Source organism: Choloepus didactylus, chromosome 12 (genome assembly GCF_015220235.1).
Source record: "Choloepus didactylus isolate mChoDid1 chromosome 12, mChoDid1.pri, whole genome shotgun sequence".
Lineage (NCBI taxonomy): Eukaryota > Metazoa > Chordata > Mammalia > Pilosa > Megalonychidae > Choloepus > Choloepus didactylus.
In genome coordinates, this window is record NC_051318.1 from 83,308,918 (window position 1) to 83,381,006 (window position 72,089).

A 72,089-nucleotide genomic window follows, 5' to 3' on the forward strand; every position below is an offset into this window, starting at 1 on the left:
CATTTTGATAATAGCTATTTCATCTGTTGACTTTATTCACTCTAATTTTCTGATATAAACTTTTTGTTCAAATTAAAAAAATGTACTATGATCACATGCAGGTAAGATTTCAAGGAAGGCACACTCTAGTAAGTATGTAAGACAATTCTATCAAACACATTCTTCTTGGGAAATTGTAATGATACTTTTATTACTGCAGAGAGGGTGTCTATTTTAATCTTGATTTTGACTCTCTACTAATTTTGTTAAATTCTAGAAGACTCAATACCTTAAATAAGGCCTATTGTTGATTGTATTTATCTAATGTACAAAGTCAAAGACCATCAATGGCTGAGTATTCCTCACATTTCTTCAAATTTATTCCTCTAAAATCTTAGTGATTGTTAATATAAGCATACGTCAATATACATGAAAATTAGGATACACTGTTTATGTCAAAGATACTTTCTGAGCCTTTAAAAACCTTTTTATCCCCTTCATATTGCAAATAAATCCTGATTTTTTTTCATTCTAGTTTCATATCATGACCTGATATTGCTTGTCCAATTAAATAATTCTATTTTATATATTGTTCTTTTCTTCTCAAAAAATAGGAGCTAGTAAAATCCTGAGCTATGTAGAATAAAAATAAATGAAATTCATAGTGATGGGTAAACATCCTTGCTTTATAATAGAAAGTACACTAGGACACAGGTACAAAGACTGGACAGTAAACTAGCATTCACATTCTATACCCTTGTGACCTTGAGCTCATTTAGAATACCAGCATTATGGATTCTTTATATATAAAATTATAATGTTCTCAGTATTTTATTTTGAGTTTTAAATGAAACTACAATCATGAAAATGTATAAATTGTAAAGATGTTTTGCCTAATAAAATAAGGCAGTGGACTCTAACAGTGTTGCATTAAAAATTTTCCTGAAGATGCTATTCTTACAATTTTAATTCTTTTTGAGTTGCTTTTTTGTGCCTTGTATAAAGATAAACCAAATATCTGTCTGATAAGCATCAAAGTTAATTACAATAATGTTGCATGTTGTCATATTAACAAAAGTTTAATGTATTTTAAGTATACCTCTACTTTTATGAACTCTTAGATTTTTTAAATGTTTAGTTCTTTCAAGTCTGTGAATTGCAGCAAAGAAGATAAATAATTTGGGATACTTCCATTTAGAGTGATTTCATTAGTTGTTTTTCTTTTTAACGTAGTTTTCTTTTTTGTTGTTGATGTTGTTTATATGCATAGCAGATGGTGACAATCATAGAAATCAGCTCAGCAATCAAAGGGATCAGTGGCATGATGTATCTTTGTCAGGGTCACAGGATGCACCCACTGGGAAAATAGCAGCAACATCTGACAGCAAGAACTGAACACTGTATCTACTCAGTAATCAGACTCAGGACTGAGGGTGACCTAGAGCTGCTGAATGAAATAAGAGAGGATAAAAACGATGCCAGGAGTTTATCTGCAGCAAGGCCACTAAACAGGCAAAATTCATCCATTTTGTTTCTTTGATAGATTAATGTCCATTGCATTCTTGATAATTTGCATGTTGGTTGCAGAAATGCTAAATTGTAACAGCCCATGTGAAGACAGGCACAGATTTGCAAAAGAATATTCTCAGCTCCTTACTAATGAGTATATAATAATACATTTTCAGATCAGAACATTTCCAAGAAATCTTCTGAATTTGAATGGTGTTGCTAATTCTTACCAGTTGTCTGAGTAAACTCATCATAGATACACTTAATGAAAATTATATTACAAATCTTTTTAGAACTTGGTAAATTTTTAAGGGATTTTAAATTTGATATTTTATTTTATTTTCCACTCCTTTTTTGATTTCTTTGACCTGATATCCTACAAAAATGAGGGTTTCACAATTTCAGATAATGTCTTCTCCTTATTTAAGTTTTTCACAAGTGGTGACACCATTCGCTCTCAAATTTTCACCTCTCTATATATGTCTCACTTGTTTTCTAGTTCTGACTGCTCTCTGCTATGTGATGTGCAAGGATTCCCAAACCTAACCTGACAACCACCTGACATCAATTGCACAAAATATTATTCCTTCTAACTTAATTATCAGAATGAATATAAATTTACAACATGTGTTCAGACTTGAAATCCCATGCTATTTCCAATGTTTCCATATCTCTTCCTCTAAATCCAACTAAATATCATTTTTAATGTATAAAATTTTATTTAATCTTTCTCTTCTCTTTTCCAGTGTATTTTCTTATAATACTAGCATAATTACATGCTAAAAGTAAGAAACAAATATATTGTAGTATATTCTGTAAATTCATATAATATATACTATGAGAAAGCAGTATATATTATATGAATTGGGGATTATTTCACTACTTCACCAAAAAAAAATCTTAAATATAGGGAAAGTAGCTTTTCCTAGACTTTAATTTCCTGCATTTAGAATACAGATTTAATGTATATAATTTTAATATTATTTGTCTAATGAATATGAAAATGGGTTTCATTATGTGACATAAGGTGCACAGAGTAGTAAATAGTAGATTAGCTTTTGATCCAAACAGACTGACATTTAAAGTTCTGTCTTTTATGATCTGTGATGGTTAATTTTATATGTCAGCTTGACTACACTATAGTGCCCAGTTGTTCAGTCAAACACTAATATAGGTGCTTCTGGGCATTTTGTAGATGTTATTAAATCTACAATCAGCAGAGTTTAAAGACATTAGCCTTGAAAATGTGTGTGGGCCTTATCCAATCAGTAGATATTTTAAAGAGCAAAGTCTGAGATTTCCCAAAGAAGAAATTCTGCCTCAAGATTGTAGCATTAAAATCCTGACCGATAGCCCAGACTGCTGGCCTGTTCTGCAAATTTTGGAGTTACCATCCTCCACAATTGTGAGTCAATTCCTTAAATTCCAATTTCTTAAAACAAATTCCAACTATCTATCCACACATATATGTATATAATCTCCCATTTGTTCAGTTTCTCTGGAGAATCCTGATTGGTACAATGTCTAATATTAGATTGGCAATATACTTTGTATTTATTAACCTAAATGGATTTTACAAGTGTTAATGTATATAATATAAATAGTAGAGTGGCAAAAGTAGAACATTAAATGGCAGGAATCATTATCATTATTAAAATCATATCCATCTTTAGTTAAAGAGTTATTGTTTGCTATAAAACAAAAGAAAGTATGCATACTTTTGAGTGGCAAGAGCTGTACAGGTGGAACTGAGTATCACTGTAAATTTTTTTTTATAAAACAAAATACTCATAGAATGCAATTAAATTTCATGATATAAATAAGAAATGTAGTCAGAAGTCTATTTGTAGATATGTGTGGATTCAGAAAGACAAACCCTTGAAGAGCCCTCTCCAAAAAAAAATTTTTCATGAAACATTCTAAAAAAATAATAAAGAGGTAATCCAAGTAAAAGACAACAGAACTACTATATTTGTGTAATTAAAAGGATCTAGGATAGCCTTGCATCAATAATCAGTGGCATGAAATGAAGAGGAAGATACAAATCATCAGATACTTGGACGAAGAGTTAGATTCAATGAAAACTACATTGAATTAGAGAAGAATTTACTTAAAATATAATTGAATAAGACATGATTTACACAACAAAAAATATGTGAATTTTAAACTGCATAAAAATGGAAGCAGAGCCTGACTTTCACTGACCAAATATGAAATAAACTTAGAGTTCATGTTTTAAATGAATGACTGCTTTATTACTTACAAAGCACAAAGAGTCCAAATGAGCAGGTCCCCCAGGGAGGCAGCTGCTTGAGTCAGGTTAAGTGAATGGTGGCTCCACGTGCCTCACTTCATATTGGAGGAAAGAGACAAATCTGTGCCACAGGAATTTGAGGGTATTTATAAAATCCAGGGGCAGGAAAGATACTACCCTAAGAGCAGCTGGGGTTGCTTGTTCTTGGTTTCCAGGTTTAAGGTTCCATGAGGCATTTTCATTATACCCAATGCTTCCCCCCAGGCTGCAGTATGCAAACATATTGAAACATAAAGACAAGAAGGGTGGAGTAGCTGAGGGCTGGGAGATGGCCTCTAGGCAAGGCATGTCCATGACCTCCCTAACAGATTTACACAAGATAAAGAGAAGTGAAATCAGAAAATAAGAGTGGGATATAAGAATCAATAATGATCAGAAAACTCATAAAAAATATTGTAAAACCAGAAGTATTGATTAGAAAAGTGTAATAATAGGGGTAAACATACAAAGATAACATTTCTAAACTTAAGGCTTAAATCTATTCTTTGCTTTGTGAATTATTTTAATTCTGGAACAAAGGTATCTTCCATTTCCTTACCAATATTTACTGGAAAGAGTTATACACTGAAGAAACAGAAACAAAGTCTGTGAATATTGGGAACAAAGACCCAGATACATACAAGTAGAATTTTTTAATAATAAGAATAAATAAACTATGTGAGACAGGAGAAGAGGACAGATAATGGGCAGCATCTTAATACACTAAGAGAAGAAAAAGTTGAGAAGACTTAAATTCCTGTGGAAAAGTTATCCTTCTCTAGACTTTCATTGCCTTCCAAAATAGTAGACAAATACACAAAAATAAAGTCCCAATATACAATGATTATGATATATGTATTTGTACAAACAATATATGTATATGTGTGCTGTGTATTTGTCTTTAAAATAATATCTGACCTCCAAAGAAATACACACACACTCAAACACAAGGCATCCTCCCCAACAAACACAAAATAAAGAATTAAAAATTGAGGTATCCACTTCCTTTATCCAGTGCATGGACAGATGAGTAGAAAAATGGGGACAAAAAAAGTAAATGAATAATAGAGGGGGATGGGAGTAATGGGTTATTTTGGGTGTTCTTTTTTACTTTTATTTTTATTATTAGTTTTATTTTTATTATTATTTTTATTTTTATTATTTTTGGAGTAATGAAAATGTTCAAAAGTTGTGGTGATAAATGCACAATTATATGATGATACTGTGAACAATTTGTTGTACACTTTGGATGATTGTATGGTATGTGACTATATCTCAATAAAATTGCAAGGAAGAAAAACAATTGGTGTGTCCAAACACATAAAACCATGGTTGCCATTAATTTTTTTTTCATTTTATTGAGATAAAGTCACATACCACGCAGTCATACAAAACAAAGCGTACATTCGATTGTTCACAGTACCATTACATACTTGTGCATTCATCACCAAAATCAAACCCTGACACCTTCATTACCACACACATAAAAATAACAAGAATAATAATTAAAGTGAAAAAGAGCAATTAAAGTAAAAAAGAACACTGGGTGCCTTTGTTTGTTTGTTTTTTCCCTTCCCCTATTTTTCTACTCATCCATCCATAAGCTAGACAAAGGGGAGTGTGGTCCCTATGGCTTTCCCAATCCCATTGTCACCCCTCATAAGCTACATTTTTATACAATCGTCCTCAAGATTCATGGGTTCTGGGTTTTAGTCTGATAGTTTCAGGTGTTTACTGCTAGATATTCCAATTCATTAGCACCTAAAAAGGGTTGTCTATATTGTGTGTAAGAGTGCCCAACAGAGTGTCCTCTTGGCTCCTTTTGGAATCTCTCTGCCACTGAAGCTTATTTCATTTCCTTTCACATCCCCCTTTTGGTCAAGAAGATGTTCTCCGTCCCATGATGCTGGGTCTACATTCCTCCCCGGGAGTCATATTTCACGTTGCCAGGGAGATTCACTCCCGTGGGTGTCTGATCCCACGTGGGGGAAGGGCAGTGATTTCACCTGCCAAGTTGGCTTAGCTAGAGAGAGGGCCACATCTGAGCAATAAAAACGCATTCAGGAGGAGGCTCTTAGGCACAATAGGGAGGCATACCCTCTCCTTTGTAGCAACAATTTTCCCAAGGGCAAGTCCTGTGGTAGAGGGCTCAACCCATCAAACCACCAGTCCCCTATGTCTGTGAGCACATCAGCAACCATCGAGGTGGGGAAGCCCAATACCCCTGCATTCTCCACCAGCTCCTCAAGGGGACTCTGCATATTTTTTTCATTTTCTTTTTTTAAATAACTTTTTTTTTCAAATGAACCATAACAAAAAAAAAAAAAAAATACAATAAAAAAACATTTCAAACAAACCATAACAAGGGAGTAAGAAAAAGATAACTAACCTAAGATAACTACTTTACTTCCAACATGTTCCTACTCTACCCCAAGAAAGTAACCTAATATAGCAACATTTCTGTGAACTTGTTCCTACTATACCCATCAGAAATTAACAGACCATAGTCATTCCTGGGCATTCCCAGGACACTGAATTTACCCATGATAGCTTATCTGTTCTTATTGGGCTATTGTTCCCCCTTCATTAATTGCTCTCTATCGTTAGTTCCCCTACATTCTACATTATAAAGCATTTATTTTACATTTTTCAATGTTCACATTAGTGGTAGCATATACTATTTCTCCTTTTGTGCCTGGTTTATTTTGCTCAGCATTATGTCTTCAAGGTTCATTCATGTTGTCATATGCTTCACGACATTGTTCCTTCTCACTGCTGTGTAGTATTCCATTGTCTGTATATACCACATTTTATTTATCCACTCATCTGTTGAAGGACATTTGGGTTGTTTCCATCTCTTGGCAATTGTGAATAATGCTGCTATGAACATTGGTGTGCAGATATCTGTTCATGTCACTGCTTTCAGATCTTCCAGGTATATACCAAGAAGTGCAATCACTGGACGAAGGATATCTCTACATCTAGTTTTCTAAGGAACTGCCAGACTGACTTCCGGAGTGGCTGAACCATTATACAGTCCCACCAACAATAAATAAGAGTTCCAATTTTTCCACATCCTCTCCAGCATTTGTAGTTTCCTGTTTGTTTAATGGCAGCCATTCTAATTGGTGTGAGATGGTATCTCATTGTGGTCTTAATTAGCCTCTCTCGAATAGCTAGTGAAGCTGAACATTTTTTCATGTGTTTCTTGGCCATTTGTATTTCCTCTTCAGAGAACTGTCTTTTCATATCTTTTGCCCATTTTATAATTAGGCTGTCTGTACTCTTCTTGTTGAGTTGTACGATTTCTTTATATATGCAAGATAATCAGTCTTTTGTCAGATACATGGTTTCCAAAATTTTTTTTCCCATTTAGTTGGCTGTCTCTTTACCTTTTTGACAAATTCCTTTGAGGTACAGAAACTTCTAAGCTTGAGGAGTTCCCATTTATCTATTTTTTCTTTTGTTGCTTGTGCTTTGGGTATAAAGTCTAGGAAGGGGTCACCTAATACAAGGTCTTGAAGATGTTTCCCTACCTTATCTTCTAGAAGTGTTATGGTACTGTCTTTTATATTGAGATCTTTGATCCACCTTGAGTTAATTTTTGTGTAGCGTGTGAGGTAGGGGTCCTCTTTCATTCTTTTGGATATGGATATCTAACTCTCCCAGCCCCATTTGTTGAAAAGACTGTTACGTCCCAGTTCAGTGGCTTTGGGGGCCTTATCAAAGATCAGTCAGCCATAGATCTGGGGGTGAATCTCTGAATTCTGAATTCAATTCCATTGATCAATATGCCTATCTGTGCCAGTACTATGCTGTTTTGACAACTGTGGCTTTATAATAAGCTTCAAAGTCAGGGAGTGTAAGTCCACCCACTTTGTTTTTCTTTTTTAGAGTATCTTTAGCAATTCAAGGCATCTCCCTTACCAAATAAATTTGATGGCTAGCTTTTCCAAGTCTGCAAAGTAGGTTGTTGGAATTTTGATTGGGATTGCATTGAATCTGTATATGAGTTTGGATAGAATTGACATCTGAATGACATTTACCTTTCCTATCCACGAACATGGAATATTTTTCTGTCTTTTAAGGTCCCCTTCTATTTCTCTTAGGAGAGTTATGTAGTTTTATTTGCACAGGTCTTTTACATCTTTGGTTAAGTTTATCCCTAGGTACTTTACTTTTTTAGTTCCTATTGAAAATGTTATCTTTTTTTTTGAGTATCTCTTCAGTATGCTCATTTCTAGTGTATAGAAACATTACTAACTTATGTGCATTAATCTTATATCCCTCTACTTTTCTAAATTTGTTTATTAGCTCTAGTAGCTGTATCATCAATTTCTCAGGGTTTTCCAGATATAAGATCATATCATCTGCAAATAATGACAGTTTTATTTCTTCCTTTCCTATTTGGATGCCTTTTATTTCTTTGTCTTGCTGGATTGCCCTGGCTAGCACTTCCAGCACAATGTTGAATAACAGTGGTGACAGCGGGTATCCTTGTCTTTTTCTTGATCTTAGAGGGAAGGCTTTCAGTCTCTCACCATTGAGTACTATGCTGGCTGTAGGCTTTTCTTATATGCTCTTTATCATATGGAGGACATTTCCTGCAATTCCTACCTTTTGAAATATTTTTATCAGAAAGGGATGTTGGATTTTGTCGAATGCTTTTTCAGCATCTTTTGAGATGATCATTTGCTTTCTCTCTTTTGATTTGTTAATGTGTTGTAATACACTGATTGATTTTCTTTTGTTGAACTACCATTGCATGCCTGGAATGAATCCCCCTTGGTCATGGCGTATGATTTTTTTAAAGTGTCTTTAGATTTGATTTCCAAGTATTTTGTTGAGAATTTTTGCATCTATATTCATTAGGGAGATGGGCCTGTAGTTTTCCTTTATTGTAGCATCTTCGCTTGGTTTTGGTATTAGATTGATGTTAGCTTCATAAAATGAGTTAAGTAGTGCTCCATTTTCTTCAACGTTTTGAAAGTGTTTAAGTAAGATTGTGTCAGTTCTTTTTGGAAACTTTGGTAGAATTCTCCTGTGAAGCCATCTGGCTATGGGCATTTATTTGTGGAAAGCTTTTTGATGACTGATTGGATCTCTTTGTTTGTGATTGGTTGGCTGAGGTCTTCTGTTTCTTCTCTGGCCAGTCTAGGTTATTCATAAATTTCCAGGAAATTGTCCATTTCCTCTGTATCATCCAGTGTACTGGCATACAGTTGTTCATTGTATCCTCTTAATTTTTTTTTAATTTCTTCAGGATCTGCCGTAATGTAACCTTTCTCATTCATTATTTTGTTTATATGGGTCTTCTCTCTTTTTGATTTTGTCAGTCTAGCTAGGGGCTTGTCAATCTTGTTGATCTTCTCAAAGAACCAACTTTTGGTATTATTTATCCTCTCTGTTTTTTTTTGTTCTCTGTATCATTTATTTCTAATTTAATCCTTGTTAGTTCTTTTCTTCTACTTGTTTTAGGAATGCTTTGCTGTTCATTTTCTGGCTTCTTCAGTTGATCCATTAGTTCTTTGATTTTGGCTCTTTCTTCTTTTTAATGTATGCATTTAGTGCTAAAAATTTCCCCCTCAGTACTGCTTTTGCTGCATCCCATAGGTTTTGGTACATTGTGTTCTCATATTCATTCATCTCTATATATTTAGTAATTTCTCTTGCTATTTCTTCTTTAACCCACTGATTGTTTAGGAGTGTGTTGTTTATGCTCCAAGTATTTCTGAATTTTCTAAGTCTCTGATGGTTATTGACTTCTAATTGCATTCCACTGTGGTCAGAGAATGTGCTTTGAATAATTTCAATCTTTTTAAATTTATTGAGGCTTGTTTTATGTCCCAGCATATGATCTATTCTGGAGAAAGTTCCATGAGCACTAGAGAATAATGTGTATCCTGGTGATTTGGGATGTAATGTTCTATATATGTCTGTTAAATCCAATTCATTTATCAGATTGTTAAGGTTTTCAATTTCCTTATTGGTCTTCTGTCTGGTTGATCTATCTATAGGAGAGAGTGATGTGTTGAAGTCTCCCACAATTATTGTGGAAACATCAATTGCTTCCTTTAGTTTTGCCAGTGTTTCTCTCATGTATTTTGTGACACCTTGATTGGATGCATAAACATTTATGATTGTTATTTCTTGAATTGCCCCTTTTATTAGTATGTAGTGGCCTTCTTTGTCTCTCGTAATATCCTTGCATTTAAAGTCTATTTTATCTGAGATTAATATTGCTACTCCTGCTTTCTTTTGGCTGGAGCTTGCATGAAATATTTTTTTCCATCCTTCCATTTTCAATTTCTTTGTGTCCCTGTGTCTAAGATGAGTCTCTTCTATGCAACATATTGATGGTTCATTTTTTTTGATCCATTCTGTGAATCTATATCTTTTAATCAGGAAGTTTAATCCCTGTACATTCAATGTTATTACTGTGAAGGCATTTCTTGAATTAGCCATCTTATCCTTTGGTTTATGTTTGTCATATATATTTTTTCCCTCTCTCTATTAATGCCCTTTAACATACCAGTACTGAATCTCTTTAGTAGTGAAACTTTCTCCATATCTCTCTCTCTTTTCTTTGTTTCTCTGTCAGTAGGGCTCCTTTTAGTATCTTGAGTAGGGCAGGTCTCTTGTTAGCAAATTCTGTCAGCATTTGTTTGTCTGTGGAAAATTTAAGTTCTCCCTCAAATTTGAAGGGGAGCTTTGCTGGATAAAGAATTCTTGGTTGGCAGTTTTTCTCACTCAGAATTCCAAATATGTCATGCCACTACCTTCTCGCCTCCATGGTGGCTGCTGAGTAGTCACTACTTAGTCTTCTGTGGTTTCCATTGTATGTGGTGAATTGCTTTTCTCTTGCTGCTTTCAGAACTTGCTCCTTCTGTTCCATATTTGACAGCGTGATCAGAATATGTCTCGGAGTGGGTTTATTTGGATTTATTCTATTTGGAGTTCACTGGGCATTTATGATTTGTTTATCTATGGTGTTTATAAGATTTGGGAATTTTTCCCCAACAATTTCTTTGAATACTCTTCCTAGAACTTTATCCTCCTCTTCCCCTTCTGGAACACCAATGACTCTTATACTTGGATGTTTTGTATTATCTGTCATATCCCTGAGGTCCATTTCAATTTTTTCAATTTTTTCCCCATTCTTTCTTTTGTTCTTTCATTTTCTGTTCTTTCATCTTCCAGGTCACTGATTCATTGTTCAACTTCCTCTAGTCTTGTACTATGAGGATCCAGAATCTTTTTAATTTGATCAACACTTTCTTTAATTTCCATAAGACCATCTATTTTTTTATTTACTCTTGCAATTTCTTCTTTATGCTCTTCTAGGGTCTTCTTTATATTCTGTGCCATGCTCTTCTTCATGTCCTTTATATCCTGTGCCATGGTCTCATTGTACATCTTTTGTACTTTGATTAATTGCTCCAAGTACTGTGTCTCCTCTGATCTTTTGATTTGGGTGCTTGGGCTTGGGTTATCCATAGCATCTGGTTTTTTCATATGCTTTAAAATTTTCTGTTTTTGGCCTCTTGGCATTTGCTTAATTTGATAGGGTTCTTTTAGGATTTGTAGACCGATTAAAACCTTATCTCTAATTTGTCAGATCTACAGCTTCCTGGAGTACACTTTAACTAACCAGCAGGTGGGGTCTGTGAGCCACCTATTCCCCTCAAGCCAGCTTTCCCCCACTTTGTCTTTGTGGGGGGTGGGAATGTGAGTCTTGTGGGGTCCAATTGTGTACCAAGCTTGCGTGTGTGGTTGGTGTTGCCTGCCCTGTATATGGGGTGTGTTTCTGGGTGGTCAGGGAGGGGGGCAGCTCTAACAATCAAATCTCTCTGGTGTTCCTGGAGATTTAAAGCTGCTGCAATAGTCTAATCCTTCAGTTCAGTTCTGCCACAATTTGTCTCTGCCACTGACCAACAAGTCCTTGGTATTGGCATATGGCCCCTGACACTTTCAAGTGGGTCCCTCTTCCAGGCCATGCACCCCGAGGTCCTCTGTTGAGGGATGACTGTGCTATGTCACAGGTGAGTGCCGTCCTCCCAGGGTAGTTCTATGCTGCAAGGCTGTGTAGGGACTTTCCCAGTCTGCTGAAAGGATGGCTGAATGGGGTGTGTTAATTCACACTGCTCTGCCTTCCCAACTCTGGGACAATCAGCTGAGGGTGCAGGAAAGGGTAATGTCCATGCCCAATTTTGTGGTGTTTGTGTGTGTGTTGTTGGAAACACTTCCCATCACACTGGGTTGTCTGGGGCAGCTCTGGGCTGTGGAGCTAGTACCAGGCAGGAGCATTCCTTGCCCACCAGGAAGATGGCTGTGAGGGGATGCCCCCCTTTTCTTGGGAAGTTGTGGTGTTTAGTGAATTTTCTCAACCACTGGACTGATTGCTTTGTGTCTCAGAGCTCTCCTAGTTCTGCTTTTGCCTTGACTTGCCCAAATTGCAAGTCTTTAAGGCTTTCTATATTTTGGCTTCTTAGGGTAATTGTTTTAGAAAAAGAGAAAAAGATTAAAAAAAAAAAGGGAAGGGCCCTCCTTGCAGATCTAATGGGCTATTGAAATGCTCAGAGACAAGGAGATTAGGGCCATTAAGGAGCAGAGAAACCAGTTTTTCAGACAAAGAAACTTGCCTTCTGGATTTGAATACGAGCCTGACTTTGCCTGAGCTCTGCCCTTCCCCATTCCATGTTCACCAGAACTCCAAAAATTCTATGCTTTTATTTTTGGGTTTTCCTTGCTGTTTCTTGCTATCCCTATCTCCTCTCTGCTGGACTGGCTGCTCCCGGATTCTCTGGTGTCTGGTCTCAGTCTATCTATACTTGAAGTTTGGATCATAGAATGAGTTTCTGATAAGGGCTGCAACTGCAGTTCTCCCTCCTCATTCCCAGTGCTGACAGACCCTCCTCCCATGGGACTGAGCCTGGCAGGGAGGGGTGTGGGTCCCCTGCCATGAAAACTTACAGATTTCGCTGATCTCAGCCGTTTCACATATTCATGAGTGTTGTATGAAGTATGCCCAAAGTCAAATTGCTCTGCGGTGTCTGGTCCATGCAGTTCCTGGCTTTCTACCTACTGCCCTGTAGGAGTAACTAAAACGTACACCTCACCACTCTGCCATCTTGCCCACCACTTGCTATTAATTTTTATAAGCAAGTCTTAGATTTAAAAATCTTACTGAAATAGAGCTAAATTCATGGTTTGTGCAAAATGACTTTTTGAACTGAGACCCCATATATAAATGCAGGAAAACTCAAAGATTTACTTCATAGCATAACACTGTCTTGAAAAATAAATCTTATCACCAGCAAAGGGAGATAACAAAGACACTGTTTGACAGTGTATCAACTCACGAGTGGAAAGAAAAAAAAAAAAAAATCTTCCAAAAATTTAAAATTATGAATCAGGCTTCATAAGGGTTTTGTGTTAAAATTTGTACAATCTTGTATGATCTGTGAACTCTATTATTAAAAATAAACCTAAAATGAGTTTGGTTTGGAAACACCACAAGAAATTGATACAAATTACACATCAGTCAACAAGGCAGATGCTGGCCTGCCATTTTGAAAACAGAAAGCCCTCTAAATTTGTCTTCATAATTTATATTTATACAAAAGAAATAGCAAAACATAAAGAAAAGAGAGAGAAAGTAGTCACCATGAAGAAAGCAATAAATGAACTAAGAAGCAGCAGGGTTGACTTCCAGAACTTAGCAGATGGATGGGAAGAAAAATATTTTTGAAATATACAAGCATGATTCTCTCTCTCTCTCTCTCTCTATATATATATATATATATATACATATATGTATATATATGTGTGTGTATATATATACATATATATATATCTTTATCGTTCACTTGTAAAAATAAGATTTTCACGGAAAGGATTAAAATTCAGATGAGATAACATGTAGATTAGTGAAACAGAGCATAGTCCTAAGGAAAAAAATATAATTCACATAAAGAAAGATAAAGACACATAAAAAATAAAAAGAGGTCATCCAATATTAAATTCCAGGCATTTATTATGAAAACAATAGCAATAACAATAATAACAACTTTAAATATATAAATCAAATTCCACAGACTATCAAAAAGGAATTAGCGGGCAAGATGGCAGCATAGAGAGAAGTGGAAGCTAAGTAGTCTCCCTGGAACAACTACAAAAAACCAGAAACAACTACTAAATAATCCAGAATAACTGCGGGGGGACAAACGAGACCATCCACTCATCATACACCAACCTGAATTGGGAGGAATGCCCTAGAACACAGCAAAAAATCTGTAAGTAAAACCTGTGGAACCAAGTGGTGAGACCCCCTCCCCCATAGCCCGAGCTGCAAAGTCTCATGGTGCCAGAGAGAAGCTCTCTCCCAGCAAGCGAATATAGCTCAGCTGAGCTCCAACTGGGGATTTAAGTAGTGAGTGTGAACTGCTCACTACAGGTACGCAGCCCCAAAAAACAGACAGAGGCTTTGGGTGACGACTGACCTCGGAGAGCCGGAGGATCGCCTTGGACTGGGTCTGAAGGGGACTATCTGTTTCTTTTTTGGCTCAGTGGAGAAAGCCCCAGTCATTTTCAGTTTCCAGGGCTGTGACTCTGGGAAGGTTGGAGACAGCACAAGCAGAGATGGAGACTATTGAAATGCTAATGACCTCCACCTGGGGGCTCTGTCTTCTCTAGGAGGAAAGGGGTGGGGCCCTTTCCATTCAGAACCAGACCCCAGAGCCTGGGGGAACACGGCCATACCTCCTCATACCAGTCAAGAATTACAGGCTAACAGGCATCACCTGCTGGGCAGAAAAGCACAAGCACAGTGACCCGAGGCATCAAAGGATGAAGCAATTTTCTAAGACACACCTGCAGGGAAACCAGATACTGAATATTTCTTCCCTCTGGGACCTGAGCCTGTTCTGGTCTGGGAAAACCTGATTTGGATAACCAAGGAAACCATGCCTAGACAACAGAAAATTACAACCTACAGTAAGAAAAACAAAGTTATGGCCCAGTCAAAGGAACAAACGTACACTTCAGTTGAGATACAGGAATTTAAACAACTAATGCTAAATCAATTCAAAAAGTTTAGAGAAGATATTGCAAAAGAGATAGAGGCTGTAAAGGAAGCACTGGACATGTATACGGCAGAAATCAAAAGTTCAAAAAACCTACTAGTAGAATCTATGGAAATGAAAGGCACAACACAAGAGATGAAAGACACAATGGAAACATACAACAGCAGATCTCAAGACGCAGAAGAAAACACTCAGGAAATGGAGAACAAGACACCTTAAAGCTACACGCAAAGGAGCAAATGGAGAAAAGAATGAAAAAATATGAGCAACGTCTCAGGAAACTCAAGGATGAAACAAAGTACAATAATGTATGTATCACTGGTGTCCCAGAAGGAGAAGAGAAGGGAAAGGGGGCAGAAGCAATAATAGAGGAAATAATTAATGAAAATTTCCCATCTCTTATGAAAGACATAAAATTACAGATCCAAGAAGCGCGGCATACTCCAAACAGAAGAGATATGAAGAGGCCTATGCCAAGACACTTAATAATCAGATTATCAAATGTCAAAGACAAAGAGAGAATCCTGAAAGCAGCAAGAGAAAAGTAATCCATTACATACAAAGGAAGCTTAATAAGACTATGTGCGGATCTCTCAGCAGAAACTGTGGAAGCAAGAAGGAAGTGGTGTGATGTACTTAAGATACTGAAAGAGAAAAACCACCAACCAAGAATCCTGTATCCAGCAAAGCTGTCCTTCAAATATGAGGGAGAGCTCAAAATATTTTCTGACAAACAGACAATGAGAGACTTTGTGAACAAGACACCTGTCCTACAGGAAATACTAAAGGGAGCACTACATGGTGATAGAAGACAGGAGTGCGTGGTTTGGAACACAATTTTGGGAGATGGTAGCACAACAATGTAAGTACACTGAACAAAGGTAACTATGAATACGGTTGAGAGAGGAAGGTGGGGAGCATGTGAGACACCACAAGAAAGGAGGAAAGATAATGACTGGAACTGTGTAACTTGGTGAAATCTAGAGTATTCAACAATTGTGATAAAATATACAAATATGTTCTTTTATGAGGGAGAACAAGCAAATGTCAACCTTGCAAGGCGTTAAAAATGGGGAGGCATTGGGGGAGGGATGCAATCAGCATAAACTAGAGACTGTAACTAATAGAATCATTGTATTATGCTTCCTTTAATGTAACAAAGGTGATATACCAAGGGAAATGCAGATAAGAGAGGGGGATAGGGGAGGCATGTTAGACACTTGACATTGGTGGTATTGTCTGATTCTTTATTCTACTTTGATTTAAGGTTATTTTTCCTTTTGCTGCTTCCTAGCTGTCATTTTTTTTTCCTCTTTCTTTTGCCTCTCTACCTTCTTTGACTCTCCCTCCTGCCTTGTGGAAGAAATGTAGATGCCCTTATATAGATATCGGTGAAGGCTGTGAACACATAAATGTATGACCATGCAGAAAACCATCGATTATTTACTTGGGATGGAATGTGTGGTGAGTGAACAAAACCATATTAAAAAAAAAATGGGTTGATGACAAAACCTCAAGGGCAATATACTGAGTGAAATAAGCCAGACACATAAGGACAATTATGGCAGGGTCTCACTGATAGGAATTAATTATAATATGTAAACTCATAGACATGAAATATAAAGTGCCAAGATATAGGACGAGGTTTAAGAATGGGGAGTGGTTGTTTAGTATGAGCAGAATGTTCAACTAGGATGAACTCAAATGTTTGGAAATGAACAGGGGTGTTGGTAGCAAGATGTGAGAATAACTAACAGCACCGAATGGTGTGTGAATGAGGTGGAAAGGGGAAGCTCAGAGTCATATATGTTACCAGAAGGAAAGTTGGAGGTCAAAAGATGGCAATGTATAAAACTGAATCCTATGGTGGGCAATGTCCATGATCAACTGTACAAATACTAGAAATCGCTTCCATGAACCAGAACAAATATATGACAATACAATTAGAAGTTAATAATGGAGGGGCATATAGGGAAGAACTATATACCTATTACAAACATATACTACAGTTAGTAGTATTTCAACATTTTTTCATAAACAGTAACAAATGTACTATATCAATACTACGAGTCAACAATTGAAGGGGGTTGGTTAGGGATAGGGGAGGATTAGAGTTTCCTTTTCTTTTTTTCTCTTTTCATCTTTCACTTTATTTCTTGTCTGGAGTAATGAAAAGTTTCTAAAAATTGAACAAAAATTAAGTGTGATGGATGCACAGCTGTATGAGGGTACCCAGGGGCAAGCGATTGTACACTCTGGATCTTTGGATAACTGTATGGTATCTGAACAATCTCAACAAAAATGAAAAAAAAAAAAGAGGTATTAATAATATTCCTTAACTGGAAATGTTTCACACATTCCTCTCAGGAATTTTTCTTATCAATGATAAAATAATTGGTACGGTTTTATAAGATTTGAAGTGCATATTTAATAGCCTTGCTCTTTATCAACAGATTATTCTAAACCACACTGAGAACATATTTGATAATTGATAATTGATAATTGACCATAGTCTAACATAAAAAATATATTTCAATAGATTCCAAAGCATCTGTATGTGGGGACCCAGGGCCTGGGTTCCCATCCCTAATGGGGAATAAGGCCCCACAGCATGTAATGCACTAGCCTGCATAATCTGGACAGAAGTTAAAGGTCATCAGACCTCCTCAGGGAAGAAAGTATGTACACTTAAACCACATATCTTGTAAAATATTGAAACTCACTTCCCCTGATCACTGTCAATAACAAATATTCAGAGCCCTGTGTCATGAGATTCTGCTGAAACTCTGTTCTCTCACCCTATGGAATGTCTTTGTCCTAAACACTTATAAACTGCCCCTTGCACTCTCCACACTTGCAGAGTGCTGATTTCCATTTTCTCGCCAGCCACCACCAGGAATAATCTTTTCCTGTATATGAGTCCTAGTAAACCCATGTCTGACTCTGTGCCTGGCATGTTCTTTGGTCTTAGAGCTGCACTGACCCCAGCCCTCCAAGAGCTAGGCTGGAACACCATATCATACAGAACATGTTCTTTGGAAAATATAATTAAATTAAAATACAAAACAAAATACTACTTAAATCTTTCAAAATTTTGCAAATTCATAACAGTTCTAAATACACAGTCAAAGGAAAATAAACCAAAATTGAGACAAATATAGATATTTTATACTATTAATGTCAATGGATAAAAATGACTTTTATGGCATGTAAACAGAGAAATAATTTGATGGAAATGTAGCATCAATTTCTTTTAAAAGAAGAGCATCTTGTTAAGGGAAACAAAGAGAATGCAATCAAAGAAAATATCAGAAAAAAAATATTGAAGCAGAATAATAGGAAAAAAAATGCAATGTAGAGGATTTAAAAGATAAATGACCAAAGCTTTTTTTTTTTTTTTTTTCCAAGAAGATAAACCCTTGGCATCATTGATAAAGAATGAAAAATAAAGAAGGCAAAAGTAAATAGTAGTGTTGAAAAATGGGGCATAAATGCAGAACCAGTAATAATTTTAAAGGATGAAGATTATTAAAAATTACTTTCAAAAACTTAATATCTTAGGAAAAAGCATACATTTTTACAAAAACACAACTTAAAAAAGCTGACTCAGGAAAAATTGAAAATCTGAAAATAATACTAAAAATGAAATAAATTGAATTAGTAGTTAAATACTTAACCACACCATAAACATGAGGCCAGAACATTTTAAATTGAGTTCTACCAAGTTCTAAAGGAAAAGATAATTTCAAACTTAAACCAACATAAAATTTGAGATGGTTTCCTCATTTATTTTAAAATAATCTCTGATTTGTTTACAGCAGTTCAGAAATGTTACTGTAATATTTAAATCTAATTTTTGCAAGCACAGTCAAATCCTAAATAAAATATTGAAAATCAAATCTATCTAGCTAGCTAGCTGGTTATGTGTGTGTGTGTGTGTGTGTGTGTGTGTGTGTGTGTGTGTGTGTACAGTTAACATCAGTTTTGATCTGCTTTGTTTTATAAGAGGAATGGTAGGTATTATGGTATTTGGTTGGGAGATCTATTAAAATATATTGTCATATTAATAACTGGAAGCTTAAGACAGAGTTTAATAGAATTCCAAAATCATATCTGGTGAATATCTTCTCACAAACTAGGAATGGAAGAAATAAAAGGGAACATCTTTAATCTTATAAATGATATCCATCAAGTTCTTTTAGAAAGCATCTAATCTAATGATGATTTTTATTTAAAATAGGATAGTACAAAAATACATCAGCCAACAAAATCCACTGTCATCATATAAGACAATAAAGGGTATGTGTAAGAACTGAAAGGTCAGAAATAGTATGTATATATGTACATATGTATGTATGTAAGTATTCTTTTGCAGGTCACATGATTTTTTAAGCAAAAAAAAAACAGAAGATTAATTCAAATAATTAGTAAATTAGGTAACAAAGTTTGTGTGTAAAGGATCAATATCCAAAAATTTGATTTTTCTATCAGTAACATGAAAAATCAGAAAATGAAATTTAGTTTGTGAATTCTGTTGAAGTCACACAAAAAGTATCAAGCAGCAAAAGATGTCCAAGGTTGCTATACAAAGAACTATTAAGTATTGAGAGATAGTGAAGAATACACAAGAGATGAAGGTACATATGTGTATGGGAGAGAATGTCAGGGAATAGAGTGGCAAGTAAAAGACTTGGATAGTCATTCTGGAAAAGGCAAAACTTCACAAATAGTCAAAAGATCAGTGGTAGCCAGGGGTTGAGGGGGAAGGTGGGAGTTATGAATAGGTGGAGTTTTTGAAAGTTCCATTTATCTAGTCTTTTTTTTTTTTTCCTTTTGTTCATGCTTTGGGTGTAAAGGCAAAGAAACCTTTGCTTAACACAGGTTCCTGAACATGCTTCTTCAAGTTTATTTCTGAACTCTCAATCCATTGATCTATATGTCTGCCTTGTGCCAGTACCATGCTGTTTTGATTACTGTAGCCTTGTAGTCATTTTTAAAATCAGTAAGTGTGAGTTCTCCACTTTGTTCTTCTTTTTCAAGATGGTTTTGGGTTTCAGGCGCCTTGACCCTTCCAGATAAATGTGATGATTGCCTTTCCCATTTTTGCAAGAAGTTTGTTGGAACTTTGATTATGATTGTGCTGAATCTATAAATTGCTTTGGGTTGAATTAACACCTTAACCATATTTAGTCTTCAATTCCATGAACATGGAATGTCCTATTTATTTAGGTTTATTTGATTTCTTTCAGCAATGTTTTGTAGTCCTCCATATACAAGTCCATTACATCCTTGGTTAAAATTTATACATAGATATATTATTCTTTTAGTTCCTATTGTAAATGGAAATTTTTATCACTTTCCTTTAATCTTGCTCATTACTTAGTGTATAAAAATACTACTGATTTTTGCATGTTGATCTTGTATCCTGCCACTTTGCTTAATTTGTATATTAGCTCTAGCAGCTCTGTTGTAGATGTTTCATGATTTCCTTTAGATAGGGTCATGTGATCTGCAAATAAGTTTATCTTCCTTTTCAAATTGGATGCCTTTTATTCCTTTTCTTGCCTAAAATCACTGGCTAGAACTTCAAGTACAATGTTGAATAACAGTGGTGACAATGGGCATCCTACCTTGTAACTTAGCTTAGAGGGCAAGCTTTCAGTATTTGACCATTAAGTATAATGTTAACTGTGGGTTTTCCATATATGCTCCTTATCATGTTGAGGAAGTTTCCTTCTATTCCTAATTTTCTGACCAACTTATCAAGAAAGGGTGCTGGGTTTTGTCAAATGTGTTTTCTGTATCAATCAAGATGAAAATGTGTTTCTTTTTTCCTTTGTTCTATTAATATGGTATTTTACATTAATTTATTTATGTGAAACCATCATTGCATATCTGGGATTAATCCCATTTGATCATGTTGTATAATTCTTTTAATACACTGTTTGTTTCAGTTTGCTAGTACAGTGTTGAGGATTTTTCCATTTATATTCATAGACTTATATTGGTCCTTAATTTTATTTTCTTGTATCTTTATCTGGCTTTGGAATTAGGGTGATGCTGGCCTCATACAATAAGTTAGGTAGTATTCCTTCATCTTCTATATTTTAGAAGAGTTTAAGTAGGATTGGTGTTAAGTATTCTAGGAATGTTCGGTAAAATTCACCATGCACCCATCTGGTCCTGCACTTTCCTTTGTTGGGAGGTTTTTGGTTACAAATTTACTTGCCATTCATTCATTGAGATCGTCTATTTCTTATTGAGATCGTCTATTTCTTATTGAATGTAGGTAGTTTGTGTGTTTCTAGGAATTTGTCCATTTTTACATATTTTGTTGGCATTTTGTTCATAATATCTTCTTATAAACCTTTTTATTTCTGTGAGGATCGGAGCAATATCCCCCCTTTCATTTCTGATTTTAATTATTTACATCTTTGCTTTTTTTTCTTTGTCAGTTGAGCCAAATTTCCGTCAATTTTATTGTTATTTTTCAAAGAAACAACCTCTGGTTTTGTCAGTTCTCTCTATTGTTTTTAATTCTCTATTTCATTTATCACTACTATACTCTTTGTTATTTCCTTCCTTCTGCTCACTTTGGATTTAGTTTGCTCTGCTTTTCTAGATCTTTCAGTTGTGAGGTTAGACCTCTGAATAGAGATCTTTCTTCTTTTTAATGTAAACATTTAGAGTTATAAATTTTCCTCTCAGCACTGCCTTTGCTACATCTCATAAGTTTTGATATTTTGTGTTTTCTTTTCTATCACCTCAAGATATTTCCTAATTTCTTTTGTGATTTATCCTTGATCCATTGATTAAGATTGTGTTGTTTAATTTCCACATATTCATGAATTTTCCATATCTCCCTCTGTTATTGATTTCTAGCTTCACTCTATTGTCATCAGAGAAGATACATTGTATGATATCAATATTTTTTGCATTTATTGAGAATTTTGTGGCCTAACCTATGATCTATCCTGAGGAACAACTTATGTGCAATACAGAAGAATGTGTATTTGGTTGAATGAAATGTTCTATATAAGTCTGTTATGTCTAGTTGGTTTACAGCATTAAGTTTTGTATTTCCTTATTAAGCTTCTGTCTAGATATTTTATCCACTATTGAAAACAGTGTGTTGAAATTTCCTTCTTTTGATGTAGAACCATCTATTTTTCTCTTCAAATCTGTCAATATTTGTTTTGTTTATTTTAGGGACTGCCATTAGGTGCATATATATTTATAAATGTTATAACTTTTTGTAGAATTGACCATCTTTGTCCCTCATAACAGCTTTTGTTTTAAGTCTATTTTATCTGATATCAGTATAGCTATCCCATCTTTCTTTTGGTTCCTATTTGTATGGCATATTTTTTTCTATCCTTTCAGTTCAACGTACTTGTGCAATGAATTTAAGGTGAGTGTGTTGTGAACAACATTGTTTTAGTTTCCCATCTGCTAATAAAATATCATAAAACATGTAGACTTACAGAAACTTATTGGCTCACCATTTCAGAGCTAGAAGACATACTTCCTACTGGGGTTAGTATCTTCTGGCTGGCTGGCAGTCTTTAGGGTTCCTTGGTTTTCCATCACATGGCAATGCACATGCAGTCTTCTCATTTTTCTTCCAAGTCCAGTGACTTCCAGCTTCCGGCTCTTCCCATGACTTCCCTCTCTATGGCCTTCTCTATAATGCCTCCAGTGACAGGATTAAGAGCAAACCTGATTCATTTGGGACATAACTGAAGAAACCTCATCAAGAGGTCCTATTTACATTATTTCATACTCACAAGAGTGGTATAAGAGCAAGGTTAAGATTATGTTTCTGTGGAGTACATAACTTCAAGCCAGAACATTCATCTCTCTGGACTCCAAAAAAGACATGTTATTACCATATGGAAAATACATTTATTGCATCACAACATCTCAAAAGCCATAATTCATTTTAGAACAAAGCCATGTCCATATCTTATCAAAATCAGTTATAGGTGTGGTCCATCCTGTGGCAAAATTCCTCTCTCTAACAGAGCTGTGAAACCTAGAAATCAAGTTATCTGATTTCAGTGTAAAGGGTGGAACAGGCAGAGGATAAACAATCCCATTCCAGAAGGAAGACCCTGGAAGGAATATAGGGGTCATGGATGAAAACAAGTCCAAATCCATCAGGGCAAGCTCCATTAGAATTCAAGGATTGAGTGTCATCTATGAATGAATATTTTGTCCTTTAGGCCAAATGGAGCAATAGTCCCACCCCTTCCAAGCACTTGCATCACAGACATGTTCTCTGTGATCCCTATGATGAAGGCCCCACACTTTCCAGGCATCAAAATAGCACAGGACACTGGCCTCATCCACTGCTAACATTGAGTTGGTGGCCAGGCTCTCTGCAAATGCTTGGGAAAAGGCTTCAACATCTCTGAGTATTGGGAGTGGTGGCACTCTCTCTAAATATTGGGGTGCAAGTCTTGCCCACTTCTAAGCACTTAGGCTGATGGCCTGCCTCCTCCAAGCCCAAGGGTAGGACTATCCTTTCCAAAAATGTAGGTGGGACTCTCACTGGGCTTAAGGAGATCTTTTCAGTCCAGATTTTTGCTTTTATTTTTCTTCCTTGAAGTAATTCTCCCTTCAATTCATCCCTTCTCTGTCCCTTTCATTCCAGGCTGGCAGTGGTTCTACTCTTACAAATTTAGCAAAAACCTTGTCAACACTGCATGCAGTTCAAGTGGATCCACACTATCAGGCAATAGAACTTTCCACAGATCCTTCCTGGATAACTGCATTTCCAATCCTGTCTTCCACTGAAATGGCTGACTGGATCCACGTTCAACTACACCATCTTTAGCAAAGGATTATTCAGTTAGATCCTCACATGGAACCAGTCCTCTGGAGACACACATCCCAGAAGGGAGATCTTTAATAGAGGTGTTCTGGTCCTAGTCTCAGAGCATGCTGTCTGCATAGGCTGAGAATTTTCCAAATTATTGCTTGTTTGGTTTCAGTATGAAGAATTGCCTTTAGCTTTGTCTGTTGGGCAGGTATAGCGGTGATGAACTCCCTTAGGTTCTGTTTATCTGGTAATGTCTTAATCTCTCCCCTATTTTTTAAAGACATTTGCAACAAGATATAAAATTCTTGGCTGGCAATTTTTTTTTGTTTCAACACTTTAAATATTTTGTCCCACTGCCTTCTTGTATCCATGGTTTCTGATATGAAACCAGCATTTACATCTGATTGGGACACCCTTGTATATGGTATGCTGCTTTTCTCTTGCAGCTTTCACAACTCTTTCTTTGTCCCTGGCATTCAACACTTGACTACTATATGTCTAGGCATGGTTCTCTTCAATTATACCCTGTTTGGGGTTTGTTGGGTTTCTCAAATGCATATATTCACATCTTTTGTTAAATTTGGAAAGTTTTATGTCATTATTTCTTGGAATATTCCTTCTGCCTTTTTCTCTCTTTCTTCTCCCTCCAGAATTCCCATAATGCATATATTGGTACACTTGATGATGTCCCACAGGTCTCCTGGGCTCTTTTCACTTTTTAGTTCTTTTTTCCTTGGCTCCTCAGCCTGAATCATTTCAATTATCTTGTCCTTGAGCTCACTGATTCTTCTGCCAGCTCCAATCTTCCGTTGAAACTCTCTAGGAATTTTTCATTTCAATTATTTTGGTCTTCAACACTAGTATTTCTGCTTAGTTCCTTTTTACAAATTCTATCCCTTTATTGAAATACTCATATTATTCACTCATATTTTTCTTGATATTCTTTAGTGGTGACTTTTTGTCCATGTTTTCCTTTATCATCTTGAATATATTGAAGATCATTTTTTAAAGTCTTTCTCCAAAGTCTGGTAGTCTTCACTGATGGCTTCTGGGTTTATATCGTGTTTCTTTGGATGAGCCATCATGTCCTGTTTCTTTTTCTTTTTTCTTTTTTTTTTGTCTTAAAATTTTTTGTTGTACACTGTACAGTAAAAATTTAAAGTGTTAACTCTGTTATTTAGTCTCTGAACTCTCTGCCCCTCAACTGCTAGTGATATGAGAGATTTCTTTTAGTACCAGGAACCAACAAAAACAAATAAGTCAATGCAAAAATAAAAATCTTTCATATTCATAGTCTTTGCAAATTCATTCTGCATTGCTGGTGCTGTCCTTTAGAGTTTAGCTCTCCAATCAAGATCGGCCTGAGGTGAAACTGAAGTGCAGGGCCCTCTCTGTTTTTACTGAGCCTGTCTTTACTCCTGGACTTATTCTCATTCCTGTCTTTAAAATTCCCATTTAAGGAATTAGAATATGCTCTCTGTTCTCAATGAAATAGACTTTTCCCTACTCCTAGGTCTTCTATTTTATGTGTTAAAGCAGGTAATCTTTTGCCTCAGGCCACTTTGTCTTAATGTTTCTTATACTACTTTAGCCATCTGCAAGTTGCTTCTGCCAGCAAGGCAAGTTCTGGAAGGGTGAGCCAGAGACGATTTTCCTGGTTCAGTCTTTCTACTGCCACCCAATAGATTACCACCAATATACAGGACCCCCAGCATGCACATGAGGCTATTCTGCTCCCTCTGGAACAAGGCCAGGAACCCACGTTAAGAGTGCAGGCTGGCTTCACATTTTAGTATGGAGGGTATGGGCAAGGGGCCAGCAAGGGTGTTACAAGCTCCTCTTGCCATTTTTAAAACTGTATTTTCTTGATTTAGCACCCACTCACTTACTGCAACCTTTTAACTATTTTCTGGAAATCTGAGGAAGATGGTTCTGTTAGTTTTCATTCAATATTCAGAGATTCTAAGGGAGTACTGTACCCTGGATTATGTTAAACCTCCATCTTGGTCCTCCACTTGAGGTAAGTTTTGCTAATTATGTTGGATAAGGGATGTTCTTGTACTTCGGTTTTCAAATTTATCTGCATAGAACTTTGCTAAGTATTTGTAATGATTTTTCTTATCTATCAATAATTATTTCACACTGTTATCATGTCTCATTTTTATAATTAGCTTTCTCTTTCATGATTAGTCAGTGGCTTATCTTTTTTTTCCCTTAAAAAAAAGCAGAACATAATATATTAATTATATATGCATATATTTTTCTTCTCTAACTCATTCCTTTCTGCTCTCATCTTATTATTTCTTTCCTTATGCTATCTTCTAGATTGCATAATTTTTAATTTTTTCTAATTTTTGAGTTAAAAATTTAATTATTTGTATTTATTATTGTGCTTTTAATGAGTATTGATGTTTATGGTTATGAATTTTCATCTGTTGCTTTAAATGTAGCCCATAGATTCTGATAGTGTTTTTCATTATCATTATCTTTAAAAACTCATCTAATTCTTGCTTGTATTTCTCCTTCCACCCAAGAATTATTTATTAGAAGGTTTCCATTTCCAGGTATGAGGATCTATTTGCTTTTTATTTCATTTTAATTTATATATTTTTATGCATTGTGGCCACAGATATAATGACATTTTAACTGTGCTCCAGGAGACAGAAGGACAAAGAACTGATTGAGAGATGGCTATTAGACCTTGAAATCTAATGAAGTTTACCTTGCTGGGTTTCTGACTTACTTGGGACTTGCAACCCCTATTTCCTTCCAATTTCTCCATTCTGGAATAGGAATGTCTATCCTCTGTCTATTCCACCACTGTATTTTAAAAGGGTATAATGTGTTTATCAGGTTTCACAGAGCCAAAGAGAGAGGAATTTTTTCCCAGGATGGGCTGCACCACAATTGATAAATTTGTGTGGATGCTTCATGTATGCTGGAGCAGAATGTATATTCTCTATTATCAATGTGCAGTGTTCAATATATATCCAAAAGATGTACCTTATTGATTATATTATTTAGATCCTTAGTATTTAAGAAGTTTTCTAGTTTCATTCTAGTGGTTACCTTTAACCTTTTATCAGCAATAACAAGTTCATTTGCCATGTTTGACTTTTTGTAGCAGTTGTATATGGATATTATCTGTTTTTATCTAATTCTATTCATTTTGTGAATGTAATTTCAATTTGGAGTACACTCATCAATTCAGTTTCTTCTACAGGTGTCTTTTTTTTTTCTGCAGAATTCTTAACTCGTTACTTTTGTCTTCACTTTCACTGCCTCACCTTCAAGGAGTACAACCATTTCTTTACCTATCAGATTCTTCATTGGATGTAGTGCTTCTCTGAAGCAGTCACTTTTCATCCTGCACACTTTCAAATTCCTTTCTCACATTTGGGACTATGGGGTACCTGATCAGTTGCACAGTAACCATGAAATTATTGTTGTATTTTTCCTTTCTGGGTTGGTTTTGTCTGTTCTCCATCTGCTCTTCTTCATAGAGTCTTTCAAGTCTCCTTTCCTCAGCTCCCATATCCACTACTTGCAGAGACATGTGGACTGCATGTGTTATTCTAGAATGTGGTTCTTTTGTCTCTCCTTTCAGGTAATTTAAAGGCTGTGGTTGTCCCTGTAACTCAGTAATGCTGAAGGCATGGGTCTTATTTGGTTTTCTTTTTTTCACTTTGATTCTGTGATTTTTTTAATTTTTTAATTTTTTTAGGAAAGTTAGAGATTTCAAATCATGCAATTTCTAATGTTCTCCAACCCAGATGTTAAAGGAAAATCTAATAATCTGAAAAATAGTTGCATACATTATTGATGGTAAAATATGGAATTCATTCCTTCATATTTTAGGACATGACAAAGATGTGATGTACACTATCACCATCTGTATTTAATACTAGACAGGACATCCTAATGAGTGGAATAAGAAAAGGAAAATAAAGAAAATGAAGTATAATTGTGTGTGAAGAAAATTCTAACTACTAATATCTACATAATTTATAGTTAATGTAGCTAAGTTGCTTAATTCAGGGTTAATGTATACAAATCAATTTTATTTCTAAATATTGGCAATAAACATAGAGAATTTTATTAAAATACCATTTAAAATAGTAATAAAATATCAGATTCCTAGAAGTAAATCTAATAAATGGTGATAAAGACCTCTTCACTGAAAACTATAAAGCACAAAATACTACTGTCAGATATTAAAGATGTAAATAAAGAGGTAAATAAGAATATATAAAGCTTATGGATTTAAAAATTCAATTTTGTTATCATGTCTATTCTCTCTAAATCAAACTACAAATTACTTGCATCACAATGAAAATCCTAGAAATAATTTTTTTGTGGAAATTGTGAAATTGATTCTAAAAGTACAAAGATTATAAAAGATCTAGATAAATCAAAGCAACATTTAAGGAAAAAATAATAAAGCAGCAGGTGCATACTATCAGACATCAATGTTTACATTAAAGTTTCCTTAATCAAAACAGTGACAGTGGCACATGTAAAGGCAAATAGACCAATGAACTAAATGATGAGACCAGAAATAAATTCACAGTTATAAAGAAACTTGATTTATGATAAATTCTGCACCATATTCTATTGAGGAAAAAATGGTGCTGAGAAAGTTAAATATCCATATGGAAGAAAAGTATCTTTGAGCCCTACCTCACACCAAACATCAAAATTACTTCAAGATGCATCATTGAGTTAACTGTGAAAAGGAAAACAATCATGCTTCTAGAAAATATTGGGTGAATACCTTTATAGTTTTTAATGTCAAAATAATTCTTAAGTCACACACAAAGCACTAAACTACAAGGTATATATTGATAAACTGGAATTCCTTAAAATAAATAACTGATATTCATCAAAGGACAACATTAAGTGGGTGAAAATTTATGTCAAAACTCATAGAAAAAGTATTCATAATACATATATTTGATAAAGGAGTTAATTTCCAAAAATACCTTATAAATCAATAAGGAAAAGGATAACAATCAAATTAACAAATGGGAAAAAAATGTTTAAAAAAAGCACTTCACAAGTGAGGATACTAAAATAGCCAATAACGTTTGATAAGGCGCTGACATCATTCATTATCAGGGAAAGTTAAATAAAATTTATATACTTGACAGAATGCTTATAATTATAAATTCTGACAATGTTTTCTAGAACAGCAAAGGGTCTCAGATTGTGCCTGGTTTTCAATGTAATCAGTTAGCCTGACACATTTCCATGGATGCTGAGAGAAGACACAAGAATCCTGGGTTAGAAAGAATGGACTTGATTACTCTTAGCAATATCAGAAGCTCAAGTGTCAACATTTGTACCAGCTTTCTGATCTCCAATTATGATGAACAGATGATGCTTGCACATCCAGTGGGTTGCACTAAAGGAGAAGAAACCTAGTCTTGGGGAATTTTATCTTTTATAATGGGAACCATTCAAATATGCCTCACCATTGCTCCACAGAGAGAAACCATATCTCTGGAGGCTCTTCACTATACAAATATCCTTGAAAAGATATTCTGGAGCAAAGGGGCAGATGGTGACTTTGCTCCCAAGATGTGCAGGAGTATACAACCCATGGAGAGTTTTGTCTAAACAAATACCAAATATCAGGAACACTCTTATGTGCAGTTGGATGTGTGAATTGGTAAAATTCTATTTGTAAAACTGTTTAGCCATATCCATTAAACTTAAAATACGTATATCATTTTATCTCTGGTTATATACTAACAGAGATAACTACTTATGTCCATCAAAAGAAAATTGTTTGTATAGCACTGCATATCCTTATTCAACTACAGAAGCAGAACCTGTAGGAAAATGTGTATTATGGGATTTACTACAAAGAATTGGCTTATACAACTATGGGGACTCATTAAGCAAGTCCAAAAGCTTTAGGGCAGTCTGTAAGGAAAGGAAGAGCAAAAAGTAGGATGGAACCCCACAGGCAGGGACTGAAACTGTTGTCAATAGGCAATCAAGAAAGGAAGATCATGAGCAGCCTGGAACTCCAGAGACATGGGCAGAAGCCATTGTCCACAAGCAGGGATCTCTTCTCTCCCCTGGGAAAGCCTCAAACTGATTAGGGCCTTACAATTGATTAAGTATGACCCACGACAACAATCTCCCTTACTTAAAGTCAATTGAACAGACTTTAATCACATTTGCAAAATCCCTTCATAGCAATACTTGGACTATTGCATAATTAAATAACTCGAAGTTGTAGCCTAATTAAGCTGAAAAATAATAATAATAAAAAAGCCATTGCAAGTACTTTAATTTATAATAGGAATAGTTCAATTATCTATTGATTTGCAACAAACTACAATCTACCAAACTTAGTGACCAAACACCCATACCCACACCCATGACCACACATCCATTTTATTATACCTCATGATTTTGTGGGTTAGAAATTCAGGAAGACTTTGGCCCTGTTATTATTCAGCTATCTTTGGCTTTGCTTAGAGGCAGTTAATGGGATCAGCTTAGAACTTAAATGGTCTAGAAAGTGGAAGATGATTTTACTTACATGCCTTATGCTTCCGAGTAGATGGCTGAAAGACTGGGCTCAGATGGGTTTATCCCCCTCTTCATGGAGTTTTAAGTCTTCTTTAAGTGGTCTCTCCAACTGGTTTCTCTAGAAGGTGATAGGATTTCATAAATGGCAGCTTAGAACTCCAAGAGAGGATTACAAATGCTGCCAGTCCTCTTAAAGGTTAGCTTTGGACCTGTCATAGTATTGTTACCATCAAAACCTATTAGTCAACATAGTTGTAGCCAGCCCAGATACAACAGGAAAGGAAAGAGACCCTACATCATGAAAGGAGAAATGTCAGGGAATTTGGATGCACTTTGACTCCACCATATACCAAAATCTGGAATGAAATGAAATATTTGTTAAACAGGAAGATGAATAAAAATAAAATTATAGTTTACCATTCAACAATGAAAAAATAAATTGCTGATCCATGCAATGACTTGGATGACACTTACAAAAATAATATGGAATGCAGGTTGTCAGACCCAAAAAAGTACCTATTGCATAATTCCATTTTAGGAAGCTCAGTATCAACAAAAACTTTTCAAGGGAAAAGATATATTTTAATTAAAGTATTTTGTAAGATTTTATATATTTCAAGATGGCCCATAGTTTGTATCTTATTAAAGAATACAGAAAAGGATTGATAAGTAATTTTATTTGAGCATTTTGTTTTACAATGGGGATGAGCACAAAAAGCATAGAACCTGGAGTCGAGAGTCAGAGTTTGATTAACGCATCTACCACTTACAATCTAATAAAAACAATGTATCTTAAGATTAATTTTCTTATCATTAAAATGGGAATTATTTCTATCAAAGAAGCATCAAATTAATGAAAAAATATTTTTTCATCTTAGTGGTTCACAGCAACAAAGCCCAGATTTGTGCTTATATATGATTATGTACTTATGCTTTTCCATACTTCCTCTGTGTGCTCATGTTGGAACTAATGAAAAATACGTATTACTATGCTTTGGCATGCTGAATATTTTTCCTAAAACAGAAACTACTGGTACTTTATAGTTTACATTGTACTTGAATTGCATAATTTAAAATGGGGATACAATCTTTATGTGTTGAACCAGTATAAAAGATTTAGATCTACTAGGAAAATTTAGATTATAATATTCACTATTGTCTAACAATCTGAGTAAGCTAGCCATGAAATATCAAGATATGTTCTGAACAACTGGAAACTGCTATTTTAAGAGATGATCAAGTGATTCTTGTATCTTCTAAGAGGACTAGAATACAAAATGCATCGGCACCTAATTTTACTATAAATTAGGTTCCCTGCCTGGCTATAAAAAATCAGTTAGTTGTAACTCCATCAAAGTTCAATGTTCCAAATATTATTATTGGCAGCATGAAAATAAATGTAATAGAAATGTAGTTTTGTTTTCTAATTTCTTTTTAACTCACTATTGCTCATATGTTTGGTAACTATGCAAACTACCATTAAGTAATATTAATATTAAACTTTGAAATAAGCACTTGGAAATAAGGATTTGGTATCTATAAAAAAAGTATGAAACATTTAACATGGGAGTCAATTCTCATAGCAAAAATAATAATAGATATTATTCATTTATGTACAAATACTCAGGAAATACATAATCTACTAGAGGCACTGACTAGGCTTTGGGAATAGAGCAGTGAATAAAGCAATAGAATCCCTGTTTTCATGGAGCTTGGAGTCTTTTTTGAGAAACAATAAACATTTAAGTATATAATACATAAACACATCACATAAATGCTCTGCTGATAAACAGATCCAAGATGGAAAATTGGGTGGGAGGATGGGCCAATTTAAAACAGGTGTCATTTAATTAAAGGCCTGAAGAGCTAAGGAAGTAGTCATGGAGCTATCTGTGGAGGAGTAGTTTGTGTAGGATCAGGGGAAAGCAAATGTAAAGTGAGTTCCAGGAACAACTGACTTGCCAGTGTATCTAATGGAGAGAGCTGAGTGGGGAGAGCAATAGGAGCTGAGGTCTGTGGCATGAGGGAAGTCAACTGACGTAGACCATGTAGGCTGAAGAAGCGACTTTGGCTATTACTCTAAATTATATGGGAAACCAATAGTGAGTATTGAGGTGAGGTATGTCATAACCTGACTGGGTTCAATCTGGGTGCTGTTTTTCTCAATTCCTTTCCAGGACAAACATAAAAGTAGGACAAACATCAAAGAAGTTATTAGAGTAATTTGGGTACAAGAAGTTGGAAGCTTGGTACAAGGTGGTAGCATTGAATTGGTGAGAACAGTGGAAAAGTAATACGCATTGAAGATAAAGACAACCACATTTACTAATAGATAAGATGTAGCGTGCAATGGAAGTAGAGTAGTGCAGATCCAAGTTTTCTGCCTGACCATTTGAAAGATGGAATTGCCATTCACTGAGATGAGGAAGATTTCTGATAAATTGGTTTAGGGACAAGGAAAAGGCAGGAAGTCTGTTTAGTATCCAGGCTATGGATTTCCAATTATTTTTAATATAGCCAATATTTAAAAATTTCACATTTACACCCCAAATGCCAGTTCCTGGGTGAAGATGTGGTATTCTAGCCCGTGGTAGCTGCCACCCTTTGGGCAGGACGGGTGTCCTGGCCAGAGCCCACACTTCTAGCCACTCCACACCTTTGTGGACACCACCTGCTGTGGGGTCTCAGGGGACTGGCCTGTCACACCTATGTGCTCTGCCACACCTGCCCACAGGAAGGCACAGCCAAGCCTCACTCACTGTGCCTTAAGCATGCATTATCCTCGCAGGACATAAGGGGACATATTCCTTAACCGTGATACGTTCCATAGTCTACCTTCCTGGTGCTTACCCGAAACACTGCAGGGACCTCTCCCCATCTCTTAAGCCATACCTGGCCCTCCCCAAGGAAAATCCATCACATGGTGCCCGTGATAGTTCTTTCCGGATACCCAGTCTGCTGGGCCTGTGCGCTGGGGTGAGGTGTGCCGGCAGTGGTGTGGGCGGGCCCTCAGTGCCCCTCCCCACAAGTCCTTGGAACTCAGGTGCTACTCCAGAGCATGGTGCTGCCCACCGCCTCCAAACCGCCTTGGTCTCCTCGGCTTTGGCAATATTGGCCTTGATTTTCTGGAATAAGGACTCCACCAGCTTCTTTGTCTGCCCGCACATGGTTCCTGATTTCCTTGCTCAGCTTCGCTTTGTGCACAGACTTCGCCTCTGTCAGGAGGACAGTGAAGTGCGTGCGGCAATGGCACACCAAGCACCGTGCCACCTATTGGCATGAGTCGAACATCCTTGATCATCAATGTTTTCCTCAGGAGCTCGAAGAGGTGTGAGATCTCCAGGAGCGTGAAATCTCCAGCAACGTCCTTAACCAGTGCTGGATCTTGGGAGGGTACAGCACGGAGCATTAGGGAGTGCATGGCGAGGACCTCCACCCTTCGGTGGCTGCTGCTTCTCATTTGTCGCACGGCAAAGACCCCTGGCACCTGTTGCCTTAACAGGCGGAGCGCCGCGACCGGAAGCTGAGACAGGGCCCCCGCCCGCGAGGGCCGACGCCGGAAGCATTTTTCCGTGGGAGGAAGGTCACATGCGGGCCCCCAGAGGCAGGGACACTGTAGTAGCTGCGGAGCGTAAGAGCGGAGCGAGGAGGAATAGAAGTAGTTTTTGTTTGTTCACATTCTGTAAGTTGACGAAAACTTTTCTCACGTACATCATAAAATGCTATATTTTAATAATGGGGAAGATTTCTATTTCCTTAATTGGTCTGTATTATTTTTTTAATATTTTGACCATGGCCGGTTAAAGCTAGTTTAAAAATTGTTACAGCCCAAGTTTATTAGGGATTTTTTTTTTTTTAGGCACTACCATTATGCTGTTCTGTATCTCCAAGAAGAATTGTAAAAATCTTAACCATTAAGTCAGAAATGCCAATATAGATAGGGTCACAAAGGAAATACTAGCTGCATTAGTAAAGTTAGTGTGTCACCATCCACACATCACCATCCCTTTCAAGTGTCATTAATTTAAAATGAGATGGTTCTTCAAGTTTACGAAATGAACACATTGGACTACTGGGTTATGAAAGCAATGCAGTAGACTACTGGGAGGCTTAAAAAATCAGAGTTTCCTTTAATTTTTAAATAAATTGTATAGGGATCATGAGAAGCTGACTGAGGATAGATGAAGACAAGACATAAACTAAAGGCTGTATCTGGGTGTGTCCACCATCTAATAAAACATGTGTAGCAACGTATGGCAGTACCAAACAGTATGAAACACACAGCTCTGTTGCAGAATGGTGACACTGATGACTGCAAAACACAATGTTAGTATAATCACTCAAGCACAATTAATAAGAAGAAGTGAACAGTGGCTTGCAATATTGATGTACAGCATAGAATAAATTTCAGCGTTCCAGAGAAAATAATCCAAACAACTGGGAAATCCAACAGAGGTCTGTGTAGCTGGCAATCAGCAATTGTTGAAATTCACTTATTGGTGTTCTTTGTTGAGTTTAATTTGTTGTAAGGAGCATTCTGATGTTTAATACTTGAAATCCCACATTATTTAAAACTCATGCATGTTTTCTCTATTTCTGAGCCCAGAAGGTATTTATCAAAAAAATAGTGAATCAAAATATAATATCCACCAGTCTATTCATCCATGATTTTGGATGTGTTTTGTTGTTGTTATTATTGTTGTTGTCTGTTACTTGAAATGGAGAGTGATATGTCTATGTCAATGATAGTTCATGGTTTATAATATATGTTAGTAATTCTGACAGATTTTTACCAAAGATTTTTCAATAAATGGATTAACAAATAAATAGTCTTTAGAAAATTTTGGAATTTTACGTAAAAAAAATTGTCAAAACAGGTCCATTTTAGAAGTCCTATTCTTTCCCAGTAGAGCCTATAGTTAGGACCAACATTCTGTTTTGATAATTCAGCAAGCAATATTTTCATGTATTTTAAGGGAAATGGGTTGACTCCCCCCTACCCATAACGTTTTCTTTTGGCATTGGGCCTGAACTGCAACATCCCCAAATTTTCAGTCTCCAAAAGAAAATATTTGTACACTGTGAGTGATAACAGCTTAAGTATTAATCAAATAACTACTTGGAAGTGATTCCTGTAATAATGATAGTTAACTAAATAAACAAACACTCTAAAGCACGGATGGGGTATAGAATAGGTTTGGGTTAGAATTATAGAATGGGAGACTACAAGAAATGGTATTTGCCTTCTTTGAAAATATTTTATGTGAATGATTTATATCCCACAAATATGAAAATCTATTCACAAAAAATACATCAGTCCATAACTGATTTTATGAGGAAGGCAAAAATAAAATGATTGTTTTTTACATTCTTTTATATTCTTTACATTCTCCAAATTCTGATGTTGCATAATTTTTAATAAGCTTTGAAATGAATTCTCATTTGGTCATATTTCATATTGCCCATCATCTTAGTTTTGCCTGAACTACAATTACAAATAACACATAGTGGGTTGACTTAAAAAACAGGGTCATGGTTTTAAGGCTAAGAGAAGTCCAAATCAAGCTATCAAGAAAGTGGTGCTATTCCCCTGAGTCTATAACATTCTGGTGCTGGCTGCCAGGTATCCTTGGGGTGTGTTGGCTTACATCTCTGCCTCGCATCACGTGGCTATAAGTCCTCTCCTTTCTCTTCCAGGTTCCATTGGCTTCCAGCTTCCAGCCCCTACCTGTGGCTTTCTCTTTCTATGTCAGAATTTCTTTTGCTTATAAAGATTGCAGTAATCCAGATTAAAGCCCATCCTCAATCAGTTGGGGCACACTTTAACTAAAATTAGTTAACCTTCAAATAGTCCTGTTTATAATGGGTTCAAACCGGAAGAAATGTGGATTAAAATTAAAAACATCTGAATTGAGGCACATAATGCAATTTACCACAGTCTACTCTCTGGACCCCCAAAAGACATGTTCTTCCCATATGCAAAATACATTCACCCAATCCCCAAATTCCAAAAGCCTTAGGTCATTTCAGTAACTACTCTAAGTCCAAAGTCCCATCAAAATCAGTTGTGGGTGTGCCCCATCCTGGGAAAAAAATCCTCTGTCTTTGGACCTGTGAAACTTAATAAACACATTATACCCTTTTAAAATACAATGGTGGGATAGACAGAAGATAAGACATTCCTATTCCAGAATGGAGAAATTGGAAGGAAATAAGGGTTGTGAGTCCCAAGTAAGTCAGAAACCCAGCAGGGCAAACTCCATTAGATTTCAAGGTCTAATAGTCATCTCTCAATCAATTCTTTGTCCTTCTGTCTCCTGGAGCGGCAGCCCTACCCCTTCCTAGTGTTTCTGCAGTGGCCATACTCTCCATGAATGCTGGGGCATGGGTCCCACCCTCTCTGTGCAGAGGGGTGGCAGCCAAAGTCTCCCTAATATCAGGGTGGGAGCCCTGCCCAGTCTAAGCAGCAGGGCATAAGGCCTGTTGCCTCCAGGTCATGGGACAGATCTGCCCTTTCTACACACATGCATGGCCTTGCTCTTTTGGGCCAGGGAGATCTCATCAGGCGAGTACTCTGCTTCCATGATTCTGTCCATAAAGTCATTATTCCTCCAATTCATCCCTTCCTTCCCTGAAGTCATTGACAGGGAAGCCAAGCACCCCAAAGATTGCCAGCAAGCCAGTACCAAAATGCCACAGTCTTTGGGGGAGAAGGCAAGCCTTGCCAATATCTTGATGTTCTATTTCTGGCCTCTAAAACTACAAGCCAGAAAATGCTTATTATTTAAGCCAATTCATTTGGGAGAAATTGGTACAAGGGAGATTGCAAAGAAAGTAAAAAAATGATTACTAGCTTGGAAGTGCTGTAAATCCCAAAGCAGAATTTTGGTAAAGTGCTGAATCACATGACCCAGTCTGGACTCCCTAGGAGAGCTCTTCAATTCTGTGAACCAACAACCGAGGCAAACTTTGCTTGGCTACAACAGAAAACAAGCTCAAAGACATCAAAATAGGCATACGAGAGAGGATATGATTATTTCTTTACACATTCCCTTCAAAAATACTGAACCCTCCTACTATTAACATGCCATAACATATCCTAGAATCTGATGAATCATATTAGTATCCCTCTTTCATGTTGTAGAGAGATAAAAAGTAAAAACAAGCAGGGAGAGAGATATTACTTCACATGCCTGTGCTTGTACACACACGAGTGCTTTTCTCATTAGTTTTTCTCCTACAGTCCATACTGATGTGTTTCTCCAAAAATTTCCTCTACTTCCTATCTAACTGATGAATTCCTACTCTTCCTCTAAGATCTAATTTAAACTTTATTTTACTTGTGAAATTTCCCTGATGCCTGAAAATGTCTTTTGCAACCTGACTTTCTGCTTCCTGTGATAGTCTTTACTGAACCTCTCCAATCACTAGCTACACTAAACCATTCTAACCTTCCTGAATCTATCCATTGTTACCTGTGCTTTGAAGTCCTCCATGATCTTTCAAACTCCTTTTCTCAGACCCCATGCATGTTTTACTCCTTGACTTTTTCGCATTATTATACATGATTTTCTTTGTGGTTTTCATTAGAATGTGGCCTTTTTTTTATTTTTCCTGTCTTCTTCCTATATTGGGAAAGGAATGGGACTAGATAAATATATGTGGTACATTCTAGAGGGCCAAAAGTTAATGGATAGAACCCAATGTCTTTGACTTTTTTTTTCCTTTTACTATGCTTTACCATAACATCTGGCAAGTAGTAGATATTCAAAAAGTATTACTTGATTTGATGAATATTATTTTATGATTTTGTACATTTTTCAAATTATGTTCTTTTCTCAGTACTCTTTTTTTTTCCTGCTTGATGCAATATCTGTTATATTTTTCAAATCTTAAGGTAAGCATTACTTTTTGTGTCATCTTTGCCTAACCATCTAAGAAGTTAATTATTTCTTTCTTAGTTTCTGCTCCCATAGCAATGTGTGTTATCACATTTTTATCACTATTTGTACTAAAATGTAAACTTATAAAGCGCATTAATAAAGTTAAGAAATTGGGTTTTGAATTCAGGAATACTTGGGATCAAGATCTGGTTCTACTCCTTTTTTGTTGTGTACATTCAAGCCAATTATGTTATAATTTGTTGCAAAGTCATTTTGGATACAAATTGGGAATTTGGTTGTTGCTTTGTAACAAGCCATTTTTAGGCTCAATTAGATGGAAGTAACATATGTAAAGTGCTTGGAACATTCTCTGGCACAATATAGGCATCCAATGAATAGTTATATGTTAAAGTTTACATGGATGCATAAGAAAATTGCAGGCAATAAAAATAGGTGATAGCAATACTCAGGAACAATAAAAAATAAAGTACCATTGTTATTTTATCAATATTTGGACATTAAACTTCCACTTTTTAGCTTCCATTATTTGAATTTTCATTACTTGAACATCAAAATATTTTCTATTTTTTGATAGAAAAAATCAAGCTGTAGGCTTAATTTTATGTAGGCTTAATTTTTCTTTTAATAGTACAGTACTATGAATATTCTATCCTTAAAAAAAATGTGGATAATACCAATGCTACACATTGGGAATATAATTTTACATATCACTTGATATTAAGTATATTGCCTACTTAATTATTAAATGTTATATGTTTATTATACCTTTATTATGCCTGTTTAATGTTTATTATATAAATAGTATAATTTTATTTAATTTTGCAAGTCTTATCCTTGCTTATCCTGAAATGATGTGGACTAAAAAGAGGATTTTTTATTTGTTTTTTGTTTTTTTTGTTTTGCTTTTTAAGAGATAAATACACAAACCAACAAACAAAAGTAAACTTGGCCTAAGTTGTTTTTTGAGCAGTATTAGTACCTATAACCATTTTTAATATGTTTTGCTAATGGGTATCTGTGTAAGAAGAAACTCATAAATTAAGTAAATCCAGATCACTAGTCCAGTATGAGTTCCATAATTATTGCACCCTATTAACTTCATAACTATTAATTTTATTCATTTTGTTTTATTTTTTAGCTACTATTTAGATAATTAGCTTAATGGAAATGCAGACTGTTCATTTTGGTCATAAGTTGACCATACAGAGCAAATGGTGGATTGATGGATCATTTTTCAACCATTAAAAGCACTTGGAAAACAAATAAAAATCAACGTGGTGAATCAGGAAGCACTATATATAAACTAAGGCACTCATATAAATGCATTAGGTAGATTTAAAATGACAGATATTTTCAGATCTTCCTGGTCTTTAGAAAACACTAATTTTGAATGTTTATTTGAACAATACCTCTTTTAATTATTTTATTTGTAGGGTCAAAGCATGCTAATTCATGAAACAGTCAATTTTCCAAATATATCCAGAGAATGAAAAATAGCTTTAGCAGAAAGTTCTTTTAATCTTTACAAAGCATTTGAATGCTATAGAGAATTTAGTTTCTGTTAATAGTAATTAGCAACACAAAATCCACTCTGTGATACTCTAATAATGAATGGATCTTAAAAAGTTGTTCACCATTACACTTACGTTTAAAATATACTGTGAAATTAGACATATTCTTCTTGAATCATGTTTGAAAATTATAAAACTGAGGAAATGCTATCAAGAAAGACATGCTTTTGTTAAATTCATGATTTTGATAAGTAAGTTTTAATACTTCTAAATAAATAGCATGTTTAATATACATGACTCCCTGCTTTTCTCAGCCCTTCCTAAACCCTCCCAAAAATGTTTATATGTGGGCTTTAATAAGAGCCATTCTGTATGGTTCAAAGATCAGAAAAAGTTAAAACAGCTGAGAAGTTTGAATAAATTCTGGAAGCTGGAAAGCAATGATCATAGCAGAAAAAGTGAGAACCAAGCCTATAGTGACAGAAAACAACATTAAACAGTTTGTGGCTTAGAAACAGAATATCCTCAGGGGATTAAAGCAAACAGGTGCCTCTCAAGACAAAAGTTTGAAGTATCAATGAAAGTAGAAAAAATGGTATGCAATGTGCACAAGGAAAACAAATTCTAGATGCTATACACCAAAGTGTGCAGTCATGGAACTTCAGGTCTGTAGTGAGCTGAGTGGTGGCTCCCAAAAAGATATGTCCATGTCCTAGTTGTTGTAAAATGTGAATGTCAACTTATTTGGAAATTGGGTCTTTGCAGATACAAAGTAATGAACTTGAGATGAGGAGATCATCCTGGATTTTCTGGGTGGGCCCAAAATCTAATTGCAAGTGTCCTTATAAGAGAAGGGCAGAGGGAAATTTGAGAGAAGAAGATACAGAGGGGAAGAAAGCCATCTGAAAATGGAGACCGAGATTGGAGTGATACATTCCTCAGCTAAGGAAGCCAAGGATTGCTGACAGCCACTAGAAGCTCTGTAAAATGCAAGAAATAGAATCTCCTCTACTGCCTCTGGAGAGAACATGGCCCTGCTGGCTCCTTGATTTTGGACTTTTCTGGACTCCAGAACTATGAGAAAATTAGTTTTTATTGTTTCAGCCACAAAGTTTATGGTAATTTGTTACTGCAGCCCTAGAAACCTAATATACATTCCCTCATCCTTGTAAGAAAACAGAAGTTTATTCTATCTGGGAAGACAGAATCTGAGAGAATCAGGGAAAATGAAGCACAGCTAATGGCAAGAAGATATACAAAAAGAGAATGAATAAATGAGAAAGTATTCATCCTGAACACTGAGACATTTTCACAATGCAACATCTCTGATAATTTTCCCTCAGTAGGCTCCATTACATAGAAGTTTGGACAATTTCTGTCTGAAAAACATACCTCAGAAAGATGTTCGCAGGTATTTCTCTCTGGAAAACATGATAAAATGAAAACATGTCAACTGTTAATGACAATCAGTTTCCCTTAAATGAAATACTTGGTCCCAGTTTGAGCAATCTCTGTTGATGTCACCAATCACAACTCTAGCCACCAAACATAAAGTTCTCCTTTGTCTCTTTAGTGATCATCTTAACTGTAAAGATACCACTGAGGACCAATACGTATTTGAGAAGCCACCAAAATAGAAGAAAGAATAAAGCAGAGAAACAGAAAAGTAAAGTTACTTAGAACAACTGAGGACATTGCACAAAAAAAGAAAAGCTAAAAAACATGAAAAACCTGAACAATGACAGCAACAAAAAAACCAAAATTGATAGAGAGGATATTTCTTCCATAACAGAATAAGATACAGTGGAAGTTTTTACAGAACAAAAAGGATCTATTGTGAATTAAAAATTAAATATTAGAAAACATGGAAGATAGAGTCAAGGAACTCTCTCTTAATTGTACACCAAAACAAAAAGTCATGAATTAGTGGAGATAGAATATTAGACCAAGAATTCCAACAACTTAATAAAAAGAGTCTCAAAAAATTGAGAATGGAGTTAAAAAAAAAAGAGAGAGAAAAATATCAAGTAATAAAATTTCCACATATTGAAAGACAGAGATGAATTATAAGAGTCTACTAAGTTACAAATATAAATAAATTTTTTTAAAAAAATTATTTATTTTTAAATAAATAATTTAAAGTGTCTTAGTGTCTTAGTTTCCTGGCTACTAAAACAAATACCACACAATAGGTTTTTTAATAACAGGAGTTTATTGGCTCACAGTTTTGAGGCTAGTAGATGCTGCTTTCTCCCACTGTGGTATTCTGGGCCTGGCTACCAGGGATCTTTTCTAGCATGTGGCAATGCAAATTGCCTTCCTTCTCTACCACTTTCCATTGCCTCTAGCTTCTTCCCATGGATTTCTCTATGTCTGAATTTCACTCTGCTGATAAAGGACTCCAGTAATCCGGATTAAAGTCCAACCTGGTTCAGTTGGGCCACATCTTAACTGAAGTAACATCTTCAAGAGATCCTATTTACAATGGGACCACACCCACTGGAATGCTCACCAAGATAAAGAATATGCCCAAAGAGGCATACACAATTCAATCCACCACAAGAAAACAAATATATCATCATAGAATTATTCAATTTGTAACACTAGTGATAAAGAGAACATTCTAAAATCATCCAGAGAGGAAATATACATGAATACACACATGCCTACATACACGAATACTTAAATGACTGAGAATTAGAGTTTCACAAGACTTTATAACAATACTGGAATCTAACTGATAAAGAACCAATGAATTCAAAATTCTGAGAAGCAGTTACTTTTCCATACAATTATGTTTTATGAGTCATATTATCGGACAAAATGAGTATAAAATAAATGCAATTTTTAGTCATGCACATATTCTCAACACTCAGGAAGTTACTGAAAGATGTACTGAAAAATGAGAGTGAAGCAGAAAAGAGAAAGCCCAAGGGGTCCAGGACCTAAGGAGCTCAGTAGTGCAGGAAATGGCAGAGGCCCCCAGGTGATGCTCAGGAACAGCTCCGGATGTAGGCAATGCTGCAGAACTGGAAGACACACAGCTCAAATTGGATTAAGAAGTGAAATGGAAAATTATTGGCAGCAGATGGAGGTTATTTGGTGATTTATAGTATAAATACACAAATAAACATTAGCAAACATTAGAAAAATTAAAAAGCAAAAAAAAATTGTAAAGGAAAGAAAATATATCAGAAGTTGACAGGTCTCATTTGAAAGTAATATCTAAACAGTCATAAAAACAGAAACTTTAAAAACTGTTTAGACAAAAATTCTGTTGTAAATAAATTGTGTAGATAGAGGAGTAGAAGAATTTCATCCGTACATTCCATAATATCAAGCCAGTAGAAAATAAGTAAAACAGAGCTATATATACATAGCAATATTAATGTCATTTTCAAATCTGAAATTAAATACCAACTTCCATGAGAAACTGCTAAAGAAATAGAAATGGTTGATTATAGGAAGAACAAAGTTCTTCATTTAACTTTTAGGATTGTGTATCTACACTGTGAAATTAGATAGATATTGTCATAGACATTAGATAGAGGATAGGTAGATATATGCTGATGTAATATGTATTTTCAAATATTGTGTTAATATAAAACGTCTTAATTTTATCATAGTCAAACTTTTGTAGATTGAATTATATGCTCCAACATAGACATGTTTTTAATCTTAATCTGCATTCTGTGGATGTGAATCACTGTAAATAGGACCTCTTGAAGATGTTATTTTTAGTTAAAGTGTGGCCCAACTGAATGAGGGTGAGTCATAATCCAAATTGCTGCAGGTCTTGTAAGAGGAAGAAACCTGAAGCCAGAAGAACTGTTAATGTCTTCTATTACTTTCCACACTGTCTTATCAGAGAAATATTTCCATCCTTTGTACAAGGGCAGGGGAGAAAGTCACTGAACCCTTCTGCTTCAAGAAGAGATAAGAACATAGGGAATTTGGGGAACTATAGGAATCTAATAGATATCAATAGCCTTCCTCAGTAGCAAAATAGAGAATAGGCTACTTTTCAGCTGTTGCAGGTCTATGGCTATTTCCAAACAATTTTTGAAGTCAGGGTTTGAAGTATGAAAGAAGCAAACATGTGATCTGTCGTATTCTTCTGGTAGATGAAGAAGACATTCTTCTGGTCCAGGAAGAAGACAGCACAGCAAAAGGATTCTGAAATAAATGCTCTGACACATAGAAGAAATTAAATTAAATTAAAAATGAAAGTGAAAGTGAAAATTGCTGCATTCAGATTCCTTTGGTGGTGGACAAAGGACAGCCTGCTGTGGTGCTTAGTGGAGTCATAGTAGTGCCTTTTGTGGAAGACTGGGACTTGGTGCAAACTCTGGGAGAAGGTGCCTATGGAGAAAAGTTTAACTTGCTGTGAATAGAGGAACTGAAGAAGTAGTTGCAGTGAAGATTGTGGACATGAAGTGTGCCATAGACTTTCCAGAAAATATTAAGAAAGAAACCTGTATCAATAAAATGTTAAATCATGAGAATGTGGTGAAATTCTATGGTCACAGGAGAGAAGGCAATATCCAGTATCTATTTCTGGGGTACCGTAGCAGGGGAGAACTTTTTGATAGAATAGAGCCAGACACAGTCATGCCTGAGCAAGATGCCCAGAGGTTCTTTCATCAACTTATGGCAGGGGTGATTTATCTGCATGGTATTGGAATAACCCACAAGGATATTAAACCAGAAAATCTCCTATTGGATGAAAGGGCTAACCTCACAATCTCTGACTTCATCTTGGCAACAGTATTTCAGCACAATAATCATGAGCATTTATTGAACAAGATGTGTAGTTCTTTACTGTATGTTGCTCCAGAACTTCTAAAGAGAAAAGAATTTCATGCAGAACCAGTTGATATTTGCTCCTGTGGAATACTACTTACTACAATTTTGGCTGGAGAATTGCCCTGGGACCAGTCCAGTGACAGTTGTCAGGAATCTTGTGATTGGAAAGGGAAAAAAAAAAAAAAAACATACCTCAGCAGTTAGAAAAAAAAATTGGTTCTGCTCTTCTGGCTCTGCTGCATAAAATCCTGATTGAGAATCCATCAGTAAGGATGACAATTTCAAATATCAAAAAAGATAGATGGTACACCAAACCACTAAAGAAAGGGGCCAGAGGGCCCCAAGTCACTCCAGGAGATGTATCAGAGTCTCCAAGTAGATTCTCTAAGCACATTAAATGTAATTTGGACTTCTTTCCAGTAAACAGTGCTTCTAGTGAAGAAAATGTGAAGTATTCCAGTTCTCAGCCAGAACCATAGATAGGTCTTTCCTTTTGGGACACCAGCCTCTCATACATTGATAAACTGGAACAAGGAATCAGTTTTTCCCAACCCACATGTCCTGATCATGTGCTTCTGAATAGTCAGTTACTTGGCACCCCAGGATCCTCACAGAACCCTGGCAGTGCTTGGTCAAAAGAATGATGCAATTCTTTACCAAATTGGATGCAGACAAATCTTATCATTGCCTGAAAAAGATCTGTGAAAAGTTGGGCTATCAATGAAAGAAGAGTTGTATGAATCAGGTTACTGTATCAACAACTGATCGGAGAAACAATAAACTGATTTCAAAGTGAATTTGATGGAAATGGGTGAGATCTTGGCTGATATCTTGCTTTCTAAGGGAGATGGATTGGAGTTCAAGAGACACTTCCTGAAGATTAAAGGGAAGCTGAGTGACTTGAGCAGCCAGAAGATTTGGCTTCCTGCCACATGGTCTATTTGTTCTGGGGATTCTGGGTGAATGTAGTGCTCCTATGTTGACATTCTTCTTAGAGAAGATTATCCTGTTTTGCAAACTGCAAATCTAAAACAGTTGTTCCTGAAGAATTCTCTTCTCTCTTCTTCCAAATATGTTCCAATTCTTTTTGTATGTTCTCCATACAAGTAATACCTCTATCTAAATTGTACGTAAAACTTTGGGAAAAGAATGGGTAGAATTCATTACATATTTCTTCAGTAGTGTTTATTGGCTGAATTTGAGATCCACATGGTGGAAACCAAGTTTTAAGGGTACACAAATTTACCAGCTTTCGTACCAACATAATGAAAGACCATGACCTTTTCCCATTTTTACTGAAATGTTTGTCTTCATCCAAAAGTACAGATTTCCCCCATATTGATTTTAATTATCAGTATAAATTAATAAGTGCTTTATCCTTATGACTTTTGGTCAACAGACTGGTGAAGTGAGACCAGTTTCAAAAAGTGTGTCCCCAGAATTTGTACTTATGTTTTCAGAAGTGCCTGTCCAGTTATATAAACCCATTTTGAACTGTAACAATTGATTTAAACTACAAGTAGATGTGTTTTTCCTGGTGTAGCTAATCATATATAAAATATTGGTTCATCTTTCAAATAGAAGTTGAGCATAAACTCTAGTGCTTAACTAACTTTATTGTAAAAATTACTGTGCACATCTTCAATATTTTTCTATATTATTTTTGACTTTCACAGCCTTATTTTAATTCTTTACTACAGAAATAAATTCTATTTTGAAAACAAAAAAAACAACAAAAATAAAGAATGTGAGCACTATTCTTACTCATCTTATCCCTCCCCCACTCTCTAGTTTCACATTCAAATTTTCTAATTAGAACTAAGAAGGAAAAAAAAGATGAAGAAATAGCTACTCCTACAAGTCTCAGTAGATTTAACATCACACCTATATTTTATCAAACTAACACATTCAGTATAAAATATACTTCAAAACACATGTGCGCACACACACACACACGTAGGTCCTGATTCAAGGAAAACTTATGAATGAAAATAAAAACCAAGCCTATATAGCATAAGCGTGCAACCAAAATATTCTAGATTACTTATGAGATTTCCAGTCAGTCCCCAATTTTGTATTAACAGAATGATATCTGAATTAGCAGTAGAATGAGATAAGGAATAAGCAAAAGAAAATTATTTACATTCTACTGTATACCAGATTTTGAGTTAGTTTCCACTACTTTGCAGTAACATTAGATATACAAATGTAAAATGCTTTCCAATCATAGGTGTGAAATATGAGTCTATCTATATTTCAGGCTAGCCAAATAGACATTTCACTTGAAGACACTATGCTTTATGTTCACCGTATTCTGTATCCCTTAAAATTGACCTTTTTAAGGACATATATTGTTTTAATAGTCATTCCAAATATTTGGACTACTATTGTATAATGCTTTACTCTCTATATGGCTATTGTCACATTCAGGATGATTGAAATATTTGCACATTGTAACTTGATTATCTAGGTGCTATTTTTACATCTTCTGTAGCTTTTTATAATGCTCAACATCAAAGAAGTATCCTGATTACATCTAGAAACCCAGGATGATTTTCAATATAAAATATGTATGTAAACTATTAGTCAACCTGAATTTTGAGGATAGCTAATATATTTAAAAATTCATCTTGTTCCTCTGTCCATATATTATAAATATTTGTTTAATATTTGTTCCACATGTTCTTATTGGTTTCATAATAGTTTCTATCGACCTAGCTAACTTTAAGTCATCATTACCTGTTAAATAAGCATTAGTAACCAGGGATTCTTCACTTATATGTCAAAGATACTTAGGATAAAATTCTGGCTATCACCATTTTTAGTAGGCAAGAAAATAAGTACAACTGAGAATTCTAAGTTCCTGCATATGTAGTTTCCATGAACAGGATCAGAGTTAAATTGTTTCATTTTAAAACAAATGAGTACAAACAATTCTTGATACATAATTCCTCCAAGTAATTGTTTCACATTTTAGTAAAGGAAATTATTTTATACTGAAAAATTTTTTAATGATAATGATGAAATATCCTAATTTGGAAAGCATTTTTAATTTATTTGTTATTTGGGTTATTAGGCAAAGAAAATATGAATAAATCACTGTAATGACAAATAGAGAAGAACAGGGTTAGAGTATCAAGGAGTAGGGGCTGTCTCTAGCATCTTCAGGGAGTGATATTTTAAAGCAGGATGGGAAATTACTGGCAGCTGCCTTTGTGTAGCATGTGATCCAGGAATGGACAAACATTTTTAAGTGATTGAAAAAGTATAGAATATTTATATTGAGTGTTTAAGAGTATGTCTAAATTGTATATTCTAAATCTTTGTAATTTTAGTTCATGCAGTCTTTACAACAATCCAATGAGATAGGCACTACTGTTTATTTTATAGATGAAGAAACTGAAACTTCTAGAGTGGTCAAGGAGTCTAGTCTCTTAACCTGCTTCACCCTGTGAAGAATTACCCACACCATGAGGCCAGCATATAAATGCCAAAAGAGAGATACAGGGAACATATTTGGTGAGCTGCCAGGATGGAAGGTCACTGTGTTTCAGAGAAGCAAGGAAATATTTTGTAGGAGAACGAGGCCATCAGCAGGCCCATTTTTACCAAAAAAAAAAAAAAAAAAAAAAAATTATACTCAATTATCCTTATTATGTATTAAATTTTGTCAATAAAAATAGTTGTGGAATTTTTTTCTCTTTCTTGTTATACAGTACACACAAAACATCTATTTTGCCTCTTGGCTTGAGAAGCCTATTCACTATCTGACTCTGACTCTTTACAGGAGAAACATTGACTTCTGTTTTAAGAATCATCATGCATTAAAAAACTTTCCCATTTAGTCATATTATCAACGTAATGATTTTAAGTGACCAATAAAATCAATATAACTACTTACCCCTTCTAAAAGTCCAGCTAACCTTTACACAATGGGGCTAAGTATTTGTGTCTTTATTTTCAATACAGGATACAAGAGTTTTTTTTTTAATAAAAGTTATTTATTTTATAACATTTTATAATTATTTTATAAAACTTATTTTAACATGTGTGCATAGTAATAAATTTATATCATACTACAGGAATTATAAGGGTAAAGTACTGACCCTGCCCCACATACTCTGGCCCTAGAGTAACACAGTTCAAACGCCACCATTTCCAACTCTAGTTGCTATTTCTTCTAGAATGTACCTCCATATTTATGATGGTCATGTTAAACTGTTATACAATGATTGAATAATTTTAGATTGTGTCAGTGGCAACAGCAGTTGGACATTCTTGTGGTGATTTGGGACTTGACATTAGTGCCCATCACTTTCTAGAGTGAGCTGAGATTTTCCTGCTTTGTTTAACCATCTCTGCACATTTCATTATTCTTCACTGGTGATAAGGTTGATCATAATGCCAGGTTTCTGGGAACCAAAGAAGAGAAGCCAGTAATTTCTCATCATGCACTTTACAGAGACTTTATTCAAACCTCTTATTTTCAGTAAAGGGCTTCATGCCTACCTCTCCTGTACCTAAAATCCTGAAGATCAGATTCCTCTTCATTAGAATTCTTTGAAGAATAATAATTCCATCTCCACTCAGGGTCAAGAACTTGACTTCATTCTGCTTAAAGCCTTGTGGACAGACATCTAGAATAAATATTTGCTATGTATACAAACTTTCAGAAAATCCTCCTCTTGCTGTTCACACTGTTCTCTTCTATATTTTAATATAAGTAGTGCTCCTAATTGCTTAGTCTGAAACACAAGTCTTCTTACTTCTTCAGCATCCCTGTACCTGTGCTACTAGGACAATAAACAAATCTCCATCCATTTTCAAAAATTCCCAATTTAGGGGGAGAGAGTGCATCTCTCATCTGTACTGACATCCTCTTTTGTATACTGTATTCTTGAGTGTGTGTATCATTTTAATTCATTGATTACTATTTTAGTACTGCTACCAAAGAAAATACAAGTTTATACATTCAATTTTCCACAGGTAACTGAAAATTTATATTTTCATAAACTGTATGTGATGGTTTGGAGGCTTCTTTGTGGATCCCAGAAGATCACATTCTTAAAGCTGATCCATTTCTGTGGGTGTAAACCTGTTTTGGATGGAACCTTTTGATTAGGTTATTTCAGTTGAAGCATGACCCAGTTGGGTCTTAATCCCCTTACTGGAGTCCTTTATAAGAGGATGAACCTTAGAGAAAGACACAGAAGACAGAGACAGACACAGGCGCTGAGAGAGAAAGCTACAGAAACAGAGGAAACCACTGAATCCAGAAGCTGGAAGCAATGAAACCTGGAAGAGACCAGCAAATGCCTCCATGTGCCTTGCCCTGTGACAGGAGTCCAGTATTGCGTATAGCCAGTCTTCAGAGAGAAAACACTGACCTGATGATGCCTTGATTGGGACATTTTCAGGGCCTCAGAACTGTAAGCTTGTAAATTAATAAATCCCCATTGTAAAAGTCAACCCAGTTCTAGTATATTGCGTTTCAACAGCTATAGCAAACTAAAACATTGTACAACTTGACAGTTTTTGGCTCTATATCTATGTCCTGGATTCCTATCAATATTCATCAGATTACCTGGCAACACAATACAAATGGATTTGAATTACAAGTTGTTTTGTGACTTGTTACTAATTACAGGTTCACTGATTTTTTTTTTTAATTATAAATAAAAACAAAGTGTGTCTTGGTGGTGATAAGAGTAACTCCTTATGGAATATAGCACCTGCTTTCTATAGCTTCAGGTAACAATTTATTTTACAGTTTCTTTTCTAGTATTTTCTCTTTAAAACAAGCAATATTCCATAAGAATGAAAGAAATCAAGACTTACAAGTCCCCTAGTTGCAATCCTTTCTCAGTCTGATGCATACTGAAAATCTGATTGTTTCTTTCCCTGAGTGCTTTTTAGCTGGGTAGATGACAGAGCACACAAATGACAGCAAGCAGGCTTAAAAGTAATTCTCAATTTAGACAAATGGACTAATTTGAATAGAACAAATTGTGAGATGCTTCACATGCAATATGAAATTCTGACCAATATTAAATCTTTGTATTTTTTAAAAAATATAAATTTTGTGTTTTAATACATAATAACAGATTAAATACTGTGCTTTATAGTACACAAAATATATATCAAGCAGGTTGAGCCAGCTCTTACATTATCTCTATTCTAATAGCAGGACTTGGCACAGATGGGTCATGAATTGTCCAGCATTGTCTTGAGAGAAAAAAAACTAAATTCTAAACTATAATTCAAATACTATATATGTTTGAGAGCACTCAGTATCTCAGCATCTGGTATATGGACTGTTAGAGATTACATATTTTAAAATATTCTTTTAGTCGTCTTTTAACAACTTAGTCATAGTTATTCCTAAATTCTACTTCAGGGAATGTTGGGGATTGAATTAGGTACCCCAGAAAACATTTGTAATCTTAATCCAACCCTGTGGCTGTGAACTAATTTATAAATAGGACCTTTAAAGATGTTGTTAGTTAAAGTGTGCCCAAAGAATGAGGGTGGTCCTTAATCCAATATGGCAGAGTTCTTAAAATCAAAGGATATTGGGCACTGAAGGAGATCCACAGGGAGCAACCAGAGATGCTGGAAGCCAATAGAACCTGGAAGAGAAAGGAGAAGATGCCACCATGCCATGGAATGCCAAAGATTGCCAGCCAGCTTCCCAGGGGTAATCAAGCCTTAGCGCCTCTGAAAATGAGTTAATAAATTCATGTTTTTAAGACCATGCCTTGTATGTATATTTTTTTTTTTTCAGCAGCCAGGAAACTAAATACAGACAATTTAAGGCAAATAAAGTGTTTCATTTGTTTATTTCTTTATTTTATATATGGGAGAGTTTGCTATTGTAGCTTGGGACATTCAAACAATAATGGAAGAATATATATATATTTTAAATTGGATCCCAGAAAAGCTATTTTAATGTTGTTATAAGAGCAGGAGCTATTTTATGTAACTTAACTTATATTTTTATTTATCATTATCCCCTAAGGCAATTTCAGAGGAACTTGTTTTATTCACATGGAAAATAGTCCAACTATAGACAAAACCAAAACATGCTAAAATGTATATAAATATGACTATAATCATAAACACTAACTGAAAAGAAGTGTTCTTAATAGGCCAGAACGTTCTATTTCCTTTTTATGACCGAATATTTTGGATAAATATGGTGATAAAAATAATACTTGACTCTATATTGCCAAAGTCATTCTACATGCATTGCCCTATTATGTTCCTCAAAATAACATACTGACATGGGTATGAGGGGTTTTATGATGAAAACTTGAATAATGGAATTTTAAAGAAAATTAAGAGCAAAGTAAGTGGTCATTTTTCAGTATTTTTCTTTTTTTGTGTGTGTGTGAATCAACTATCATCAAATTATAACATAAACAAACCTGCTTGGAACAAAAACATAGCTAATAAAAAGGAGCCAGAAGGCTTTATACAATATTTACAATATTCACAAACTCTAAGATACACAATGGGTTACATTAGTAAAGATTGGCCACAAATGTCATCCCTCACCTTGCAGAGATACTTGCCAGAATGAAAAGGCAACAAAGTACAAAACATAACATATATTGCTTGTATTCTATTTAACATAAATATGGAAGCCCCAAATCAAATATATACAAAAGTGTTACATGTATTGATTGATGGGAAGTGGATGGGAATAAAAATAAACTGTGGGAATAATTAGCTATATGTAGATTTAGTACAAAAGGAGTTTAGAGAAGATTTTAATGCTTAGAAAAGTTTGAGAGGAGTGATTTATATCAGGAAAATGATAGGAAGAATACCTATAAAAGTAAGTGGGCAAGTATAATCGTGACAAATATAAAATGATATTATTGACATCCTAATATTTTTTCTGATATATGAATGTAATAGGCATAAATATCCTGATCTTTAAAAATTATTTTAGGGATGAATATTTATAATGAAAATACTGAATGCATTTTCTGTGTGTGCATTATCTCCTGCTCCAACCTATGAACAAAATTTTTGTTAAGAAATTAAACCAAATTCCATGGCTACAATTCTGGTGCTATCAGAAATAACTCTAAATAACATGTTATTAATAAATAAAATAATTACAACTGATACCTTTTGAGTGTTTATCATCTCCCAGACACTCTTCTGAGTACTTTATATGTATTAACTTATTAAATTCTCACAGATGCATATGAAATTTGTTACTACTATTATTCCCATTTTATAGAAAGGTTTGGGGTACAAAGACATTAAAAATCCTTTTCAAACTCACAGAACAACCAAATGGTGGTAATAGGATTACAAAATAAACAATCTGGTTTCAGAATCCCTAATCTTAGCAACCCTGAAACCCTATCTATGTTCTTTGTTTCTACTAGTTCAATGTATGATGCAGCTCTTGTGTGTCAGACACGATGCTAAGTGTTTGTGATGCATTTTCCAATGTATACCCCCCAGTATCAAATGAGAGAAGGAGTTTCCACATTTTACCAATGAAGAAACAGGCTCAGAAGGATTCAGAGATATATTCAAGGTCCTAGGACTAGCAAGGGACAGAGCTGGAATTCAAAGTCACTGGTTCTTCTTGATGTTCTTCACTGATACCATCAATTAGAGATATCTGGAAGTTGAATGAGGCAACAGGGAAGAGATGATTCCAACAATCTTATGGTCTACAAAAAGCTAACACAATAATAAGATGAGTAAGGAAAAATACAGTTTATTAAATTGGAATAACTATATGTAAATACATTTGAAAGAAAGATTTATGGATCATTTTTCCTTTTTAAAAAAACAAAAATGCAGAGTCAAGATAAAACAAACTGTAGAAAATCAGTAAAACATGTTATTCTGATAACTAAAAATTTTATGTTGTATAAAATGTTAAACATCTGGCATCCTTTGAGAATCCTCATATTAAGTATTTCATGACATTGTGGCCCAGAAAAAGGAATAACTGCAGAAAATATTAGTCAGTAACAGATTTTTTTTTTTAATTTGTATGTTTCTCTAATGGACTTGAATATGACCTGCCCAATTCAACAAAATAAACATTGGAATTGTACATTTTATCATGATGTTTCTGTTTGGACCATAGGTGGTATTAACCAAACCATAAGCTCAAACCAAAAAACATCAGAATTTAATGGTGTTAAATAATAGAAGAAATTCAAGACCATAGTTTTGCTAAATTTTAATAAAAAATATCTTAATTTCTATCCTTCCACTCGTCTGTAAGATAATAGTGGAGATTAAATAAATAATTTGTGTTTTTCTTCTTTGTAATCCCATGATGTGTAAAAGAGGTTAAAGAACAGGAAAACTGCAAGTAGCTATGCAAGATCAGTTATAGACAGAAATTGATGTTTCATACAGATAAATGCATATGCAAATACATTCAATGTTCAGCAAATATCAGTTGGCTACTATTTACCAGATTCTGGTGATAACTAAACAAGATATAATCCTTATCCTTGAAAAGCTTATTTGTTATCAGTTATTCAGGTGTGGAGTGAGTTGCTACAATGGTGCATAGTGGGAACACAGGTCCAAGACACAACAGAAACTTTGGAAAATGCTCCCTTTATAATTTGCACAGTATAAAAAATCCAGAAAGGGAAAATAATCTCCTTGTCACTTATACAGCACAAAGAGTCCAAAAGAACAGGGGAAGAAGTCGTATCACAGTCAGTTTTTCATGGTAGCCAGAACTGCTCTGGTTTGGGGTTGGAGATGGCAGCTCAGCACTCCCAACTTCATGTCAGAGCAGAGAGACAAAATCTATACTGTTTGATTGTGGTTTTAATCCACCTTGGAGGGAGGGGGCCTGCCTTTGAGAATTCCTGTTCTGATAAACATACGGGACGCTTGTTCATAATTTCCAGGTTTAAGGTCTGGCCGGGCTTTTTCATTAGACTTAACATCAAATCCAGGTTGTGGAATGGCACACCATAGAAAAGGTAGGGGTAGCAGAAAGATGGAAAATGGCTGCCTAGTGTATGTTTATGACTTCCCCAGAGAAGGGAGGTTGGAGTAGGTGAGGTCTGGGCAGGTGGCTGCTTAACAGGTATCTGCAATTTCCCTAATATCAGGTAATTGCAATACAGTGTAAGAAATTAAAATGTATGGATCTATAAAAGAACAAAAGAGTGATTCCTAAAATAACTCTGTGAATAAAGGAAAGCTTCTTGCATAAAACCATTTGGCAGATATTCAGGGCAAGGTAATGATCTGCACAGGAACTAAATTGATTTGTTTGCAATTGAGGTGCCTATCATTCTTCTGGTGTTACATTAAACATAACCTAATAATTAATTAATTAAAGATTTTAAGCCAAATATTGCATAACCTCATTTCTATTTATGCAACCTAATAGGACAACAATCCAAAGTAAAGAACTATGTCATAATTGTAAGGAATTGGGAAAATGTAACTGACATATGTTTTCTTTAATCAGCTTCTTGAATATTGTTATCATACTGGTAATCAAGTTCATTCTGTGCATTTATAGTTAAAACTAAATAAGTAAAACCCAATACCAGTTCCTTTAAGATGCAGTCAACACAGACTTAGGGTGGAGTTTCTAAAGCAAACCAAAATTAATAAATAAAGAAGACTTGGTGTTAGTTATCTGTTGCATACCAAATCACCATAAAAATAATGTGGCTTAAAACAGTGATAATGAATTAATATCTCTAATGGTTTCCATGGGTCAGAATTTCAGAAGCACCTGACTGAAAGGTTCTCTTAGGGTCTCTCATAAGGATTCTGTCAGATGATAGCAAGGCCTGGAGTCATTTTGAAGGCTCTTTTAGTCATATGCCTGATGTCAGGGCTGCAAGACTCAAACAGCTAGGGGCTGTAATAGCTTGGTAAGCTCCTTCAGCACTCATCTGTAAGTCTACGTAGTCTCTCCCCATTGTCTCTTTTCAGCATGGCAGCATCAGATAAGCCAGTCTCCTTATATGAAGACTGAGGGCTTTTAAGTCACATTTTCTAAGAAACGCATATATGGAGAAACTACCACTTGTTCTGACCTAGCCTGGAAAGTCATGGTGTATCTACTTTTGTATCATTACATTTGATAGAAGTAAATTATGAAAGCAGATCCATATTTGAAGAGAGGCGCTCAGATCCATGTTTTTATGGAAGAGAGTCAAATAATTTTCAGATACATTTTAAAACAGCTTACACTTTATTCACTGCTTAGGATGTAGAAAGCTAGAAAGACCACTATTTCCACCTTTACAACAACAGTAACAAAAGTTCAATAAAAGAAAATTCACACCTTTATTGAACCCAACTAAGAGTAGAGAAAGCCAACTATTCCAAAATCTGAGGAAAGATAGGGGCCTCAGAAACAGGTCTTGAGCTCTTGCTTGCTAGGAGAAGAAGCAGTAGAACACCAGTAAGGAGAATTCACCTAAAATTTTTAATGAATAGGTAAAAGCTAAATATTGGCTAATATGAGAGCAAAGAATCAATGTGGCTATAGATATGTAAGAAATTCACACCCATTTTCAGGCTCTTCTCCATGGATGCCACTGGATGCTAATAATAAAAGACTAGCAAGAGCTCCAAGAAAGCATCTTTCATGGTATAGATCTTAGAAAGAGATCAGTGGCTCCTGCAGCAAAGACATGAAGATCACTTTCCTCTATCTCCTCTATGGGAAAATAAAGGCCTTAAACTGATGGGAGAGGAGCAATGAATACTATCATCCTTAGGACACTGGGGTAAACCCATTGCAGCTGAGAAAAAGGAAAGAGAAAAAAGTCTAATCTTGAATGAGAGTCAAGAATATGTGTTGAACCCACAACTGCATTTGGGGGGAAAGGCAAGATCATTGAGAAGGCCAGATTCTTGGGTTCCTGACAAAGTACCTTCCTAAAATAAGGTGAAATCAAAATACAGAATGCTCCCCAACACCTATCTCTGATTCACCCTTAGATAAGGAACTTTGAGTAACAATTTATAGTCGATTACCGCTAAGAGAAAGGCACTCTGTGAGGTGCAGTGCATGGGAGAGCGCTAAAGCAAAGAGTGGAGCAGATTATTAAGGAAAACATTTTGTCAAATGAGCCCCTACCCTAAACACAAGAACTTTGAAGCCTGTGGCACTTTGAGGTAACCCAGAGCAACAACATATCACAAAACCAACTGAAATCCTGCCTGGATTGACCAAAATATCAAAATTAAATGCCCCAGCAGGAGAAAGGCTTTGATCATTTCCAAGCATGCAAAAATATTTATCTACGTAAATTTTATAGATAGGAAATATTGTCCTACACAACACTTCTGGCCATCATCCAAAAATTATGAAAAGGTAAGAAAAAATAACTGCTTTAGTTTCCTAGCTGCTAAAAACTAATGCCATACAGTGGATTGGCTTAACAATGGTAATTTAATGGCTCATGGTTTTTGAGGTTAGGAGAAGTCTGAAAGTGAGGCATCAGCAAGGTGATGTTTTCTCTCAAAGTTCGACATTCTGGAGCTGGCTATTGGCAATTCTTGGTCCTCAGCTTTTCTTTTACATGGCAATGCACATGACAGCCTCTTCTGGCTTCCCTCTCCTTCAGACTTTCACTCTGCCTATAAAGGACTCCAGTAATCTGGATAAAAGCTCAACTTCATGTAATGGGCACAAACCTTAACTGAAGTAGCATTCTGAAGAGATCTTATTTACAATGGCTCCACACCCACCAGAATGTAAACCAAAACCACTAATATGAATAAACTGGGGTACACAAATTCAATCGACCACAGTATCTTGCTGCCAATAGGCAAAGAAATCCACAAAAACAAACTTGAATACAACAAAGATTTTGGAATACTTAAAGAATGTAAAATATTGTGATACATATGTTGAAGATTTTAATGGGAAAGATGGAAAGCATGCAAAATCAGAGGCATAACTTCATCAGAGAGATAGAAACTATGAGAACAAGTCAGGGGAAATGCTAGAAATGAAAAAGAGATGAAGTATGCTTATCCATGGAATCAACATAGCTGAGGAATGAAACAGGGAACTTGAATATAAGTCAATAGATATTACACAAATTGAAACACACACAAAAAAATAGGTAGTGGGGAAAAAAACAAAATTTCCAACACCTGTGGGATAATGTCAAAATATTTAATATACTTATAGCTGGAACCACATAAAGAGGAGAGATAACAGTGCAAACTCACTGTACAAAACCAAATAGAGTGGTACCTCCTTGTCATTAATTGGTTCTGGGAGGTGCAATGAGTACCAGAAGTGATGAATACCAAACAAAAATTTTCCCATAAGGAATAATGTAAATAAATTTAATGTGCTCCCAAACCAACACAATGCACATTTTTAAGGCAATATGTAAACAGATACGGTTGTAAATCATTGCTTTACATGAGAAATAAACCTACAAATTAATACATACTTAGATAAAATAAAACCTTCACTTTACCTATACTGAGAACAGTCTATGGCTTAATGGTACAGAAAGTAATGAGGAGTAGAGGTTGCTTGGAAGTGTGTTGCTTGGAAGGAGAGTTATCTCCAGTAGAACATTGGGCACTTGCACTTCAGGTGCTCTTTCTCTTTTCTGCCTTTTTTCAACTTGCACCACAGGCTCTGACACACTCTTTGTCACCTTCACTAAAAAACATATCCAATGAGGACTGCTGTTTTCTTTTCAGAATTCCTTGAAAATGTGAAATTGTTTGATCATTTAATAAATTCACGTTTCTGCTTTTCAGAACTTTGTGCAGATGGTACTTCTCCACAAAGTTTTGAACCGCTGCCTGTTTTGCACACATTTATTTTATCAAGGAACTGGGGACATCCTCCCTTATCTCCTCCTCACCTGAAGAAATCTCTTCAGCCACCTCTTGCTGCTGTTCCTTCTATATTGCTGATTTCTTCACGATGTTCCTCCACTAACTCCTCAATATCAGCACCATTGACCTCCAGACCCATGGATTGGCCCAAAAATACAATATCCTGCACAACTGTACCCTCTGTATCTGCAGCCTTTTTATTAGCACTTGCTGCCTTGACATGTCTCACGACATGCCTTATGACACCATGGATACTGGTCCTCTTTTTAAAATTGTCAAACCAGCCATGGCTGGCCTTATAAACTTCAGCATTCTCATCACTTGGTCCTGGTTTGTTTTTCAGAAGATCGGCATGCAACACTTTTGCTTTTTCACATACCATGGCTTCTGATTCTCTGTTGCCCACTAACTTCTACTTGTTTACCCAAACTACAAAAGCTTTTCGTCTTCCTCAAGTGCTTGGGACTGCTGCTTTATCGCTGCTTTAACTTCTTACTCAACATCAGCTTTTTTATCGCTTCTTTATTCTTAATCATGGTAGAAACTGTTGTTTTAGGCATACCATATTCCCTAGAAAGATCAGTATTGTGAATACTTTGCTCATATTTGCCTATTATTTCTTTTTATTCTCAATGGTGGTGTGAAATAATTTTCTTTTCTGCTCAACGCTGTCACTGCTCATTTTCTTAGGACCCATGATGAGAAAAAAAGCACAAAATACACAAAATGACCACAGAAGCTAAGACCACAAGGGGATGTGCACAGGGCAAAAGCTACCACATGATAAATGTGTGACTCTTTGTTTTGGCTGGAAAGGGTAGTGAGGCAACCAACACTGACAAGTTCTAGCTTGTGCATCAAGTACTGAATAAAAGATGAACACCAGGACAAAATTTTTTCATCAAAATGCATCAAGTACCAAATTCAATGAGTTTCAAAGCAGTTGAGTACCAAGGTATGACTGTAGTAGCAATGTATTGTGTGTTTGAACATATGTAGACTTATAATATATAACAGCAGTACCACAGATTATAAGATGACATATTGGGAAAAGATTGCTGTAATTTCCTTAAACTTCATATGAAGTGGTATAAACTAATTTGAAAGTAGAGTCTGGTTAATTACAAATGATATTGTAAACAAAGGCAACTACTAAGTTTTAAAATAAGCAATGTTAATAATAAGCCAGTTATAAAGATAAAGTGGAATAATAAAACATGCTCAATTCATGTCAAAGCAGGCAGGAAATTAGAAGAAAAAAATCATAGAACATAATAATGAGTAGAAATCCACTAACAAGTTAATAGATTTTGTCAACCACTTCAACAATCACATTAAATGAAAGCAGTCTAAATGCACTAATTAAAAGACAAAGATCATCTATATTGGATAAAAGAAGCAAGAACCAACTGTATACTGTGTATAAGAAACTCACGTTAAATATGAAGGCATAGTGAGGTTAAAAGTAAAAGGATGGAGAAAGTTATACTATGTAAATCTTAATCAGAAGAAACCTGGAGCAGCCATATTAGTATAAGACAAAGTAGACTTCAAAACAGTACTATTACAAGAGATGAAGAGAGATGTATAATGGTAATGGGGACAGTTATTCAAGAATGGATCAGACAATATAGTCAGTAAATGGGATATTACTCAGCAATACTGAGTACTAATACACATGATGACATGGATGATTATAACATGTTGAATGAAAAAGCCAAACATTAAAGAGTATGTATGATACCATTTATATGAAATTCTAAAACAGAAAAAAATGAATATTTATAGAAAGTAATATCCTATGGATATTGGTGATGTTTCCTCATCAAATTGTACATTTAAGATATTTGCATTTCACTGTGTATGAGTTTTACCTCAATAAAAAATATATAGCTGTAAATCTGGAGCATGAAAAAACAGGCAGAACAAGGTAATAGATAACGTGGAAACAGATTATATTTAGTATATAATTAACAATGTATTAGTAGAGGAAATAAATGAAAAATTATTCAACTATTTAAAAAGTACCATGATTTTTTATAAGAATTAATTACAGATTTAAATTTTTAAATACAAAATAAACCACTGAAAGTATTTTAAAAAAAAAGAATCAATGGTACACAAGGATGGACATAGAGTTTAATGGGAATGTAGGTGATATACCAACAGTATTTAGTTATTTGATGCTGGCAATCAAGTTTGTTATTTGGAGGTTTTTTGCAGTAGTATTGTAGTGTCTTGTAACTTCAAAACTATCCAGTGGAAGCTATGGTAGTGGTGGTATCTGTGCCTTCCTGATCTCAGCTTTCCTATCTCAGAATCTAATCTTAGCAGGTATGAACTAGGTGAGTGGCAGTTTACTAGATTCCCACCTTCATTTTTCTTGGAGGGTTAATAGGTCCCTGACCTCTGCAGTACGTTCTGGGTGATATTCCTAGAGGCCAGTGAAGAGCCAGCTTCCTTCAGCCATTCCATAGATTTTCTGTGTACTCAAAAATATCAAATTTATTTCCACCTAAAATACATAGAGTGCTTTATGTTTCCTATGTTAAACACTAATTTGATAGACTTTGTACCATATGTTACCCAGCAACCTATCATATCTATCTCTTTTCTGGATTTCTGGCTTTTAAATGAAATGTATGAAAATAGAAAATATTAGGATAGGAAGTGAGAGTTTGGTTAATATACTCAAAAAAGAGGACACATGTAATATATGGATGTCTGTGAAAGCAGACTTTTTTCATAAAGTTGTACAGAATTTCTATCTAATTTAATGTAGTCAGTTTCATTCTACTTCTATGCCCATATTTAATATTGTGATTTTTCAGTGTGGTTCCTTACCTCATATTTAAATGAAATCCATCCTAGATTCTAGGGGAACATGTCAGCAGTCAGCCATAATTTTGATGGGCAATAGTTGTTTTCATATTTTCATTTATCTTCATAGGCATTTTTGAAGGATGTTATAAACCCCTTAGTCTTGAATTGCAAACCAGATATTATTTAGCCAGTTTTCTTAGGAATGATTTCAAGTAGAACTATCTAATTTAACATTTTTGAAGGACATAAAATATTTGTTTATTCATTTCGTGACGGGTTCTTGTCTTCTGGTTATTAACATCGTATAAGACCTTTAAGTGGTGTTTGTAACATCAGATCACTTGCTTGCTCCTTTTATACTCAATTTGTTTTCTACTTCGCATTTAGCAATTTAAAAATCTGTCTACTTGATTTTTATTTTTTAGGTTAGATGCAATGGGTTTAGAGCACAGCACATCTATTTTGACTTGTGATTGACCCTGTAATTATGAAGACATTTCTCAGAGTAAGTTCTTGAAAGAAAAAGCTTCTCATTTTGAAATGTCAACTTGAACATCTCCAATACTGCATTTTCTCCATTATTTTTCCTTGTTTTCTATTTCATCAATCTTTTTAAATAATTAACTTTTTCTCTTTAAAAATAGCCATTGCTCTTCTGTTTAGTCTTCACTGATGATGACAATTTTATTTCCTATCTATTTTACTTGACAATTTTTTATTGTAATCATCGTGAATTACTTCACAAAATTTTATTTCACCTTACTATTTATCATTTTAAATTATACATGCCTCTATCACTCTATTTTTATATTGTCTATATATGCATATGGGTTTACAAAGTCTATATACAAATGTGAGTATATTTACTCACAACATGTCATAAAATATAGGTTTTCCACCTATAAAACTTGCATTATTTAATTGGAAAAAGAATATGTATGTATACATGTATATTTTATATAAATAAAACTATTGGCAGTATTTAACTGGAAAAAGAATATATATATATATATTATGTATACCTGTATATTTATATGTATAATTTTAATATAAATTTACAGTATATATATGTATGTTATACTATTGTTCTCCACTCCCCTCACCTCCCCTTACCTACCCACTTTCATTAGAATCCTTTATTATATACAGTGTGGGAGAAGATGTTTCCTAATATTTAGTCTGTTAGTTTCTTTAGGTTTGCTGATTCAAATTATTTTTAAAATGTATTAATGTCTCAGAAAATATAATGCAGAGGATTTCATTTTTAAATAATATGGAGAACCTGGGTCAGACTGTCAAATATGGCTATACAGTTTGTATAGTGTACAATTTCAGAGGCCTCTATTCATATATCTACAAAGTGCAAAGAACTCCCTGAAACTGTGCCATTTATCTGACTAGATATCTTGACTAACCTTCTGATAAATGCAGTAAAAAATACTGTATAAAATGTTTTCAAACATCTTAAATGTATGAATGAACTGCCTACAAATAAAGATCTCTCAGAGCAAAAACTAAGTATCAGAGTACAGCTTGAAAGAAGAACATTTGTATCTGGCTTTCAACCTACAGCCTAGTGTTGATAGTGAGATTGGACTTGAACTTCAGTGTTAACTTCCTGTGGTGAAAGACATGATTACAAATAAATAACAAAACAAGAGACACATGAGGTAGTGTCTAACTGGAGAAGATTCTCCTATAGAGCTAGGTTTGTAATGGAATACAAATTTAGTGTATGGTTGAAAAAAAATATTCTCTCACCCTGGAAACAACCTTGATTATTTGGAAACTTGATGAAGGTTTTGGCAAGTGGATTGAAATAAGTCTTGAAAATTTGGAAACTCAACCTATCAAACATCTGAATTTGTGCTTCAAACTCATACTGCTTTGGTAGGAAAACAACACCTCAAGCAAGAATTTAGGGTAGAGTGACTCTGAACTGGGAGTGACTCAGGCAGATTGTGTATGCAAAGTTCATGGCCATAAAATAAATAAATAACTACATGCAAATAAATAAGATGCCATAAGAAGAAAACAAGAGAAACTAAAAGAAAGCAGAATTACATCAGTAGTGATATAAATACCAAAATCATTAGATTCAAACTAAAAATGACTATGTATTTTACTTAATCAAATAAGGTTTATGCAGGAAATGAGATAAAATAATAGAAAAAACATAATTGAAAAATAGTACAATAATATTTAATAAATTAAATTTAAAAATCAGATTATCCAAAACAAATTGAAAAATAGAAAAAACATAATTGAAAAATAGTACAATAATATATAATAAATTAAATTTAAAAATCAGATTACCCAAAACAAAAAGAAAGTTGAAGTCTAAAATAACCATGGTAAATAACCTGTGAGAATAATATCATAAAAATTTGAAGCTAATTTCTATCACAGAAAGAGATACAGAATTTTAAAAGAAAATATTGGCAAGGGGATTTGGGGAAGATGGCAGAGTAGGGCATTCCGAGACTCAGTCCTTCCAGCAGAACAACTATTAAACAGGCAGGAACTGGCTGAAACAACTATTTTGAAACTCCAGAGGCCAGGAAAGAACACTGTACAGCATCCAGGGAAGAGTAGAAGGAAGAGGCCGATAAATTACTGTAAAAAAAAAAAGTAAATTGTTTTCTCTGTGGTGGCTCCTGGTACCCACCCCCACTCTCAAGGCAGGCTGCCGTACAGTGAAACCCCTGGTTAGCTCATTGGCAACAGAAAGCAGCATAAAGAAATAAAGACCTGCAGTAAATATAACCATTTGAGTAATTATGAATGTTGGTACTGTTGTAGTGTATTGTTTAGTATGTAACTCCACTTCTTCCTAAAGGTGCTAAAATGCAAATGTATAAACAATAATGATAGCTCTGTGATGGTGGGCATATAATGAATAATGATACAAGCAGTAACGTACAATAAAAAAAAAGGTGAGAAAACAGAGGGATATAGGAAAGGTACATTTATGCTATTAAAGTTAAATTGGTATTAAAATAAATATGATTGCTATATATTTTGTATGTTAAATTTTAACCCTATGGTAACCACATGGAAACTAAATGCAAAAAATATCCAGGTAGAAAAGAGAAGTCACTCAATATGATACAACACAAAAAATCAAATAAATATAAAAGGAGATATAACTGGAAGAATTGAGGGACAAAAGGTGTAGGACACAAAATAGGATAAGAAAGTCCTGCATTATCAGTAGTGACTTTAATTGTAAATAAAATCAAACTCTCCACTCAAAAGACAAGATTGGCAAAATGGATATAAAGGCATGACTCAACTATATGCTAGATGCAAGAGACTCACCTTAAAGTCAAAGATAAAAGTGAATTGAAAGTGAAAGGATGATTAAAAAAACAAACAAACAAACACATATACCATGCAAGTAGGAACTAAAAGAGAGCAAGGGCAGCTGTACTAATATCAGAAGAAAATAGACTTTAAGTAAAAAACAGTTATGAGTGTAATACATGGGACAATTGAAAAAGAAGATGTAACCAATATAAATATATACACACCTAACAGCTTAGCCCCAAAATATGTGAAGCAAATACTGATAGATTTAAAAGGAAAAATTCATGGCTCTAAATTAATAGTAAGAGACTTCAATACACCATTTTCAATAATGGATAGAACATTTAGTCAGAAGATCAATAAGGAAATACAGGACATGAATGATACTCTAAACCAACTAGAACTTAACAGACATATACAGAAAATGTCACCTAACAAAAACAGAATGTACAATCTTCTTGAGTGAACATGGGTCATTCTCCAGGATAGACCATATGTTAGGTCACAAAACAAGACTCAATAAATTTAAATATACTGAAATCATACAATGTATGTTTGCCAACCACAAAGGAATGAAGCTAAAAATCAATGACAGAGAGAGAAATTGGAATCTCACAAATATGTGGAAATTAAACAACATACCCTTAAACAACCTATAGGTTAAAGAGGAAATCACAAGTAAAATAAGGAAATATCTTGAGGTGAATGAAAATTAAAATACAACACACCAAAACGTATGGGATGCAGCAAAGATGGTGCCTAGAGGGACATTTAGAGCCCTAAATCATTAGATTAAAAAAGAAGAAAGACTTCACATCAAAGATCTAACCTCAAAACTGGAAGAACTAGTAGAAGAAATACAAGCTAAACCCGAAGTGAGCAGGAAGGAATTAACACAGATTCAAGTGGAGATAAATGAAATAGAAAACAAAACAAAAAAAAAAAAAAGATAGAATCAACAAAATGAAAAGTTGGTTCTTTGAAAAGGTCAATAAAATTAACAAACCATTAGCTAGTCTCACAAAGAGAAAGAGAGAAAGGATACAAATAATGAAAACCTGCAATGAAAAGGGGGACATTACTACTAACCCTGCTGAAATAAAAGGGACTATAAGAGGATACTATGAACAACTGTATGCCAATAAATTAGATAACATAGATGAAATAGACAAACTCTTAGAAACAAACTACCTGCATTGACTCAAGAAGAAATAGAAGATATCAAAAACCAATTACTAGTAAAGAGATGGAATCAGTAATGAAACACCTCCCCCAAAAGAAAACTCCAGGACCAGATGGCTTCACAAGGAAATTCTAGCAAACATTCCAAGACTTAACTCCAATTCTGCTCAAAGTCGTCCAAAAATTGAAGAAACACTCCCTAATTCCCAAAGCCAGATAAACATACCACAAGAAAAGAAAACTACAAACCAATATATCTTATGAATATAGATGTAATAATCTCGATAAAATGCTAGCATACTGAATACATCAGCCTAATGAAAGAATTATACCATGATCAAGTGGGATTTATGCCTGTATGCATGTTTTGTTCAACATAAGAAAATCAACTAATATAATACACCACATTAACAAAATTAAGGATAAATACCACATGATCGTCATGAAATTGATGCACAAAATGTATTTGACAAAATTCAGCACCTGTTCTTGATTCAAAAACTGAGAATATTATGAATAAAAGATACTTCTGCAACATAATAAAGGGAATATAGGACAATCCCTCTGCTACCATCCCACTTGTTAATGACTGAAAGCTTTCCCTCTAAGATCAGGGACAAGACAAGGGTGCCCACCATCACTGCTATTATTCAACACCATTCTGCAAGTTCTTACCAGAACAATTAGGCAAGAAAAAGATATAAAAGGCATCCAAATTAGAAAAGAAGTAAAACTTTCCCTATTTGCAGATGTCACAGTCCTATATACAGAAATCCCTGAAAAATCCACAACAGAGCTCCTGGAGCTAATAAATGAATTCAGCAAAGTGGCGGGGTACAAGATTAACACCCAAAAATCAGTAGTGCTATGCACAAGTAATGAACAATCAAAAGAAGAAATTATGAGAAATATTCCTTTTAAAATAGTAACTGAAAAGAATCATATATCTAGGAATAAATTTGACCAAGGATATAAAGTGCTGGTATACAGAAAGCTCAAAATGCTGCTGTAAGAAATCAAAGAAGACCTAAATAAATGGAAGAACATTCCATGTTCATGGATTGGAAGGCTAAATGTTGTTAGGCTATCAATCCCACACAAAGCAATTTATGGATTTAATGCAATCTGAATAAAAATTCCAACAAAAGGTTTCCAGAAATGGAAAAGTCAATCATCAAATTTGTATGTGGGAAATAGCCCTGAAGCTAAAGACATCAAGAAAAATAAGAACAAAGTTGGAGAGCTCTCACTTCTCAATCTTAAAATGTATTAAAAATCCGAAGTAATCAAAATAGCACTGAATTGAGTGCTAAGAAATCAACACTCATCTCTCATATTTACAGCCAACTGACTTTGACAGGGGGACAAAGACCACTTAATTGGGAATGGATAGTCTCTTGATCAAGTTGCTAGGACAACTGGATCTCCATTAGCAAAACAAACAAACCAACAACAACAAAAAGGACACCTTATACAAAATTAGACTCAAAAAATTCATCAAAGACCTGAATATATGAGTCAGAGCTGTGAAATCCTTGAAGAAAACATAGGGAGGCACTGTCATGACCTTCTGTTAGGCAAGTTTCTTAGACTTTATTCCGAAATCACAAGCATCAAAAGAAAAAATAGATAAATGGAACCTCATCAAAATTACAAACTTTTGTGCCTCATAGGACTTTGTCATGAAAGTAAAATGGTAACCTACACATGGGAGAAAATATTTGGGAACTACAGTACCAATAGAGGTTTAATATCCAGGATACATAAAGAAATCTTTCAACTTAACAACAAAAAGACAAGCAATGCAATTAAAAACATGGGCAAAAGAAGTAAATATAGATCTATCCAAAAAAGATAAATGAATGACCACAAATTACTTGAAAAGGTGCTCAACATCATTAGCTAGCAGAGAATTGTAAATAAAAACCACAAAGAGATACCGTTTCACACCCATTAGAATGGCTGCTATTAAAAAAAAAGAAAATAACAAATATTGAAGAGTATGCATAGAAATAGGAACATTCATTCATTGCTGGTGCAAATTTAAAAACAGTGCATGACTGTGGAAGACAGTTTGGCAGTTCCTCAGAAAGCTAAGTATAGTACAACCATGTGATCTGGTAATCTACTACTAGAGGTATATACCCCAAAGAATTGAAAGCTGGGACCCAGATATTTTCACACCAATGTTCATAGTGGCATTATTCACAGTTGCCAAAAGATGGAAGCAACCCAAGTGTCCATCAACTGAAGAATGGTTAAATAAATTGTGGCTTAAACATACAATGGAATATTTTTAATTTCAATTTTATTGAGATATATTCAGATACTATACAATCATCCAAAGTGTACTGTTACTTGTTCACAGTACCATCAATATAGTTGTGCATTCAACACCACAATTGATTTTTGAACATTTTCATTACTCAAACATAAATAAATAAATAAATAAATAAATAAATAAATAAATAAATGTAAGAATAAAAAAGTAAAAAGGAACAGTGAAACATCCTATTCCTTTCCATCCCCCCTATTATTCTTTTAATTTTGCCCCCGTTTTTCTACTCATCTGTCCATATACTGGATAAAGGGAGTATGAGCCACAAGATTTTCACAATCACATGGTCACACTGTATAAGCTATATAGTTATATAGTCATCTTTAGTAATCAAGGCTTCTGGGTTGCAGTACAATAGTTTCAGGTATTTTCTTGTAGCTATTCCAATACACTAAAAATTAAAAGTGGATATCTATATAATGCATAAGAATAACCTCCAGAATGTCCTCTCGACTCCATTTGAAATGTCTCAGCAACTTAAACTTTATTTTGTTTCATTTCACTTCCCCCTTTTGGTCAAGAAGTCTAATCCCACAATGCCAGGTCCAGGCTCATCCCCAGGAGTTATGTCCCACATTGCCAGGTAGATTTACACCTCTGGGAGTCATGATCCACATAGTGGGGAGGGCAGCGAATCCACCTGCTGAGTTGTCTTAGAGAGAGACACCACATCTGTGCAACGGAAGAGGTTCTCTGGGGTGACTCTTAGGCACAATTATAAGTAGGCTTAGCCTCTCCTTTGCAGTAACAAACTTCATAAGGGCAAGCCCCATGATCAAGGGCTCGACCTTCTAAATTGGTAGCCCCCAATGCTTGTGAGAATATCAGGAATTCTCCAGGTGGGGATGTTTAATATTTCCACATTTTTCCCCAGTCCCTCAAGGGGGCTTTGCAAATATTTTTTTTTTCTCTCCCAAATTACTCTGGGTTATATGAGGACTTCACATTAACCTGTACAAACCAACCAGAACTCACTCCCTATTCAAGTTTCCATGTAATTATGGTGTTTGAATAAATTGGCCATACAAGTTAAATTATACAGTGTGCTACAGAAAATACAGGTTTTACAACAGATAAACATTTCTTCCTTTGGTCTCACACAGAAATTGAAGTTTTAAAACACAATCAATATCATCTTTTACCCTTTTGTCTGATTTACCTTTATTCTAACCAAGTCCTTTTCATTCATATCTCTAACTGAAGTCTGATCTCTTTTACAGCTTCTTGAACAGTTTCTGTATGATAATATGCTGACATTCATAGCTGCCAAACTATGCTCTTAGTCTTAGGTGTCACACAGCTACCCAAAGTTCCAGGGACCAACCAGGCCAAACCCCAAGAGCTCAACACCTCAGAATTTAGAAACAACCATTACAATCATCAATAGATAAGACTGCTATAAGAGCTTGCAATCTAGGAACCTTGACAATGTCTTCCCCTGATAACCTATGCTCTCAGATTCAATATCAGGGTTTGCACATTACAGTTATTCCATATTAGTGAGGCGTTATAATGTTTGTTTTTCATTTTCTGGCTTATTTCACTCAACATACTGTTTCAAGTTCCATTCACCTAGCTGCATGCCTCACAACTTCATTCCTTCTTGCTGCTGCTCAATATTCCATTGTATGTATGTATCACAGTTCACCGTTCCATTAATCAGTCGATGTAAACTTAGGCCATCTCTGTCCATTGCAAGTTGTGAACATTAGTGCCATAAACATCAGTGTGTAAATGTCCATTCGTGCCCCCTGGTCTCAGTTCTTCAAGTGTATACCCAATAATGGGTTGCAGGTCATGTGGCAGTCCCATACTTAGCTTCCTGTGGAACCACACACTGCCCTCCAGATGGGCTGCACCATTCCACTTCCCCACCAACAGTTTAGAGTTACATCCCTCTTTCCACATTTTCTCCAGCATTTGTATCCCTCTGTTTATTTTTTAATCAGTTTCACTCACACACCATACAATCCATCCTAATTAACCAATCATGGTTCCCAGTACAATCACATAGTTGTGCATTCACCACTACAATCCATATGAGGACATTTCCATTTCTGATATTTCTTCTCTTTCTTCAATTCAGCATTTTCAGTGTTCTTCTCCAGTCTATATCCTCCTACAGTGTTTCAAACAATTCAGAATTGTTCTTTTTTTTTAATTGACTCTCTGGAAAGCAGTTTTCAGTAGGTATTTTTGTTGCCATGTTCATGGCATCACCTATACAATGGAATATTACTCTGCAGTAAAAAGAAATAAAATCCTGATGCATTATACAACTAGATGAACATCATGTTAAGTGAAATAAAATAAGCCTGGCACAAAAGGACAAATATAGTATGATATCACTGATTTGAAATAATTAGAAAAAGCAAACTCAGAGAGTCAGAATCAAGAATAAGGTTTACCAGAGGATGGGGCTGGGATAGGGAAAGGGAAGTTGGGTCTTGAAATGTACAGGTTTCCTATTCAAAATAATGGAAGTGTTTTGATGATGGATGCTGGTGATGGTGGCACAGCTTTGTGAACATGATTAATGGCACTGAAATATAAGTCTGCATGTGATTAGAGGGGAAAATGTTAGATTGTATATATGGTAACAGAATATAAAATTTTAAAAATCCATGGAAGTACACTAAGAAAAAGGAGAGAAAACATTGGCAAATTGAATCTTGTGGCAAGAGGATAATTCATGATGAACAAATCATGAAATTCCCAGCAATGAACATTAATTGTAATATTTAAAATTTCAGTTAATTTGACATTAAATAACCTGAGTGTCAGTCACCATATTAATATGCAGATTGTTCTGTTTGAGTGCTTTCCTTAAGTGCTTATCCATACAACCAGTCCACAAAATAGCTTGAAGCTAAGTACAGGGACCTCCCTGGACTTTTCTGTGCATCCAGTTTGTCTGGGCTTGAATGTGTGGCCCTAGGAATTCCCACAATTATATGAATACAAATGTCCCTTCTTCTTAGGGAAAGTTTCCTCACAGTTGCAAGAACTGTACTCCATGTTCTATAGCCAGAAATCCCTTGTTCCAGACAGTCCTGACTTGGCAAAGGTGCCAAGAGATAATTCCATTTTTTAAATTGACTTTTTTATTTGGTGCTTTCCCATTACTCAGTCCTGCACCTGTTCTCTGGGGCTTTGGGAAAGATGTTTCTGCCAATGCTTGCTGGCTTTTCAAAGCTTTTGATGGGGAACAGAGTCCTGAAGCATATAACTCCACCATCTTGATCAAGGCAGGGCCATATATTTTTTTCTCACTAGGAGTTAGGCTGTGTTTATTGTTTGCTGTAGAAGTTTCAGAGGTTAAAATTTCTTCTGGTGTCCTTGTTTTGTCTTTGGGTTTGCATTCCCTGTTGGCTTTGGATTTCCCTAAACATTCCTTCTTTATTAGAGTCTGAACCTTGCAGTTACTTTCATCTGTAGTCCCCTGTTTTTATACAGAAGCACTATGGGTAGTAGTAAGAAGCATGTGGGGGTGGGGGGTGGGGGCAAGGTATGCTCTTCATACTCCTGTGATACTGTCTCTGTCTTTTAGTGAGCAAGTGTTCATGGGCTGTGACTTTAACAGGTGATCTCACCCCCCCATTTTTAATCCCCACCCCTTAGGTGGTAAAGGAAGAGGAGAAGGGGTTGGAGCTAGAATTGGGTAGTTCCCTTCCCTGACATTCAAGGATAAGGAAGGCTAGAGGTGAGTATTTCCCTTCCTTATCTCAGATAGGTTCTGGTAAAACCCATGTTGATTAGGCTATGGAAACATAGTTTTCTTTGACAGTAAGCATTTGTTAAGGAGAACAACACATCTGGATGTATTCAAAATAGTTAGTTCCTCCGCTCCTATGGAAGCAAAAGGGGATTTTTCTCTTATCTTCACAGTAGAAACCTGGTGTGACTGTTCTAGTTAAAACTTAAGAAAATATAGGAGCACCCCTGAAGCTGGGACTCCAGGAATTTTATCTATCAAGCAAACCACTCTCAGACACCACCAATTACACAATTATCCTTCAAGTATTTATACCCAATGCTGGCTCCAGTGGCAGTTTCTTCTCTTGATAAGATGTGATTTCCCTTATCTACTATCTCTTGCATTTTTGGAGCAATGGTTTGCCCTGTTACATGAA

General features: G+C 35.2%; 2 pseudogenes; one reads left to right on the top strand and one right to left on the bottom strand.

The window, feature by feature from the left end:
- Window positions 1–33,274: 33,274 nt before the first annotated feature.
- LOC119506897 lies at window positions 33,275–35,898 on the bottom strand (annotated as a pseudogene).
- A 529-nt stretch (window positions 35,899–36,427) lies between these two features.
- On the top strand, window positions 36,428–45,419 carry LOC119506898 (annotated as a pseudogene).
- Window positions 45,420–72,089: the final 26,670 nt, after the last annotated feature.